Source organism: Desmodus rotundus, chromosome 9, assembly GCF_022682495.2.
Source record: "Desmodus rotundus isolate HL8 chromosome 9, HLdesRot8A.1, whole genome shotgun sequence".
Lineage (NCBI taxonomy): Eukaryota > Metazoa > Chordata > Mammalia > Chiroptera > Phyllostomidae > Desmodus > Desmodus rotundus.
Genome location: NC_071395.1, coordinates 60,538,472 through 60,610,560, shown reverse-complemented (window position 1 = coordinate 60,610,560; position 72,089 = coordinate 60,538,472). Strand labels below are relative to the sequence as shown.

At 42.0% G+C, this 72,089-nt stretch overlaps 1 protein-coding gene across 1 annotated transcript; it reads left to right on the top strand.

Moving 5' to 3' along the window:
- Positions 1 to 22,818: 22,818 nt before the first annotated feature.
- Positions 22,819 to 43,274, top strand: PGBD2 (piggyBac transposable element derived 2). Its single transcript, XM_024565215.3, has 3 exons — positions 22,819 to 22,941; positions 36,688 to 36,743; positions 39,172 to 43,274. The coding sequence occupies exons 2-3, from the start codon at positions 36,727 to 36,729 to the stop codon at positions 40,925 to 40,927; spliced, it is 1,773 nt and encodes a 590-aa protein (XP_024420983.2). The 5' UTR covers positions 22,819 to 22,941; positions 36,688 to 36,726; the 3' UTR covers positions 40,928 to 43,274.
- The last annotated feature ends 28,815 nt before the right edge of the window (positions 43,275 to 72,089 follow it).

Sequence of the window (72,089 nt, the reverse complement as noted above, 5' to 3'; positions counted from 1 at the left end):
TTCTTAGGACATAGACCCTGACTTCCACCTCAGCCTCTTCTCTTGCCCCCTCATTTTCAAATTACTATGGGAAGTCCCCCAAATGTACCAGGCTGCGTCTCACACCATCTGCAAATCTTTTTCTTTCTGAGGATTTTTGCCCTTCTAAAGCAAATAAAATCTTGATTATAAGTATCAGCTCTCTTAAGATAGCTACTTAAATAATGGTACTCTTAATTAATCACTACATTTTAATAATGTTGAAGTGCATATTTATATTTTTTCAGATTTCATTGCAATCCCTGTTAGTGTGATGGCATCTATGACATGTTTTTATTTCTGCATAAAGAGACTTGGTATGAGATTGTCTGCTGTCATTTTCTTATAAGACCACCTGCATGAAAACTTGCAGAATAAGTGTCAGCATGAATGGTGGAAATAGCAATTCAGTGTTGCAGGCCCTTTTATTAATCCAAGTTTCATGACCACCACTGCATCCATATATTCAGATACTATAACTGTATTATAATATTCAAATTAAGTTAAGATGTCATAAACTTTAAAAAGGTCAAAATAAAGTTTCCAGAAGGGAAAGTTCCAATGGCAGTTATGTTTTAAAAATACACTGAATAGAATTAACAGCAGATTAGAATTTGTAAGCAAAATATTAGTAAACTTGAAGATGCAATAATAGAAAACATCCAAAATTAAAGACAGAGAGAACAAATCAACCAAAATTAAAAGAACATCAATGATTTGTGGGAGAGCTCCCAGGAGTACAATATATGTGCAAATGATTATAAGTTTTACAGAAATATATAACTCACAGATTTGGAGGCTCAAGACCAAGGTCTGGAAACATAAAGAAATAAATACAAAACACATCAAAATCATATTGTTCTCAATCAATGATAAAGAAATTAGTAAGAAAACAAGAGACATGTTGAAAGAAATGGAGATAAGGATGACAGCATATTTCTCATTGGAAACGAGACAAGCAAGATGAGAGCTTTATTATGTTGTAATATAGTAACAAAAACTTGTAAATCTAAAATTATGAGCAAAGTAAAAATATGCTTCAAGAACAAGAATTATAACTTTGGAGGAGAGCCGAAGATGGTGGCAAGATAGGTGGGAGCTGAACCTGCTTGCTCATGCACCCAACTGATCTTCTGAAGAAAAAGTAAACAGCAAACAGAATTCCAGATGATATGAAATTTGGAAGTCAAAGGTTGCAGAGGATGTATAAAAACTGACGGTAATGAGACTTTGTGGGCTGATAGGAAGGTGCCTGGGCCCTGCTCAGGTAACCACAGCTGCCAAGGGGCTTTGGAGGAGAGTGGGGTCAGTGATTGTAACTTAGCAGCTCCCTCCACTCCCAAAGCCTCGCATTCACAGACCCACACCAAGAGAGACCTGAACATTTAAAGTTACTGGGGGTATAAAGACACAGCAAGAGACACACAGGTGGCAGTATACCCCAGCTGGGACTATGGTAGCTGGGTGGGACAGTACCAGAGAAATCAGAGAGCCAGGTGACATCAGGAGCTGGGAGTAGAGATGGGCCAAGACTAGGCATGACCCAGATAGTCTCTGGACTGGTCAGAGAGTTGGTCTGCATGGAAAGCCGGACACTTGTTAAGAACAGCTGGCGGCAAACAAAGGGAATCCTCTAAAAAATAAAGGATCCTAGCCACTGCACAGGGACCTCTTGCACTCAGCAGCTGGGCCAGCAAAGAGGGAGAATGAGGGGTGCGATTTGCTCCCCCTCAGAGCACCTCACATACTGATCAAAGGGGGGCAACAGGGGCTCAGAGAGGTAGCAATATCCAGAGAGACTCAATTCAATAGGGGAACTAAACTGCCCTGAATGGACTTTGCCCATGTGCAGTGCCCAGGCCAGAAAAGAGAGGGGAGGAGGGGGGCAATTTGCCCCCATTCAGTGTACCTCAAAGAATAATCAAAGGGTTGCACAATGAGGTGGATTTTGGGAGGGGGTGCACAGGGAGAACGGAGCCCAACCCCCCTCTGCTGCAGCATCCAGGAAGAAAAGCAAAACCCTCTTCACAGGTTTAAAGTCAGCAGGAGGCTTTCATTTTTTTTTAAGTGTAACACAATAAGATCTGGAGCTGTGAGAAGACCAAAGACAGATCCAGAAAGAAGTCAGAAGGCAAATGCGAACAGCTGACACAAATTTCACTTTGCTAGCCTTCAGAACTTGCATTTTGTTTATTTTTTGTTATTTTTATTTTTTATTTTACATATATTTTTTATTTTTCTTTCTCTCTTTTTTATTTCTCTTCTTTCCATTTAGGGTTTGTTTGTTTGTTTGTTTGTTTTTCCTTTCTTTGACTCAATTGTTTAACTGGTTTTCTTTATTCTCTCTTTCATATTGCATTTTAATTTTTCATCTTTCACTCCACTTGTATTCCAATAACACATTGCTCTTGGTCTTTTACTTTTTATTCTTTTTTATTCAGGTTATACATTCCTTATCATATTATTGTTATTCCAAATCCCATACAGCACCCTTCCCAAGTCTGAATCCATTTTGCCATCTTTCTGAACTTTATTACTGTTGTGGTTAAGTTTATTCTCTTGCATAGTATGCCAGGTTTCTATAACTTACTCTCATATATCTCACCATCTAACCTCACCTAAGCTCTCTGCTTCCTAAAGTCAGCTCACATTTTTTCCCCTTCTAATAAGAGTCTTACCTCTTTTTCACCTTCTATAAAAAGTGGCAAGTTGGGTGAAATATCATGATTATTGCTGTACTTCTCCAAAGGATCTCCTATCTGCTCTTTACCAGTTAGTAATTTAAATTCCATAGAATACTCTCCTACTGTCTTCATCCATTTCAGCTTCGCCCTGCCCCTGATCACATACAAGACAAGGTGGGAGTTGTGAATATCAGTAAACACTCTGGAGGAGAGAACCCACCAACAAAGGAGCCACTAATAGGTAAAGTCCAAGTACATGAGAGCCCACACAAGTGGAAGAAAGGGCAACCCTAGAGCATCCAGACCAGGACATCAAGAGACCACAACACTGAGTCCCACTGAGTTCCTACAATAGAAGTTCACCCTACGAAGACAGCTGGCAAAGCAGAGCACTGGGAGTTGCAGAAACAAACAAAAAGAGTCACCTAAAATGGGAAGACAAAGAAAGAACCTGCAATCAAAAGGAATATAAGACTCCCCAGTAAAAGAGCTAAATGAAATGGAAGCAAGCAAACCATCAGATACAGAATTCAAAATTATGGTTATAAGGGTGCTCAAGGAACTCACAGACAACTACAAGGAACTGAGTGGGAACCACAACAGTATGAAAAAGGAAATAGAAATTATAAAAAAGAACCTGGATGAAATGAAGAATACAATTTCTGAAATAAAAAAAATACACTAGAAGGAATTACAAGCAGGCTGGATGAAACAGAGGACTGAATTGGTGAGCTGGAAGATAAGGTAGAAAGAAACACACAGGTAGAGCAACTGCACAAAAAAAATACTCAAAAGATATGAAGACAGCTTAAGGGAATTGCAAGACAACATTAAATGCAACATCATTCCAATCTAGGAATACCAAAAGGAAAAGAAATGGAGAAAGGCATAGAAACCCTGTTTGAAAAAAAAAATGAGAGAAAAATTTCTGAACCAGGAGGGGAGAAAAGCCATGCAAGTTCAGGAAGCACAGAGGGTCCCTGTGGAGAAATCCATCCCACAGAGCTCTCTGGGCAGCTGCGGATGAGAATGAGTTGTCCTGAACACAATCTGTTTTTCCAGCGGCAAAGGAGGTGGCAGTTCCCTTTAGCGGAGAATGCCCAGAGCCCTTCTCCCAAAATGGCTTTTATTGGGATCAGTATGTGTCGGGAAATAGAGCATACATGCATATCTCATCAATCAATGCCCAAAGGTTATAGTTAATAGAAAACAGATATCATCTATAGATAACAATTGAAGGAACACAGAGATCTGCCTCAGGTTAGGCTCTGTTAGACCTGCAGATGCCAGATGGTCGTTAAAACGTCTTTCATGAGATAAGGAGTTCATTCTTTATGCTTATCTAGTTTATACCAACAGGGATACACAGAGCAAAGCAGGCTTCAAAGGGTACAATGCATTCTTCAGGCCTGATTTCCCATGGGAACCCTTGGTGCTAGCATCAGGTCATGCCCACCTCCTGCATTCCCAGGGTTCTATTCAAACTTACATGCCTCTTTCAAGGCCTTCCTTGTGTGGGGCTACGGTCTCCAATGCCACACAAAGTGGTCCCCAACAGGTGCCAATCAAGATGAACCCAAAGTGGCATACTCCAAGACACATCATAATTAAAATGACAAGTTTTAAAGACAAAGAAAGAATCTTAAAAGCAGCAAGGGAGAAACAAGAAGTAACATACATGGGAGCCCCAATAAGGCTAGCTGTTGATTTCTCATCAGAAACACTGCAAGCAAAAAAGGAATGGCAAGAAATATTCCAAGTAATGAAAAGCAAAGGCCTGCAACTAAGGCTACTCTACCCAGCCAGGCTCTCAATTAAAATAGAAGGCGAAATAGTTTCTCAGACAAAAGTGACTCAAAGAACCAAGATGGCAGCGTAGGTAGACACACTGCGCCTTCTCGCACAACCAGAACTGACAGAAAATTGAACGGCAAGGAAGTCTGACACCAAGGAAATAAAAAATAAACATTCATCCAGACCGGTAGGAGGGGTGGAGGCGGGCAGCTGAGGCGGAGAGGACTCGCGTTGCTGTGGTGGGACTGAGACTGGCGGAGTGTGGGACAAACGGGGCAGGCAGTCCGACCACTAGCAGACCCTGCGGCCCCACATCCGGGCACAGATAAACCAAGAGGGCTGGACTCAGAGTGGTGGAGAACGGGGCAGGCAGAGCAGTGGGTAGCACCCTGCGGCCCCACATTCGTGCACAGATAAGCCGGACAAATAGCAGGGATCAAAGCAGACCGCACAACCCAGGGCTCCAGTGCGGGGAAATAAAGCCTCAAACCTCTGATTGAAAATGCCTGTGGGGGTTGGGGCGGCAGCAGGAAAGACTCCCGGCCTCACAGGAGAGGTCGTTGGAGAGACCCACAGGGGCCTAGGGGGTGCACAAGCCCACCCACTCAGGAACCAGCACCAGAGGGGCCCAGTTTGATTGTGGGTAGTGGAGTGAAAGATTGAAATCCACTGGAGAGTGGAGTGGGCGGCATCGCTCCCTCTCAGCCCCTCCCCCACGTACAGCATCACAGCGCAGCGACCAGCGTTATCCTGCCCTGCCCCGGGAACACCTAAGGCTCCGCCCCTTTAAGTAACAGACAGGCCAAGACAAAAAAAAAAAAAAAGGCCCCATAAGACTGTCAGCTGATTTCTCCAAAGAGACCTTACAGACAAGAAGGGGCTGGCAAGAAGTATTCCAAGTCATGAAAGGCAAGGGCCTACATCCAAGATTACTGTATCCAGCAAAGCTATCCTTTAGAATGGAAGGGAAGATAAAGTGCTTCTCAGATAAGGTCAAGTTAAAGAAGTTCATCATCACCAAGCCCTTATTATATGAAATGTTAAAGGGACTTACCTAAGAAAAAGAAGATAAAAATTATGAACAGTAAAAATGACAGCAAACTCAGTTATTAATGACCACACCTAAAACAAAAACAAGAGCAAATTAGGCAAACAACTAGAACAGGAACAGAACCATAGAGATGGAGATCACATGGAGGGTTGTCAATAGGGGAGTGGGAAGGGGAGGGGGGGAAGGTACAGAGAATAAGTAGCGTAAATGATAGGTGGAAAATGGACAGGGGGAGGGTAAGAACAGTGTAGGAAATGTAGAAGCCAAAGAACTTATAAGTATGACCCATGGACATGAACTATAGGGGGGGAATGTGGGAGGGAGGGGGTGGGCAGGATGGAGTGGAGGGAGGGGGGCGGGAAATGGGACAACTGTAATAGCATAATCAATAAATATATTTAAAAACAAAACAAAACGAAACAAAAAAGTGACTCAAAGAATACACCTGTACTAAACCAGCACTGCAAGATCTGCTAAAGGGACTGCTATAAGAAGAGGAAGAAAATCAGCAAGAGAGAGAGGAACACAGATACAAAGGGGGGAAAATGGATAAGTACTTTTCAATAATAACCTTAAATGTTAGTGGATTAAATGTTCCAATCAAAACACATAGGGGTAGCTGAATGGATAAGAAAACAGGACCCACACATATGCTGCCTACAAGACACCCACTTCAGTAAAAAAGATCTACACAGACTGCAAGTGAAGGGTTGGAAAAAAATGTTCTAAGCACATGGACAGAAAAAAAAAAAACCTGGGGTAGAAATACTTATATCAGACAAAATAGACCTCAAAACAAAGACCATAAGAAAAGACACAGAAGGACACTTCATAATACTCAAGGGAATAATTTATCAAGAATACATAAACATTGTAAACAAATATGCACCCAACATAGGAGCACCCAAATATATAAGGAATATCTTGGAGCACTTCAAGGAAGGTATAGACAGTAATACACTTAAACTAGGTGATTTTAACACACTGTCAAAAATGGATAGATCTTCCAAACAAAAGATCAACAATGATACTGTGGCATTGAACAATAATCTACATCAAATGGACTTAACTGTATATATAGAAACTTGCATCCCAAAGAAGCAAAATACACATTCTTTTCAAATGCACATGGAACATTTTCAAAGATGGACCATGTAATTGGACACAAAGCAAGCCTCAACAAATTCAAGATAATTGAAATCATATTGAGCATTTTCTCAGACCACAAGTGCCTGAAACTAGAAACCAAACTCAAGGAAAGAACTCAAAAATACTCAAAATCATGGAGATTGAATAGCATGCTATTAAACAATGAATGGGTTAATAATGAGATCAAGGAAGACATAAAAAATTTTCCAGAAACAAATGAAAAAGAACACACAACAGTCCAAAACTTATGGAAACAGCAAAGGCAGTCCTGAGAAAGTGGTTCAAAGTGACACAAGCCTACCTTAAAAAGATAGAAACATTTCAAACTAACAACCTAACCCTACATCTATCTATAAGAACTGGAGGAACTACAACAAATGAGCCCAGAGCAAGAACAAGGAAGGAAATAATCAAGATCAGAACAGAATTAAATGACTTAGAGACTAAGAGAACAATACAAAGGATTAATAAATCCAGGAGCTGATTCTTTGAAAACATAAAGAAAATTGAGAAGTCATTAAGCAGACTCATCAAGAAAAAAAGAGAGAGGACCCAAATAAACACGATCGTAAATCAAAGAGAGGAGATTACAACTGATACCACAGAAATACAAAGGATTGTAAGAAATTACTACGAACAACTACATGCCAAGAAATTTGAAAACCTGGGTGAAATGGACACATTTCTAGAAACATATAATTTTCCAAAATTGAATTAAGAAGAAGCAGAAAGCCTGAGCAGATCAATAACTGCTCATGAAATTGAAGCAGTAATAAAAAAACTCAGCACATAAAAGACCTGGACCAGATGGTTTCACAGGCAAATTTTACAAAGCATTTAAGGAAGAGCTAACCCCTATCCTTCTCAGACTATTAAAAAAAAAATCCAAGATAGAAGACTTCCAAACTCTTTTTGTGAAGCCAGCATCATCCTAATCCCTAAACCAGATAAAAACACAACAAAGAAAGAAAAACACATCCAATATCGCTGATGAACATAGATGCTAAAATCCTCAACAAAATATTGGCAAACCATATCCAGCAACATCATACACCATGATCAAGTGGGATTCATCCCAAAGATTGAAGGATGGTACAATATTCACAAATCAATAAATGTAATATATCACATAAACAAAAACAAAGACAAAAATCACATGATCATATCAATAGATGCAGAAAAAGCATTTGATAAAAGTATTTGATAAGCACATATTTATGATAAAAAATTCAGCAAAATGGGAGGAGAGGGAGCATTCCTCAACATAATAAAGGCCATTTTTAAGAAACTTATAGCCAACATCATACTGAATGGGCAAAACCAAAAGCTTTCCCACTAAGATCAGGAACAAGACAAGGATGCCCTCTCTCACCACTCCTATTCAACATAGTATTGGAAGTCCTAGCCATAGTGATCAGATGAAAAAGGAAAAAAAGGCATCCAAATTGGAAAAGAGGAAATAAAACTGTCTGTTTGCAGATGACATGAGAATGTACATAGAATACCCTATAGTCTCCACCAAAAAAACTACCCAATGTAATAAGTGAATTTGGCAAAAAGAGCAGGATATAAAGTCAATATTCAGACATAGCAGTCATTTTTTATACACCAACAGTGAAATATCAGAAACAGAAATCAGAAAAAATATCCCATTTACTACAGGAACAAGAAAAATAAAGTACCTAGAAATAAACCTTACTAAGGAGGTAAAAGACCTATACTGAGAAAACTACAGAACACTGAAGAAAGAAATAAAGGAAGACACAAACAAATGGAAGCATGTATCATGCTTATGAGTTGGAAGAATTAACATTATCAAAATGTCCACACTACCTAAAGCGATTTATAGATTCAATGCAATACTCATTAAAATACCAATGACATATTTCACAGATACAAAACCAACATTTCAAAAATGTATATGGAACTATAAATGACACTAGCAGCAATTTTGAGAAAGAAGAAAAAAGTATGAGGGATCACAATACCTGCTATCAAAATATACTACAAGCCCACTATAATCAGAACAGTCTGGTACTAGCATAAGAACAGACACATAGATCAATGGAACAGAATAGAGAGCCCAGATATAAACCCAAGTCTCTATGGTCAATTAATATTGAACAAAAGGAGCAGAAGCATGAAACGGAGTAAAAATAGCCTCTTCAACAAATGGTGTTGGGAGATCTGGACAGCTACATGCAAAAAAATGAAAATCGACCACCAACTTACACCATACCAAAAATAAACTCAAGGTGGATAAAGGACTTAAATATAAGTCATGACACCATAAAAGCCCTGGAGGAGAACACAGGCATGACAATCTCAGATGTTCCACACAGCAATATTTTCATTGACAGATCCCTAGAGCAGGGGTGTCAAACTTACTTTCACCAGGGGTCACATCAGCCTTGCTGTTGCCTTAAAAGAGCCAAATGAAATTTTAGGACTGCACAAATGTAACTACTCCTTAACTAGATGCAAGGAACTCAGCGCTGCCATCAGACAGAACAAGGTGACCAGCTGGATAAAACAAGGTGAAGGGCTGGATTTGCCCCACAGGTCTTGTGTTTGCCCTGCTCTAGAACATGTGCCCTAGAGCAAGGGGCATAAAGGACAGAATAAGCAATAGGACTTCATCAAAATAAAAATCTTCTGCCCTGGCTGGTGTGGCTCTGTGGATTGAGCACTGGTCTGTAAACCTAATGGTCGCTGGTTCAATTCTCATTCAGGGCACTTGCCTGGGTTGCAAGCCAGGTTCCCCAGTCGGGGGTGGAGCACATGAAAGGCAACCACACACTTTCTCTCTCTCTTCCCCTCTGTCTAAAAATAAATAAATAAAATCTTTAAAAAATGTATAAATAAAAATAAAAATCTTCTGCATGGCTCAAAAAACATCAGCAAAAGCAATAATATGGAAATATATATTTGCAAATGATACCCATAGAAGAAAATGCATCTGTTAGGGATCAGGGCTGGCAAGAGAGCTGGCAAAGTTTGGAACAGGAGTTGCCCACAGCTGGGGTTGGAGCCACCACTGTTTTTTTTGTTTGTTGGTTTGTTTGTTTCTTTGTTTTTAAAGAGTGAACAAATGAGTTTTATTATCATTTTTACCAAGGAACTTAACCTATCTCCTTATCTGTAAAAGAGGAATAATTACTAAAATAGGAATTTCACAGCATTGTAATAAGGATCAAATAAGATAATATGTAGAATTAAGTTTATACATGAAATTTGTACATATTTTTATTTCATAAATATTTTTTATTGTTCAATTACAGTTGTCCCCACTTACCCCCATGAATGTCCTTGCCCTACCCAATCCTCACCTTCCACATTCAATCTCCCCCATTGTTTTTGTCCTTGGGTCATTTATACATGTTCCTTGACTTGACCCTTTCCCTTCTTTCCTCCATTGCCCCGCTCCCATACCCCTCTGGTCCCTGTCAGTTTGATTTTTTATTTCCATGTCTTTGGTTCTATTTTGCTTGTTTGTTTGTCTCATTGATTAGGTTCCACTTATACACGCTGTCAGGAAGAATAGGAGTTCCTTCTTTCTTTCTATTGTGTAGCATTTCTTTTTTTTAAATGTTTTATTGTTATTCAATTACAGTTGTATGCCTTTTCTCCCCATCCCTCATCCCCACCCCACTGAAACCCCCTCCGTCCCCCACCTCCACCGTCCACTTGATTTTGTCCATGTGTCCTTTATAGTAGATCCTGTAATCCGCTCTTGCCATGGTCCCCACGCCACTCCCCCCTGGCTATTGTTAGATTGTTCTTAACTTCAATGTCTCTGGTTATATTTTGTTTGCTTTTTTCTTCTATTGATTATGTCCCAGTTAAAGGTGAGATCATATGGTATTTGTCCCTCACCGCGTGGCTTATTTCACTTAGCATAATGCTCTCCAGTTTCATCCATGCTGTTGCAAAGGGTATAAGCTCCTTCTTTCTCTCTGCTGCATAGAATTCCATTGTGTAAATATACCATAGTTTTTGGATGCACTCATTTGCTGATGGGCACTTAGGTTGCTTCCAGTACTTGGATATTGTCAGTTGTGCTGCTATGAACATTGGGGTGCACAGGTTCTTTTGGATTGGTGTTTCAGAGTTCTTAGGGTATAATCCCAGCAGTGGAATTGCTGGGTCAAGGGCAGTTCCATTTTTAGTTTTCTGAGGAAATTCCGTACTGTTTTCCACAGTGGCCTCACCAGTCTGCATTCCTACCAACAGTGCACTAGGGTTCCCTTTTCTCTGCATCCTCTCCAACATTTGTTTGTGGATTTGTTTATGCTGGCCACTCTGACTGGTGTGAGATGGTACCTCATTGTGGTTTTAATTTGCATCTCTCTGATGGCTAGTGATGCTGAGCATCTTTTCATATGTCTCTGGGCCCTCTGTATGTCTTCCTTAGTGAAGTGTCTGTTCAAGTCCATTGCCCATTTTTTAATTGGGTTGTGTGTCTTCCTGGAGTGCAGTCGTGTAAGTTGTTTATATATTTTGGAGATCAGGCCCTTGTCTGAGGTATCATTGGCAAATCTGTTTTCCCATACTGTTGGTTCTCTTTGTAATTTGGTGCTCTTTTCTTTAGCCTTGCAGAAGCTTTTTATTTTGATGAGGTCCCATTTGTTTATTCTTTCCTTTATGTCCCTTGCTTTAGGGGACGTATTTGTGGGGATGTTGCAGCGTGGTATGTCTGAGATTTTCCTGCCAATATTTTACTCTAGAACTTTTATGGTGTTACAACTTATATTTAAGTATTTTATCCATCTTGAGTTTATTTTTGTGTATGACATAAGCTGGTGATTAAGTTTCATTTTTTTGCACGTAGCTGTCCAGACCTCCCAACACCATTTGTCCATTTGTTCAAGAGGCTGTTTTTGCTCCATTTTATGCTCGTATCCCCATTGTCAAATATTAATTGACCGTAAAGACTTGAGTTTATTTCTGGGCTCTCTGTCCTGTTCCATTGGTCTATGTGCCTGTTTTTATGTCAGTACCAGGCTGTTTTGATAACAGTGGCATTGTAATACAGTTTGATATCAGGTATTGTGATCCCTCCTGCTTTCTTCTTCTTTCTCAAAATTGCTGCAGCTATTCGGGGTCGTTTATGGTTCCATATAAATTTCTGAAATGTTCGTTCTATATCTGTGAAATATGTCATGGGTACTCTAATAGGGATTGCATTGAATCTATAAATTGCTTTGGTAGTATGGCCATTTTGATGATGTTAATTCCTCCAGTCCATGAGCATGGTACATGCTTCCATTGGTTTGTGTCTTCCTTAATTTCTTTCTTCCGTGTTGTGTAGTGTTCTGAGTACAGGTCTTTTACCTCCTTGGTTAGGTTGATTCCTAGGTACTTTATTTTTCTTGTTCCTATATCAAATGGGATTTATTCCCTGATTTCTGTTTCTGCAGTTTCATTGTTGGTATACAGGAATGCCTTTGATTTCTGAGTATTGACTTTGTATCCAGCTGTTTTGCCAGATTCATTGATTAGGTCGAGTAGTTTTTTGGTGGAGTCTATAGGATTTTCCATGTACACTATCATGTCATCCGCAAACAGTGACAGTTTCATTTCCTCCTTTCCAATTGGGATGCCTTTTATTTCTTTTTCTGGCCTGATTGCTGTGGCTAGGACTTCCAATACTATGTTGAATAGGAGTGGTGAGAGAGGGCATCCTTGTCTTGTTCCTGATCTTAGTGGGAAAGCTCTAAGTTTCTGTCCATTGAGTAGGATGTTGGCTGTAGGTCTCTCATATGTGGCCTTTATTATGTTGTGGAATGCTCCCTCTATTCCCACTTTGCTGAGTGTTTTCATCAGAAATGGGTGCTGTATCTTATCAAATGCTTTTTCAGCATCTATTGATATGATCATGTGATTTTTGTCTTTGCTGTTGTTGATGTGATGTATTATGTTTATTGATTTGCGAATATTTTACCATCCTTGCATCCCTGGGATGCAGCAGCCCACTTGGTCATGGTGTATGATCTTTTTAATGTATTGCTGGATGCAGCTTGCCAATATTTTGTTGAGAATTTTAGCATCTATGTTCATCAGAGATATTGGCCTGAAGTTTTCTTTCTTCGTTGTGTCTTTATCTGGTTTTGGGATTAGGATGATGCTGGCTTCATAAAAAGAGTTTGGGAGACTTTCATCAGTTTGGAGTTTTTCGAATAGTCTGAGAAGGATAGGGGTTAGCTCTTCCTTAAATGCTCTGGAGATTTCTCCCGTGAAACCATCTGGTCCAGCGCTTTTGTGTGTTGGGAGTTTTTGATTACTGCTTCAATTTCGTCTGCTGTTATTGGTCTATTCAGGTTTTCTGCTTCTTCTTCATTCCGTTTTGGAAGATTATATTTTTCCAAAAATGTGTCCATTTCACCTAAGTTTTCAAATTTCTTGCCATGCAGTTCTTCATAGTAATTTCTTGCAATCCTTTGTATTTCTGTGGTATCAGTTGCAATGTCTCCTCTTTTATTTCTAATTGTGTTTATTTGGTCCTCTCTATTTTTTTCTTGATGAGCCTACTTAAAGGCTTGTGATTTTGTTTATCTTTTGAAAGAACCAGCTCCTGGATTCATTGATCCTCAGAATTGTGCTTTTAGTCTCTATGTCATTGAACTCTGCTCTGATCTTGGTTATTTGCTTCCTTCTGCTTGCTCTGGGCGGTTATGTTGTTGTTCCTCGAGTTCTTGTAGGCATAGGGTTATGTTGTTTGTTTGAAATGTTTCTATCTTTTTAAGGTAGGCCAGTATTGCTATGAACTTCTCTGTCAGGACTTCCTTTGCAGTGTCATATAGGTTTGGGGTTGCTGTGAGTTCATTTTCATTTGTTTCCAGAAAATTTTTGATTTCTTCCCTTATCTCGTTCATGACCCATTCATTGTTTAATAGCATGCTATTTAGTCTCCATGATTTTGAGTTTTGGGTTTTTTCCTTTGGGGTTGGTTTGTAGTTTCAGCCCCTTTTGGTCAGAGAAAATGCTTGATATGATTTTAATTTTCTTGAATGTGTTAAAGCTTGCTTTGTGTCCTATCATGTGGTCTATCATTGAAAATGTTCCATGTACACTTGAAAACAATGTGTATTTTGCTTCTTTGGGATGAAAAGCTCTATATATATCAGTTAAGTCCATTTCCTCTAGGGTATTGTTCAGTGACACAATATGCTTGTTGATTTTTTTTTTTTGGAAGACCTGTCCATTTTTGAAAGTGGGGTGTTAAAGTCCCCTACTATAATTGTGTTGCTGTCAATATCTTTCTTGAAATCCTCCAAGATTTTCTTTATGTATTTGGGTGCTCCTATGTTGGGTGCATATATATTTATAATGTTTATGTCTTCTTGGTGGATTCTTCCTTTGAGTATTATGAAGTGACCTTCTGGGACTCTCTTTATGGCCCTTCTTTGGAAGTCTAGTTTGTCTGATATGAGTATTGCTACCCCTGCTTTTCTTTACTGTCCGTTTGCTAGGAAAATTTGTTTCCAGCCCTTCACTTTCAGTCTGTGAAGGTCGTTTGTCCTGAGATGGGTCTCTTGTAGGCAGCATATGTGTGGGTCATGTGTTCTTATGCATTCAGCTATTCTATGTCTTTTGATTGGAGCGTTTAATCCATTTACGTTTAAGGTTATTATCAATAGATAGTTACCCATTGCCATCTTTTCCTACATGTGTTCCTCTATCTTTCTCTTTTCTTTCCTTTCCTTCAAGCAGTCCCTTTAGCAGCTCTTGCAGAGCTGGTTTGGTGGAGGTGTATTCTTCTAGACTTCTTTTGTCTGGGAAGCTATTTATTTTGCATTCTATCTTGACTGGGAGCCTTGCTGGGTAAAGTAGTCTTGCTTGCAGGACTCTGGTTCTCATTACTTGGAATATGTTTTGCCATTCTCTTCTGCTTTGGAGCGTTTCCATTGAGAAGTCAGCTGCCAACCTTATTGGGGCTCCCTTGTATATTACTTCCTGTTTCTCCCTTGCTGCCTTTAAGATCCTCTCTTTGTCTTGGAATTTTGCCATTTTAATTATGATGTGTCTTGCAGTGGGCCTCTTTGGGTTCCTCTTGCTTGGGACTCTCTGTGTTTCCTGGATTTGGGTGACCTTTTCTCTCCTCAGATTAGGGCAATTTTCCATCATTACTGTTTCAAACAGGTTTTCTATACCTTGCTCTTCTTCTTCTCCTTCTGGTGTCCCTATTATACGAATTTTATTTGGTTTCATGTTGTCCTGCATTTCCCTTAATCCTTCTTCATTCTTTCTGAGCCTCTTTTCCTTTTCTTGCTCTTTCTGGGTGTTGTTTTATACTTTGTCCTCCAGCTCGCTGATCCGATCCTCTGCTTCATCAAGTCTGCTTTTCATTCCTTCTACTGTGTTCTTCAATTCAGAAATTGCATTCTTCATTTCCTCTTGGCCCTTGTTGATAGTTTCTATTTCCTTTTTCATGTTGATATAGTTTGCAATGAGTTCATTGTAGTTTCCCTGTAGTTTCTGGTAGTTCTCTGTGAGCTCAGTGAGCTCAGTGAGCTTCCTGATAACCATTGCTTTGAACTCAGTATCTGATAGTTGACTTGCCTCTTTTTCAGTTAGCATTCTTTCTGAGGCTTCCTCCTTTCCTTTCATTTGGGGATTGTTTCTTTGTCTTCCCATTGTTTGTGAGACTCCTCTTGTTAGCCTCTGCTTCTTAAATTGATCTATTCTGACTCCCTGGGTTTATGGTATGAGCTTGTATGATAGAATGCCAGTGGGATTCAGTGGTGCTGTCTCCTTAAACTTCTGAGCTCCCTGGTCTTGGGCTGTCGTTTATTTTGGCTGTGTTTGTTTTGGGTTTTGATTGTTGTTGGGTCTTTCTTTGATGGGTCGTTCCCTCAAGGTGGTTAATTGAGGGTCACTCTGTCCCCCACTTCTTGTATTCTGCTGTGCAGATTTGGACAGTTTGTGTTGAAGTTGGTTCTTCTGTTTGTACAAGATTTTGAGGCTTCTCTCTCGCTCTTGTTCAGTTGTTTGTTCTGAGTAATTTCTCCACTATTTAGTTATATTTCCAGATCAGTCCTGGATTGAGGTTAGTGTGGCTTCCTCTCCCTTCTTCACTTTCTTCCATTGTTATCTGTTGGTGGTTCCTTTGTTGGTGGGTTTCCTCATCCAGCAGATGTACTTGGTGTAACGCGGATCCCAACCCACAGGATCTGGTGTTGTGGCTGCAATATAGAAATACACATGCCCTACAGACATCCTGTGGAGAAAAAGGGATGGCATGGCCACTCTCTAAGTGAGAGAGGGTGAGAGGACTAGAGAGAGCCCAAGAGAGCCGACCCCCACCTGGACTGGCTTTTATTGCTTTTCTGGGCACATTACATGTAGGATGATCCTCATTTACCCTGCACAGATTCACCACACGTGATTACCTTTTAAGGACAACAAAGGACAGAATACTGCTAACTACTTAAAAGAGAAGGATGTTACAGCTCAAGGGGGAAACTGCTCACACTCCATACTTGGGTGGTTTAGCAGACTTTAGGAAGATGCAGATACTCAGTAAACATTTGCTGCCTCAGTTCAGGGTGAGGGAGTTTTAGCAAGAGCAAGTCTCACAGCAGTCAAGGTACAATGCAGGCCTTATTTCCCATGCGGGACCTATCCATGGACATGGGTCCTGCCTGACAACCTCACTCCCCACTGGCTTTTCCGAGTGGGGGCTGAGCAATATTTCCCATGCTTGGAACAGTTTCCCACACTGGTGTTCACCGCTCCCACCTTTCAAGTTCTCTGGAGTAGCAAAGTGAAATTTGTCTCACTGTCTCATTTATTAGGATGACCCCTGTTTGGGGCTAACTCTGGTCTTTTCAGAGCTCCAGGTTTTATTGTCTCACCTGTGGGAAAAGGAGAAAGAAAAAAAAGGAAAAGGCAAGGAGGGAAAAAGGAATAGAAAAGGAAAGGAAGGAAGGAAGGAAGAAGGAATAAAAAAAGATCAGAGGAAAGAAAAGGAGAAGGAATTTTAACAAAAATTATAACAAAAAAATAAAAGAAGGCAGGAAGAAGGAATAATAAAGTAATGGAACGAAGAAAGAAGGAATAAAAAAAGAAAGAAGGACAGAAAGGAAAAAGGAATTTGGGGGTGGGGAGTCTTCTGCTGGCTTTAAACTGGTCAGGTCAGTTCTGCTGGTCTTCCTGTCTGTGAAATGGGAGGGGGTGGGTGGAGGGATTGGCTTCATTTTTCTCCCTGCCTGAGCCACACTCTTTGCCGTTGTCCAGCCTCCAGTCCAGTTCCTCAGGGTCCTTCTGCTTCCCCCTAGGCCTTTAGTCCACCATTTGTGCTGTCCTTGAGGTGCACCAATTAGGGGCAACTCACACTCCACCTTCTTGGTCTTTGCTGTCCTAGATGCTAGGGGCTCTCGGTGCTCTTTCAGGGTAGTTCAGCCCCCTACTGAGTCAAGTCTTTCAGGGGACTCCAGCCTCCCCTAGCCCTGCAGCTCCCCTCTGCTGGGCTTTCTGCCTTCCTCCTAGAGAGCGAGTAGGCACTGCAGGGCTGTGTGCGCAGGAGCTAGGTGGGAGATGTTGAGTGCCAGTGCTTCAGGGGTGGTCACCGGTGGGCAGCCAGGCCATTGATCGGGGTATGCACCCACCTGGGGTTTCAGGCGTGGGCACCCAGGCCGCTGATGAGGTGCGCACCAACCGGGCTTCAGGTGTGTGCTGGGGCTGCTTATCCAGTGTTCACAGTCCAGGGGCTGAGGGGTTGGGGGCACAAGAGGCCATGACTGCTGTGGAGAATTCTCTAAACAGCCGCTGAGTGCCTCTATTTTCTCTTTTTCTTTTCGAGAAATTCCTCCTATTCAAGCCCTCCAGTCCAAGCACCTGGCCTCTCACATAGCCCAGCCTGGCTCTCTCCCAAGAATCCTGCAGCAGACCCTGTGCCCCGGCCGGGTCTTCAGCCACCCTGGCCCCCGCACTGGACCCAGGGACCTTATTGTCCTTAAGCACTCTTCTTACTGTCTGATCTTTCAATGTCCTCTACAATCTTTGGTCTCCAATCTTCATATATGCTGGAATACCGTTGGCTGTTCGCTCTGTTCCTCAGATCAGCTAGGCCTTTCACTGGTGCTGAGGGGAACCGGACTCCACTCCCACCTATCTCGCTGCCATCTTCCAATCCCCATAACCAGTGTTTTGAACTCTGCATTTAGTAGATTACTTGTCTCTATTTCGTTTAATTTTTATTTTAAATTTTGTTCTGTTTTTTCATTTGGGACATGTTTCCTTGTCTCCTTATACTGGCTGCCTCCTTACATTTGTTTCTATGTATTAGATAGATCTATTATGTCTCTTGGTCTTGGCAGAGTGGCTTTATGTAATAGGCGTTCTGTGGGGCCCAGTGGTACAGTCTCATTGGTCACTCAAGTCCGGTGCTCCAGTTGTGTCCCCTGTGTGGGTTGTGTGTGCCTCCTGTTGTAGTTGAGCATTGATTGTTGTTGGCACATAAATGGGAGCAATTGATTCAGAGGTTGATTGGTTGTGAGTACTGGTGATAATAACAGTGGAGACGCTATTATGCAGAAATTGACCCTGCAGAGCCAGAATCACTTGAGCATGGCTCTGGTGCCTCCTGAGTTTGCTCTTTGGGTGTAAATGTGATTATGTGGTACTCTGGTGTGGTCTGAAGCTGTTCACTGGGTGTATTAGTTTTGGCTCCTCTTCATGGGGCCGGTGGTACAAGCCAACAACAGCTGCTGCTTGTGCTCTGCCCATGGCCACTTGGTATGAGCTAGACAGTGATCTGCAGATGGTTACCACCTGTGCTGTGTTTGGAGGTGCCTGGGAGAGGCTAGCTGGAAACTGAGGACAGCTGCCACTAGTGCCAGTCTTGGGGCTGCTTAGCAAGAGGTATAACTCATGCTGAGGGCAAAAGCTGATTGTTTGGGGTTTGTGAAATTTTGAGTATCTTTAGGAAAGTCCACAACATAAACAAAGTCAGGCTGTTCGAATGGGAAAGCCACTGGAAATGGCTTCAGTGGTCCCACAAGTTGGGTGGAATGAGGTCTCAGGGAATCAGCAGGGCAGGGAAGACAGTGTTAGCTAGGCTGATGGAGACTCAGATGTGGCACCTGCCTGTGCATGGGACTACCATTTTATATGTGGTCATCATCAACCAAAATGCTGTTATGCTGTGCATGACTGAAGTGAAGTCCCTCCATCTGTCCTTTCTATTATCTGATGAGGACGGAAGTATGGAGGGCTCAGTGTAATCCCTCTCCAGGTCAAATGCTATGAATTAGCTAGATGTTGTGAATACTCCAATTATTCATACAAAAGTGAGGAACCTTAAATTCTGAGTGGAACAATTCTGTCATCCAAGCAAAACCTCAGATTTTCTAAGGACCACTCATGTAGAATATGGCTTAGGTTGGATCCTATCTATTAACTAGAACAAAGGTTGGGTATGAACTAATTTTACTCCATAGCACTTCCATTTTGACAAACCATATATTTTACTTGTTTGTTTATTGTCTTTTTTTCTCACTGGAATGTAAGCACCATGAAGATAAAAGTTGTTTTCTTAAAAAAACATTTTTGTACCCCCCTCCCCCATTGTTCTTTTTTTATTTTTATTTTTTTACTTTTTATTTATTTACTTTTGGATAGGGGAGGGAAAGGGAGGGAGAAGGAGAGGGAGAGAAACATCAATGTGTGGTTGCCTCTCGAGTGCCCCCTACTGGGGACTTGGCCCATAACCCAGGCATGTGCCTTGACTGGGAGTTGAACAGGTGATGCTTTGCTTCACAGGCCAGTGCTCAATCCACTGAGCTACACCAGCCAGGACCCATTGTTCTAACAGCAATTCCTATAGCAGTAACTCTCACATTCATTAGACACTTGTTGAATGAATGAATGATATGCAGTTTCTGGGGAACAAAACAAGCTAGGAAACACTGCCCCTACTTTAGCTAAAATAGCAGTCTCTCAGGACTTATCCTCTAACCTCTTAACTTGCTTTATTTTTTCTTCACAGCACCCAAGACATTTTGAAACATTACATATTATTTGTTTCTTGAGTGTCTTCCCTATTAGAAAGTGAGTCCCATGAGAATAAGAACTTTTTTCTTTTAAACTATATATTAATGATTATACTGTTGTTACAGAACAGATGGGGGGAACAATATACTATTACCAAAAGGACCCCCCTTTCTCTCTGGCCCCCCCTCCACCTACTAGGTTCGCCTTGCCCACAGCCAGAGGAAAGACATCTTTCAATGCCAGAGACTGGTGAAAAGGAAAGGAATTATTTATTTAAAAGTTATACAGACTTAGAGTAATGACTTAATGTCTTCATTATAATACTAAAGTCCTTTAGAATACCCACAGATGCACACAATCCTTCCTTCTCCCTCTGCCCAGTCTGGGGTACCGTATCTCAGGAAAAGAAGTAGAAGTCTGTGATTCAGGCTCCTGGTACCGTCAGCTGTGTCACCACCATAGGGTCCCCACTCTGCCAAAGCTGCGTGGTCCTCTCTCCCTTCTCCACCAAAGCCACGTGGTCCTCTCTCTGGTATGACTGCCTCGCCTGGGTTTAAATCCCAGCGCCAGTCTTCCTCTGCAGCCCCATTTCTGACTCCTCCTACAATCAGTTACACCTGCCAGCATTCCCGTATTCTTCCAGCTTTACTGGGCTGCCACAGTAAGTCTGGGCAGGCGTGGCCCCATTGGATGGAGCCAATATTCTCCAAGCTCTCACGCAGATGCTGTAACCAGGGGGAGTTGCTTCCCAGTTACCTCTTGGATGGAAGTCACTCCCATTTCCCTGGCTCAAAGCATGGCCACAGCTATTTAACATCTATGAAACCAGTTAAATGTTATAGATGTGTTAAATGACTATGCCAGAGGTTGGCTGCATAGCTGTTGCTGTACAAAACAGCTCTCAATAGCCCTGCTCCATATGTCCCTTCCCCCAGCTCAGGCTTGTGGGGGTGAGGACATCCTGTATATATTTTTCTAATATTTCCTGGACACCTTGAGTTCTGGACCCATTACAAATCCCTATTTGGGGCCCTCCTCTTGGCCGCACCCTGTTACACTGTTACAGTCTTTGTTCCCCTGCAACCAGCACTGCCCACTCCCTCAGGCAATCCCACCCCCTCATTTATGTCCATGGGTCACATGTACAAGTTCTTTGGGTACTCCATTTCCTATACTGTACTTTACATCCCCATGGCTATTCTGTGACTACCAATTTGTACTTCTTACTCCCCTCACCTCTTTAACCATTTCCCCAAACACCCCTTCCAACTGGCAACCATCAAAATGCTTTCCATATCCATGATTCTGTCTCTGTTCTTCTTGTTTGCTTAGTTTGTTTATTAGATTCAATTGTTGACAGGTAGGTATTTATTGCTACTTTATTGTACATAGTTTTGATCTTCTTTTCTTAAATACGTCCTTCTAACATTTCATATAATAATGGTTTAGTGATAATGAACTACTTTAGTTTTTTCTTGTCTGGGAAGCTCTTTATCTGCCCTTCAATTCTAAATGATAGATTTAGTGATAATATTCATGGGGGTGGAAATAGAAGTCTGTCCTCCAGTTCCCAGTATCCCATATCCATCCCTCCTGCCATGAAAAAAGTTCAGCCTCATCTTCATCAAGGCCAAAACAAAGGCCTGTGTCCAAAGATTCTATACCATTGCTCTGGCATCAGTAGACTCAGCTCCACCAGGTAGCTTAGAGCTGTTCCCAGCTGCAGTCGGTTGCTGTGCTGCTGTACCCAGGCTCCTGCTCAAAGCCTGTATTTGGAGTCTTGGAAGCTGCTAGGGCCATATGGTTACTAAGGAGAGAGAACATGCTGAGCAAAGGGAGGGGGGCACGTGTTACCCAGTGAGAGAGAGAGGGAGAGAAGGAAAGAGAAGGGAAGAGAAGAAAAGAAGGGGAGGGGAGAGGAGGGGGGAGGACAGGTAAGAGAGAGAGGAAGGTGGGGAGGAATGAAAGGAGGAAAGAAGGGAGGAAGAGGGAGAGAGAGAGAAGTTCTTTGTTAAACTGGGTTATATTATCTCAGACTTGGGAAGGACTGGGTGCTTCTTTAAACTAACCAATCTGCTTCCCAAGCCCTGGAGATCTCACACTGGGTCCACCCTGTAACCTATCCATTTTCTAGATCTTTCTGGAGTTTGCATATCTTATCCAATCCCATGCTATACTGACCTCTATGGTCAGCATCTTGGCTCCTACTGTGCTTGTGCTCACCTCCCCCATTGTATTGTCCTATTTCTTCCCCCAGTGATCTGCTGGCAACAGACCTGTGGTTCCCTGGGGAGTATGTAAAGTGGCAACTTCCTAGGGAAGCAAGACTATGCTCTCTAGTTGATTATACTTAATAATGTATGATTTCCTTTGCTCCCTTCCTTTATTTATATTTAGCTTTCTCCACTACCTGGTAGATTAGTCATTTTTAACCGTCATTATTGAAGGAAAAGGGCAGTAGTGTGCTACTGGTAGTTAGAATTCAGGGATGCTCAATATCTTAATCAGGATTGCCAACTTTAGCAAATAAAAGTATTAGTGGGTAGGGTGGACAAATTAAATACAGGATTTCCAGTTAAATTTAAACCAGGTAACAGTATTATTCAAATTGAACTAGGTGCCCTGTATTTAATCTGGCGACCCTACCCACAAAGCACAGGACAGGCCCCTAAAACAATTATTCAGGCCAAAACATTCAGAGTGTGGAGACTGAGAATCCTGAACAGAGAAGTGGTTCTGGAACCCTGGTTGGCGCCACAATCACCAGGAGGGTGGTAAGGCGCGAATTGCTGTGTGGGCCCTCAGAGTATGGTTCTGTAGGTCTGTGGTGGGCCCAGCATTTGCTTTTCCATCAAGTTCCCCGGCGAAGCTGTTGTTGGTCACGGATCACTTCGGAGAACCACCGTCCTAGAGACAAAAAGTGAGCAGGAGGAAGAACGGGTCTAGGTTAGCCTGGAAGACACCAGGGTGAGCGAACTAGGATTGGCTGGGGACACCTACCCCTCCCGGCCGGGGCCTCGGAGGCACTTCCGGGTTCCCTCTAGGCGCAGCGGAGGCCGGGACAACTCGGTAGTCGCCTGGCGTGGGGCGGGCAGTGATGAGGTGTGTAGGGCGGGCCGAGGCGCAGCGAACGCTCTCGTGCCGGACGTTGCGCGGTCGCGACGCCCGACGCCCAACCGGACGCAGTGCAGCGAGAGCTGCTCGCGGTGTCCGGCGTGGCCCGGCGTGTCTCCAACTCTGTCAGCTCAGGTAGGCGTCACCCCACTCGCGCCTCTGACAGCGCCCAGGCTTGGGTGCAAGAATGGCGTGCCTTGGTGTGGCGTGCTCTCAAGGCATTTGCCTTCCTCGCGGCGCGCAGATCCTGGAGGGGCCGGACCAGGCAAGGGACAATGGGCCTCTGCGCGCCCAACTCAGAGGGCCGCTTGGGGGAGCTGCGGCTGCGGGGCTGGAGTCAGGCCGAGGCGGGGCCGGGGTGGGATTGGTTAAATTGGAGAGGACGGATACCTGTGGGCGGGCCTCTGCCACACCTCCTTGGGGAGGGCTGGCTCCACCCTGGGACGCGCTGGCTAGTGCTGAGTCTTGGCGTTTCTCCTGATTCTCCACGTGTCTGGGGTCGCTTGGGTTCCACAGGATATTTGTGTTCTGCTCTTCGTCTTTTTCGTTTGTTACTTACATGGAGAGAAGACGAGAGGGGGCCCGTATATTACAAAGGCCTTTTCTGAGCTGTTTTGCACCTGGCTCAGCTTTGAAGCATTTACGTTTATAAAATGTCTTATTTTAAAATTTTCATTTTTAATAATTTTAAGAAAGTTTAAAAAACTAGAATTCCCAGGTTCTATTCACGTAATTTCCTCAAATGTTAACAATTTACTTAACAGAACAGTTCCACAAGTCTTACTCAGATTTGCTCTTCTCACCCACTTCCTTTTTGTGGTATAGGATCCAAGTTGTGTCTCATTGGAAAAAGTTTACATTTTCAACAGTGGAGGTCCAGTCCCCTTTCCCCCAAGAGTGGCTCTGGGAGCACCAGGTCTCAAATGAAAGAGCCTTTTCTTCCTTGGTGCAAGGGCCAGCTAAGAACTTCCAGCTGGGCCTCTGGGCAGCTTGGGAACAGGTGGTCACCCTCTGCATGTTGACCCACCTGGTCTTGGCTGCTCAGTCTCTTCTGGTTCTCCTGTGGATCAGGCTGACCTTCTGCCCTCATGTCTCTGAAGATGCCTACTTGGCCATCTTCTCTTTCCGTCTGGGCTTCCTCCCTGGGTAATCTCTTGTGACTTCAAGGATTCTATGGTTTTGGGCATTCCATAAATCATTAGAAAAAGCACTTATTTGTGATTGCAGCCCAGACCATTTCTCTGCCCCAGACCCACAGAGAAAGTACCCACATCTGGTCCCGTTCTGGTGCTTAAAGCCTCTGCGAATGGCACCATCCTACCCCAGCCACTCTTGGACTCTTGATTGACAAACATTTCCTATGAAAGGATTGAGAGAATCTTTAGGAATGCATTTCAGTTAGGATCAGTATATATCAAGAGTTCCTAGTTCTGCTTTAATTAGCTGACTGAAAGCCAAAAGGTGGAGATGAAAATGCAGTCCTGTTGCAGGATAAGGTGGAGGGGTGCCTTAGACGTGGCAATTTGCTCTGCAGCATGAGTTACTCATTCCAGAGAGTATTTATTGGGTATATCCTGCATGCCAGGAGTCTGACGCAGATCACGGCCCGCAGGATCCTGTGTTGTGGTGGCAATATACAAATACACACAGACTACAGAAATCCTGTGGAGAAAAGGGGGCTGCATGGCTGCTCTCCAAGTTAGAGAGAGGGCCCCGAGACCCCTGCCAGGACAGGCTTTTATTGTTTTTTTGGGCACATTACATTGAGGATGATCCTCATTTACCTTTAAAGGATGACAAAGGACAGAACACTGCTAATTAGTTGAAAGAGAAGCATGTTACAGCTCAAGGGGGAAGTTGCTCACACTCCATACTTGGGTGGTTTAGCACAGACTTTAGGAAGATGAAGATACTCAGTAAACATTTGCTGCCTCAATTCAGGGTGAGGGAGTTTTAGCAAGAGCAAGTCTCATAGCAGTCAAGGTACAATGCAGGCCTGATTTCCCACTGGAGAACCTATCCATGGATGTGGGTCCTGCCCGCCAACCTCGCTCCCCACTGGCTTTTCCGAGTGGGGACTGAGCCACATTTCCCACGCGTGGAACAGTTCCCCACAGGAGTCATGTTGGCTTTTGGAGATACAAAGGTGAATACATTCTGCACCCACACTGTTATTGGGGCATGCGGTGGGGTCATTGAGTGGTAATTGAGGTGAAAGCTGTAATGCGAAATCCTTGCATTGGGGGGCATTGCAGAGCATGAGCTGAGGTCCATGGCTGGGCGGGGGAACCAGACTGTGAGTGGCAGTGGCCTTTGACCTTATTCTTGGGGCCTGTGGGATTGTGACCTGGGAAGGTTCTCTGCAGGCTCTTGAGGATGGGCTGGTGTTAGCATTACAGGTTGGGGGCTGTCACTGCATGTTGATGAGTTGAGTGGACAAGGGATAGCCTGGGGCACAACAGAGGAGACAAAGATGAGATGAGCTCCTGAGGGTCAGAGTGACGGAAATGGTAACACTCCCTGACCCAAACCTGCCACACATGGGGAAAACAATCAGAATATTTGAATTTTGTCAAAGTCGTACTGCAGCACTGCTTAATCAAACGTATTTCTGTTGCAAAATGTATAAACATTTACAGTAAGTAAAAAAATAGAGATTATAAAGAGACTCAGATCATTTCATATTTTTCTCCTAAAGAGTTTATTGCCAAATTTTGATACTCACCTTTCACAGCATTTTTGAATTCTGAGCATTGTTAGTGGGGTTGTGGATTTGAAATGATAGCTAACTCCTATAGAGCCTGCTATGTGCTTCACATGTGTCAATTCTCATCACAACAAGCCTATGAAGGTACAATGGAAATCTCATTTTACAGGTGAGTGGATGAGGACATAGGGAAGGTACGTGTTCTGAGTCACATAGCTTGTCACTGGGAGCTCCATATTCCACATTCTTTTAAAAATTTTTTTTATTTCATTGATGTTCAATTACAGTTATCTGCATTTTCTCCCCCCCTTCCACCCCACCCCAGCCAAAACCACTTCCCTCCCTTGCTTCCACCATCCCCCTTGGTTTTGTCCATGTGTCCTTAATAGTAGTTCCTGAAAACCCTTCTCCCCACTGTCCCCTCCCCGCTCCTCTGGCTATTGTTAGATTGTTCTTAACTGCAATGACTCTGGTTATATTTTGCTTGCTTGTTTGTTTTGTTGATTAGGTCCCAGTTAAAGGTGAGATGATATGGTATTTGTCCCTCACCACCTGGCTTATTTCACTTAGCATTTCACTTAGCATTTCACTTAGCATGCTCTCCAGTTCCATCCATGCTGTCGCAAAAGGTATAAGCTCCTTCTTTCTCTCAGCTGCGTAGAATACCATTGTGTAAATATACCATAGTTTTTTGATTGACTCATTTGCTGATGGGCCCTTAGGTTGCTTCCAGCACTTGGCTAGTGTAAATTGTGCTGCTATGAACATTGGGGTGCATAGGTTCTTTTGGGGATTGGTGTTTCAGGACTCTTAGGATATAATCCTAGCAGCGGAATTGCTGGGTCAAAGGGCAGTTCCATTTTTAGTTTTCTGAGGAAATTCCATACTGTTTTCTGCAGTGGCCGCACCAATCTGCATTCCCACCAACAGTGTACTAGGGTTCCCTTTTCTCCGTGTCCTCTCCAACACTTGTTTGTTGATTTGTTTATGTTGGCCACTCTGAATGGTGTGAGATGGTACCTCATTGTGGTTCTAATTTGCATCTCTCTGATGGCTAGTGATGCTGAGCATCTTTTCATATGTCTCTGGGCCCTCTGTATGTCCTCCTTGGAGAAGTATCTACTCAAGTCCTTTGCCCATTTTTTAATTCTGTTGTTTGTCTTCCTGGAGTGGAGTCGTGTGAGTTCTTGATATATTTTGGAGATCAGACCCTTGTCTGAGGTATCATTGGCAAATATGTTTTCCCATACTGTTGGTTCTCTTTTCATTTTAATGCTGTTTTCTTTAGGCATGCAGAAGCTTTTTATTTTGATGAGGTCCCATTTGTTTATTCTTCCTTTTATGTCCCTTGCTTTAGGGGACATGTCTGTCAGAATGTTGCTGCGTGGAATGTCTGAGATTTTCCTGCCAATATTTTCCTCGAGGACTTTTATGGTGTTACAACTTATATTTAAGTCTTTTATCCACCTTGAATTTATTTTTGTGTATGGTGTAAGGTAGTGATCGAGCTTCATTTTTTTGCACGTAGCTGTCCAGATCTCCCAGTACCATTTGTTGAAGAGACTACCTTTACTCCATTTTATGCTTCTGCCTCCTTTTTCAAATATTAATTGACTGTAGAGACTTGGGTTTATTTCTAGGCTCTCTAGTCTGTTCCATTGGTCTATGTGCCTGTTTTTATGCCAGTACCAGGCTGTTTGGATTACAGTGGCCTTGTAATGCAGTTTGATGTCAGGTATTATGATCCCTCCTTGTTTGTTCTTCTTTCTCAAAATTGCTGTAGCTATTCAGGGTCATTTATGGTTCCATAAATTTCTGAGTGTTTGTTCTATATCTGTGAAATATGCCATGGGTACTCCAATAGAGATTTCATTGAATCTATAAATTGCTTTGGGTAGTATGGACATTTTGATGATGTTAATTCTTCCAATCCATGAGCATGGTACATGCTTCCATTTGTTTTGTATCTTCCTTAATTTCTTTCTTCAGTGTTGTGTAGGTTTCAGGGTATAGGTCTTTTACCTCCTTGGTTAGGTTTATTCCTAGGTACTTGATTTTTCTTGTTGCTATATCAAATGGGATTTTTTTCTTGATTTCTGTTTCTGATGATTCATTGTTGGTGTACAAGAATGCCTTTGATTTCTGAGTATTGACTTTGTATCTGGCTGTTTTGCCAAATTAATTTATTAGGTCAAGTAGTTTTTTGGTGGAGTCTATAGGATTTTCCATGTGCACTATCATGTCATCTGCAAACAATGACAGTTTCATTTCTTCCTTTCCAATTGGGATGCCTTTTATTTCTTTTTCTTGTCTGATTCCTGTGACTAGAACGTCCAGTGCTATGTTTAATAGGATGGTAATAGAGGGCATCCTTGTCTTGTTCGTGATCTTAATGGGAAAGCTCTAAGTTTTTGTCTATGGAGAATGATGTTGGCTGTAGGTCTCTTATATATGGCCTTTATTATGTTGAGGAAAGTTCCCTCTCTTCCCACTTTGCTGAGTGTTTTTATCATAAATGGATGCTGTATCTTATCAAATGCTTTTTCTGCATCTATTGATATGATCATGTGATATTTGTCTTTGCTGTTGTTTATGTGGTGTATTATGTTTATTGTTTTGCGAATATTGTACCATCCTTGCATCCCTGGGATGAATCCCACTTGGTCATGGTGTATGATCTTTTTAATGTATTGCTGGATGTGGTTTGCCAATATTTTTTTGAGGATGTTAGCATCTAAAATTTAGGATTTTAGTGAGGATTCAGTAGTGATATTGGCCTGTAGTTTTCTTTCTTTGTTTTGTCTTTGTGTGGTTTTGGGATTTGGATGATGCTGGCCTCATAAAAAGAGTTTGGAAATATTGCCTCCTCTTGGATTTTTTGGAATAGTCTGAGAAGTATAGAGGTTAGTTCTTCCTCAAGTGTTTTGTAAAATTCTCCTGTGAAACCATTTAGTCCAACACTTTTGTGTGAGGTGAGTTTTTTGATTACTGCTTCAATAATGTCAGCTGTTATTGGTCTGTTTAGGCTTTGTTCTTCTTCATTCATTTGGAAGATTATATACTTCCAGAAATTTGTCCATTTCATCTAGATTTTCAAATTTCTTGGCATATTGCTCTTCATAGTAATTTCTTACAATCTGTTGTATTTCTATGGTATCAGTTAAAATCTCTCCTCTTTCATTTCTGAATTTATTTATTTATTTGTGTCCTCTGTCTTTTTTTGGGGGGAGGCATGAGTCTGCTTAAAGGCTTGTCGATTTGTTTTTTCACAGAACCAGCTCCTGCGTTTATTGATCCTTGGAATTGTTCTTTTGGCCTCTATGTCATTTCATTCTGCTTTGATTTTCGTTATTTCCTTCCTTCTACTTGCTCTGGGCTTTGTTTGGTGTTATTCCTCTAGTTCTTGTAGATGTAGGGTTAGGTGTTTGAGATTTTTCTGTCTTCTTTATGTAAGACTGTACTGCTGTGAACTTCCCTCCCAGAACTGCCTTCACTGTATCCCACAGGTGTTGGTTTGTTGTGTGTTCTATTTCATTTGTTTCCAGATGCTTTTTGATTACTTCCTTGATCTCATTTGTTAACCTGTTTATTATTTAATAACATGTTATTCAATCTCCATGTTTTTGAGTTTTCCCTTGAAGTTGGTTTCTAGTTTCAATACATTGTTTTCTGAAGACATGCTTGATATCATTCAATTTTTTTGTGTTTGTTTAGCTTTTTTTATGTCCTATCTTGTGGTCTGTCTTTGAAAATGTTACATATGCATGTGAAAAGAATGTATTTTCGGCTTCTTTGAGGTGAAATGTTCTGTGTATGTCAATTAAGTCCATTTGATCTAGAGTGGCTTTCAGTGCCACAATATCCTTGTTGATTCTTTGTTCAGAAGATCTATCCACTTTTTACAGTGGCGTGTTAAAATCCTTTATGATGACTGTGCTGTTATCTGTATCTTTTATGAAGTTCTCCAAGGTTTTTTTTTTATATATATTTAGGTGTCTCTATATTGGGTACATATATATTTACTAGGATTATATCATCCTGTTGAACTATTCCTTTAAGTATTATATAAGGACTTTTTTTGTCCCTTTTTATTGCATTTGTTGTGAAGTCTATCTTTTCTGATACAAGTATTGCTACCTCAGCTTTCTTTTTGTGTTCATTTGCTTGGAATATATTTTTCCATCCCTTTACATTCAGCCTGCGTGTATCTTTTATACTGAGGTGTGGCTCTTGTAGGCAGCATATATGCGGGTCGTGTTTTCTTACTCATTCAGCTACCCTATGTCTCTTGATTGGAGCATTTAATCCATTTACATTCAGTGTTATTATTGATAGGTACTTATTCATTGCCATTTTTCCATACCCATGTTTCTCTCTCACTCTCTCTCCCCGCTCTGGCTCTGTCTCTCTCTTTCTTCTCATTTGTGTAGCAGTCCCTTTAGCATCTCTTGTGGTGCTGGCTTGGTGGAGATGTACCCTTTTAGTCTTCTTTTGTCTGGGAAGCTCTTCATTTCACCTTCCATTTTAAATGACAGCCTTGCTGGATAGATTAGATTTGGTTATAGGACCTTGCTTCTAATCACCTGGAATATTTCATGCCTGTCCCTTCTTGCTGGTAGTGTTTCTGTTAAGAAATCAGCTGGTAGCCTATATGTTACCAGCTGTTTCTCCCTTGCTGCCTTTAAGATTTTCTCTTTGTCATTAAAATTTGCCCTTATGATTATGATGTGTCTTGGAGTAGGCCTCTTCGAGTCCATCTTGATTGGGACCCTCTGTGCTCCCAGGAACTTGCATGACTTTTTGCCTCACTAAGTTAGGGAAGATTTCTGTCATTATTTTTTCAAACAGGTTTTCTATCCCTTGCTCCTTTTCATCTCCTTCTGATATTCCCATGATGCAAATGTTGTTATGTTTCATTTGTCCTAAAACTATAAAATATCCTCATTCTTTTTGCATCTTTTTTGATTTTGTTGCTCTCTCTGGGTCTTTCTTTTTACCTTGTCTTTCAGCTCACTGTATCGGTCCTCTACTTCATATTGCCTGTGTTTAATTCCTTCTAGTGTATTTTTCATTTCTTCCTGGTTCTTATTCATAGTTTCTATGTCCCTTTTCATGCTGCTGTAGTTCTCACTGAGTTCCTTGTAGTTCTCACTGAGTTCCTTGAGCATTCTTTTAACCATTATTTTGAATTCTATATCTGATAAATTGCTTGCCTCAATTTCATTTAGCTCTTTTTTCTGGGGGTTCCTCCTTTTCATTTGGGGGTTCTTTCTTGTCTCCCCATTTTAAGTGACTCTTTTTGTTTGTTTCAGGGTCTCAGGTTGCTGTGTTTTGCCTGCCTGTCTTTGTGGGGTGTAATTCTGTGGTAGAAGTTCTGTAGGACTCAGTGATGCAGCCTGTTTGATCTCCTGATCTGGATGTTCTAGGGTTGCTTTTTATTCAGTTTGGGCTCTTGCTGTACTTGGGCTTCGATTATTAGTGGCTCATTCATTGGTGGGTTCTCCTTTCCAGCTGGCTGACATGGTGTTAATCTATAACCATGTCTTGTAGGTTGTTGTACAGGTGCTGGTTAACAAAGCAATACTACCCAGAAAACCAAACCCACATCAGCAAAAATACCCCTCTACCACCTCAGCAATATCAAAAACAATTGGACAAAGATTAGTAAAGGTGGAAAAAGATTAAGAGTATTATAAGGTAAGAAAAAGAATATGAGGGGACTAAAGGAGAGAAAAATAATTTTGAGTGGGAAGAGGGAGGAAAGGTAATAAGAGAAGGAAATAGAAACAAGGTGAAGAAAGGGAGAAAATAAAATTTAATATGTAAGTAAAACAAGGAAGGGTGATGGCAAAATGGAGTAAGAAAAGGGAAGATTATACTATATGGTTTGAAATAAAATTGAAAAGGCAGTGAACCAAAGGGAATAAAATTTCAGAAAAACCACAACAGCATTAATAACAATGACAGTTGAGCAAAAATTAATAATGATGGAAAGAGAATGAGAATATTTTACAAAAGAGAAAAGAGAATATAAGTTGACTACAGTAAACAAAAGTGATTTTGAGAGGATGGGGGAGGAGAAATAATAAAAGTAAGGAATAGAATCCAGCCTAAGAAAGGGGAAAAAAAATAAAATTCCTATCTCAAATAAGCAAGGGCAGGAGGAAGACAAAATGGTTAAGACAGGGGTTTGATTTGAAATAAAAAAAACAGTGAACAAATAGGAATACCATTGAAGAAGAACAGCAATGACTTAATATCCTCACCAAACAAGCCACAATTTATAAAAGTGGAAAGAAAATAAGAATATTATGAGGGTCAAAAGAATGTGAACTGACTGAAAGAAGAATGTTTTTGAGAGGATAGAGGGAGGAGAAATAGAGTATGAAATAGGAACAAGGTCTAGCATGGGGGAAAGTAAAATTTACAATGAAAATAAGAAAGGGCAGGAAGAAGGCAAAATGGAGTAAGACAAGGGAAGGGTACAATGTGAGATTTGAAAGAATAAAATTAAAAATAATATAAAATCTAAATGAAAAGAATAAAAAAATAATAGAATAGTGAATTAGTTCAAATACAATTGAAGGAAGAGAAGAAACATTAAAAGCCTATGAGAAAGGAAGAAAAAATGCAAATTTTTAAGAACAATGAGGTGAAATTTGTCTCAGCAGTTTGGTGTTCACATTCTGACTTCTCTTTCTGGATCTATCTCTGGTTTTTTATCAGGGCTGGGTCTGGGAGTATCATCCAACTTCTGGCAACACTGCCTGCATCGTATTCACCTGCCTCTACAGGGAACTTCTGTTGTGATTGGGGAGGTATGTGGGACCCCTAGGAGGCACTGTTCAGTCTTCTGGGAGAACTGGGTTTGTTCCCCTGCTCCTGCATCACCCATCTTGGTCTGTCCCAGCTTATTTCTAATAATGTATAGTTTCTGATGAACTGTCCGTTTCAAGGGAGGGACCAGTCTGTGCAAGAGGGTCGGCTCTTCCTTTTTGGTGTTGATGGCAGCTTTGTGTGTGATCTGAGGCTAGGTGAGGCCCTGATTCCCCTTTACTGCTTTGCTGGCCTTAGTGAAAAAGGGTCTTAGGAACCAGGTATTTTGTCTCCCTGAGAGAAGTTCAAAATGGGCCCTTTAGGCATTCCTCTTGCTGTCTTTCTCTGGTGGGATGCACCCTGCAGGAGGTTCTTGAGCCTGACCTGCCTGTTTTGTAGATCTTCTCCAGTAGAGGTGTTTTCAGTCTTGCAGGAGGTGGCAGCTGGCTGCATTGTCCTGTTCACAGAGGTTTGATCTCAACCAGGACAGGGAGCTCTGTCTGGCTTTAAATAACCTCAGGTGCTCAACTCTTACCCATCCAGTTCCCAACCCACTGCCATTGCAGCAGACAGAGTCCTGCACTCTCCAGTCAGTGCAGCTTTCACCCTGCCAGCTGCACTGGGCTTGGGCCAAGAAATTCCCTCACTTTGCACCTTTCTGATCAATCTGCCCAGCTGCGCTTAGTGGGAGCAAACCGCACCCTCAGTCCTTTCCTCTTGCTGGCAGGGTAGCTGCATGCAGGGTCCCAGCCAAGCATGCCTCAGCTCCCCTTTTAAAAAGTCTCTCTGGGCACTCCCACTGAAGCACGGAGTCACTCCAGCTTTCCATACACACCACCTCTCCAAAAAATCAAGAGTCTCTCACAGTCATGGCTGGCTGCAGCCAGCCTCTTCTGCCCAACCCAGGTGTAGATAGAATCCTTCTCTCTTGCTGGTACTCTCCAGATTGGTATTTGCTGCTGCAGCTATGGGTGTGCTGCTTGCTGTGTGTGTGTATAGCCTGTATCTCCCTGACTTTGTGTATCCAAGTCACTCCTGCCCAGGTCTGGGGGTTCCCTTCCCTGAAAGGGAAGGAGGCTGTGAAGCTGTGATTTCTGACTAGTATCTCTGCAGTTGCAGGTGCCACGCATGGGGTATTTCCCCTTCCACCTAGAAAATCTCCTTACCACCCATTGTGAAGCTTCTTCTGTACTCCTTGGCTTCCAAACTTCATATCAGCTAAGATTCTGTTGACTGTTCACTTTATTTTTCGGAAGATCAGCCAATTGTCCAAGTTGGGTGCTAGAGGAACTGGACTCAGCTTCCACCTACTTGGCCACCATCTTCCATCCCTTTTGAGTATTCTTATGACCATTGTTTTCAACTCTGTGTCTGGTTACTTCCTTGCCTATTTCATTTAGTTATTTTTCTGGGGATTTCTCTTGTTCTTTCATTTGGAGAATGTGTATTTCCTGTCTCCCCCCCATTTTTTCTGCTTCTTTGTAATTGTTTCTGTGTGTTAGGCAGATCTGCTATGCTTCCCAGCTTTGGTATGGTGCCCTTATTTAATAGGTGTCTTGGGTGGAGGTGGGGCAGGGGTCAGTGGTTGAGTCTCCCTGATCATCTAAGCTAGTTGCTCCAGGAATGTCTTTTCTGTGGGTTATGTGAACCCTTTTGTTATATTTAAGTCTTGATTGTTGTTGGCTTGTTTGTGGATGGCTTGGCCCTTAAGCAAGCTGTCTGCATAGACTCTGACCATATTGTATGAGCTGCTGTGCAGAGGCTTACCCCACAAAGTCAATTCATGCCATCAGGATCTGGTGTGTTCTGAGATTTGGGTGTGCCACCTGTGGAGGTAATTGCGTCATGCTGTGATGTTGTCTGAATCCTGGTACTGGGTGTGTTGGCTTTGGGGCCTCTTGGGAGGAACTCTGGTGCAGATTAGTGTCAGGCGCTGCATGTGACTGGCGCTGGGCTACTTGCTTAGAACTACAAAGCAATCCACAGACTTTGGCTGCCTGTGATGTGCTTGGGTATGCATAGGAGGGGCCACACTGTGCACCAGGTTGGCCCCTCCCATCAACAAACCCAGGTTGGCTTCCACCATCACCAAGCCCAGGGACAGGTCAGCAGAAGGCCCAAGGCACCCAAGATCATCCTCTCCTTCCGGCTGCCTATCAGGCTTCATCACTGAATGAGCCTGTGGTTGTATGTGAGTTGTGTTAGGTAGGTTTTTAGGGTGTCACCAGGTTGGTACAGATTCAAACCTGGCACCAGTGCTGGGACTAAGGCCATTCAGCAAAAGTCTCAGGGTACACCAAGGTCATCAGTGACCCCATGGGTGCCCTCAGACCTATATAGGAGGGTGGGGTTTCAGGGAGTTAGCAGGGTAAGGGCAGTAGAGTTTATCAGGCCTAAACAAACCAGAATTTGGCTGTGTGAAGGGATGGCTGTGCACAGGGATGGTAGTGTCAATTTTGCTTATGAGGAAAAAATGGGCCCTGCTCTAAAGCCACACATTTCAGTCTTTTCCTTCTCGAGAGCCTTCTAAGAGAATCTGCACCAAGGGCCCAAGCTGGCCATAGCCAGTTGACTCCTCTGTATGGTGTGAGCTTGGCAGGGTGAGGCCACCAGGAGTTGGGAGGGTGGGGGTAGTGGATTTGCTGTTTGGGACTATGCTGGTGAATTTTCACTTCCAGTATGAACTGACCTTATGAACCTTCACAGTTAAATATTCTTAGGAAATTTCCCCTCCCCCTACCCCTTCTGTTCAGTGGTAAGGGTACATCAGCATGTTGATTTGCTGGCTATTTCTGTGCAGTGATGATGTGTACTATTCATTGATATAGCCTTGTGCCTCACCCTGCAGCATCTTTATCCAGTCCTATTTTATTAGCCCTTTTTTGTAGGTCTGTTCCTAATGTCCTTTAGTCTCCACATTCTATATTGTCTTTAGAACTAAAACTGAGTAACACCAGACTTCATGAGAGTTCCTCATGGTGTGGTTATGGTTGTTTATCTTTTTCTCATTGTTTTGTAGGAATTGCTTATATATTTTGGATACTGTTTCTTTGCTGGTTATATGGATTTTGATTATCCAGGGCATCTATGGCTTTGACTTTTGTTTTTGGTGTTTTGTTATATAGATGTTATCTTAGTTACCATATTTACTGCATCACAAATTACTCCACAACATAGAAGCTTTAAATAACAAGCATTTATTATCCCTCAGTTTCTTCCAGTTAGGAATCCAGGTATGACTTAGCTGAGTTCCATTGGCTTTCTCTCTCTTGATATTGCAGTGAAACTATCAATAGGGACGGTGGTATCCTGGAGGTTTGACAGGGAGAGGTTTGCTCCTCAAGGTTCAGTTCATGATGGGTTGTCGGACTCAGGGCTCAGTGTCCTCTGTCTTCTGGCCAGGGACCTTCATCAATTTCTTGCCCCCTGAGCTTTTCCCTTGGAGACTTCAGAACATTGTAGACAGCCTCCTGTGGAGTCAGTGAATGAGAGAGCAGGAAGATAGTGTGCACAAGACCAAAGTCCCAGTCTATTTGTAGCCTAATATCAGAGAGTGAATACCAGGAGGTAGGGATCTTTGGAGGACATTGTAGAGACTGCATACTACAGATTTTCTAGAATTTTGATGTTATGAAATTTGTCCATCTTCAAGTTTTTGTGTTTTCTCTAAGTCCCTATTCTATGGTCATTAATATACTTTAAAAGTGTAATGGTTTTGATTTTTCAAAATTAGTCCTTCATGTGTCTGGGACTTCACAGTAGTCAACAGTCAACCACACATGACTATTTACATTAATTAAAATTAAACAAAATTAAAAATTAAGTTTCTCAGTCACACTAGCCATATATTAAATGCTTGATTTATAACCATGTGTGGCTACCATACAGGACAGCATGGATGTAGACCACTTTCTTCATTCCTGTGAGTTATATCAGTAACACTCAGTATTTGTCAGTCATGTCGTATTTTGCCTCCAAGGGATACTTGGCAATGCCTGGAAACATTTTTGGTTTTTGCAACTAGGGGGATGAGTGTTCTGTTACTTAGTAGATACAGGCCTGGGATGCTGGCATAGGACAGACTCCTGCAATAAGGACTCATTCAGCCCAAAATGCCAACATTTTTGATAGTGGTAAATCCTCTCATAGAACTTATAACATAGGAGTTATAAAATAACGTAGACGTTATTTTTCCTTACAACTAGCCAACTAGGCACCATTTCCTGTGTGTACTTAGTCCATTTCCCTCTGGCTGATGGTGAACATTAAGCTAGAGATGTTTTTCCCTTAAGTGGTAGAGATCTTAATACTTTGTTAATTAAGATGCAATTTAAAAATCAACTTCTGTTGTCTTACAGATTCTGCACGTAAAGACAAACCCATGTTTCCCGTTCATCATGGCTTCAACTTCAAGGTAGGAGTGCTGTTTGATAAGAGACTTAATGCAAGTAGTTATTCCTGGGTTTTTGAAAGGCCAAGCCCATGTTTTTAGCCCTTCATCCTGCTGGTGTCACTAAGTACTTGGTGTCTAGGAATCAAAGTGAATGAAGAGTGAGGAGGGAAGGAAGAAGACTAAAGAGGCAGACAAGGAAGTGCACATGGTACAGGTATAGCTGTGTAACTCCTGTAGCTACACTTGATTGAAAAATGTGATTTACTTAGAAGACAAAGATTGTTTCCCCTGGGGCCACCTCAGTGCAGGCTTTACTCGTTCCAAGGGTTAGACACCCATGTGCAGAAGTTGTTTGAAGGCGCTGGGCAAACAATAGCTCAGTTACAGAGACTGGCAGAGACCCTGACTGGGCTGGTTGGGATCTACTGCTAAGAACTGAGCAAGATCAAAGAAGGTATGAAGATGGTGGCTGTTGCCCCCTGAGAACCTGGCCCATGTACAACTTGAAGAATATCTTACTGCTCTAGAGGTTAGACTTATTCCCTAGCCTCTGTCATAGGGGCTGGCAAAGTTAGTGTCTGGAAAGTGAGGTTGGAGTGAATCTTAAATGAAATATGAACTCCAGAGTCTAAAGGTAGGTCTACAGATAAATAGTCTCCTTGGTAAAACCTATATCCTCCCTCTGGGTCAGGGCTCTTTTATGTGTGTATGGGGCTCAGAAAGGGACACAGGGCAGCAGTAGTGCCCACCCTCCCCATCTAGTCCATCCTCACAACCAGAGTGATGTGTCTGACCCCTTACTACTCTCCTTCACCCACCAGTGGGCTTCTTGTGACAGCTGAACACAATCTGAAGTCTTGATCAGGGCCTCTGAAGCCCTGTGTGACCCAGGTCTGGCTGCCTCTGCTCTACTTTTCTCCCCTCATTGCATCTGTTGCCTTACTGGCCTCCTTGCTCTTCACAGACCAGGCCTGATCTTCAGCCTGCATTCATTCATTCATTTCTTTCTTTCTTTTCTTTTCTTCCTTCCTCCCTCCCCTCCCCTCAGCCCCCCTCTCCTCCCCTCCCCTTTCTTCCTTCCTTCCTTTCTTCTTTTCTTCCTTCCTTCCCTTCCTTCCTTCTCTTCCTTCCTTTCTTTCTCTTTCTTTCATTTTTAAAAAGATTTTATTTATTTACTTGTAGAGAGGGGAAGGGAGGGAGAAAGAGAGGGAGAGAAATATCAATGTGTGGTCACTTCTTGTGTGCCCCCTTCTGGGGACCTGGCCAGCAACCCAGAGCCTCTGTTTCTTTCTCTCTGTTTGGAACACTCTGTTCCCAGCTATCTGCAAGGTACACTTCCCGATTTTCAAATCATCCTCCCTGTAAGTCTTCATTAACCATCTGCCTAAAGTTGTACTACCAGTCCTACTTCTTCACTGCATTCTCTGTCCTGATCCAGGATGACCCTCATCACTAGCTGATACCACTCAGCAGGGCTACTTACTTGTTGATCTGTCATCTGTCTCCTTCAGTTACAAGTCCTAAGCAAGTCGGGAGTGGAGTGTGCCCACTGCCTCTGAGCATTGCCTGCTCGTGAATAGTATTTCCTGCCAGCCAAGGGAGAGTTGGAATGTAAGGGTCCGTATTTTCTAAATGTATTAGATTCTGAACTGCATTTAGTATGTAGTGAGATACCTGGTATTGAAGAGTCATCTGAAGATATGTCTCAGTCTGTTCAGGTCCTAAGCTTGGGTAGTGAGAGTTCAAGTAGCAGGAGTTTGAGAATTTGGGAAATGAGGAGACTTGTAATTCCCCAAATAAATAAGAAAAAGGGGAAACACAAGACTGGAGCATGAAGCATAGCTGCTGGGGAGACTGAGTCAAGGGACATTAGTGGGTATCACTTCAGCAGTCCAGTGACTACTAATGTCCAGATGATGACATTAGCATCTGGACTCATTACTACAGGACATTGTGTATTCAGGACACTTAATTTAAGAAGAAAAGGAAGCCTGGAATGTCTCTAGAATGGCTTCCATTATTAAAATAGTTTATTTTTGTTTTTTTAAAGATTTTATTTATTTATTTTTAGAGAATGGGGAAGGGAGGGAGGAAGGGAGAGAAACATCAATGTGTAGTTGCCTCTTTTGTGCCCCCTACTGGGGACCTGGCCTGCAACCCAGGCATGTGCCCTAGACTGGGAATCGAACCAGGACCCTTTGCTACACAGGCCCACTCTCAATCCACTGAGCTATGCTAGCCAGGGCTATTAAAATAGTTTTAATCTGTGTTTGTCTGGAAAATTCTCTTACCTGTCATTGTGTCTGGGGTGCCACGTTTGAGATGATGTTTAAGCCCAGAGGCTGTGCAGTGGCAGTGACTGCCTTGTAACGAGTGCATTAACAGGGTTTTCGCTGAAGCACTGTCTCTCTTATGTTGACTTTCCCCATTCTGTTTCCTATTGTTGCAGTGGCCTTACTGCTGGGCGAGGCGTCAGCCCAAAGCTGAAGTCTATGAAGGTGCTTGAAGTTCTGAAAGCTCTGGAGGAGGAATCTGGCTGCATCAGGGAAGAGATCTTTATCTCCCCTCCTGATAGTGCTACAGGGGACTTCACTGATGAGGACTCAGGTGATGAAGATGGCCAGCAAGGTGCCCACCTGCCCAGCAGTGTTCTGCATGCCTCTGTTGTGCCTGAGGATGACAGCCCAGGGGAGGAGGAGGACCTGCTGCTACAGCCTGCTGTGAAGAAGCAGAAGGCAGTAGTGGAAACTCAGCGAGTTTGGACCAAAAGAGATATCCGACCAGACTTTAGCAGTTGGATGGGGTTAGATCCTCATATGGAGGATCTCAAAAGCCAGGAACTGAGTCCTGTAGGCCTCTTTGAGTTGTTTTTTGATGAAGGAACGATGAATTTTATTGTTAATGAAACCAATCGTTATGCTTGCCAAAAAAATGTCAGTCTGGGTCTCACAGCTCAGGAATTGAAGTGTGTTTTGGGCATTTTGATTTTAAGTGGGTATATATCCTACCCAAGGAGAAGAATGTTTTGGGAAACATCTCCCGATTCACATCACCATCTTGTAGCTGATGCAATTAGAAGGGACAGATTTGAACTGATATTTTCATATCTGCATTTTGCAGATAACAATGAACTGGATGAAAGTGATCGGTTTGCCAAGGTTAGGCCTCTTATCATTCGAATGAATCACAATTTCCGGCAGCATGCACCCTTGGAAGAGTTCTACAGCTTTGGTGAGTCCATGTGTGAGTACTTCGGGCACCGGGGCTCCAAGCAGTTGCCCACAGGGAAGTCTGTGCTGCTGGGCTATAAGATATGGTGTGGCACGACCAGCAAGGGATATTTGGTATGGTTCGAGCCCTCGCAAGCCACACTGTTCACCAAGCCAGACCAGGGCCTGGACCTGGGAGGCAGCATGGTATTAAAATTTGTAGATGCGCTTCAGGAGCGTGGCTGTCTGCCATACCACATATTTTTTGACAAGGTTTTTACAAGTGTGAAATTGATGTCCATTTTGAGGAAAAAAGGGGTGAAGGCCACAGGAACTGTACGTGCATACAGGACTGAGCAATGTCCCCTTAAAGATCCCAAAGAACTGAAGAAAATGAAGAGGGGTTCTTTTGATTACAAAGTGGAAGAGCATGAGGAGATCATTGTGTGCCGGTGGCATGACAGCAGTGTGGTCAACATCTGCTCCAATGCCACTGGCATAGAGCCTGTGGCACTGACCAGCCGTCCATCAGGAGCAGCCAGGGTACAGAGCCAGGTCTTCCAGCCGTCCCTTCTAAGGTTGTACCAGGAGAAGGCAGGGGGTGTGGGGCGCATGGACCAGAACATGGCCAGGTACAGGGTGAAGATACGAGGCATGAAGTGGTACTCAAGCTTTATGGGCTACATTCTTGATGCTGCCCTCAACAATGCATGGCAGCTGCACAGGATCTGCTGCCATGACTCACAGGTGGACCTCCTGGCATTCCGCAGGTACGTGGCCTGCGTATACCTGGAGAGCAATGCCAACACGATGTCCCATGGAAGGCAGAGCCGGCGGCTGGAAACTGAGAGCAGATTTGACATGATTGGGCACTGGATCATACACCAGGACAAGAGGACCCGGTGTGCACTCTGCCACTCACAGACCAACACCCGTTGCGAGAAGTGCCAGAAGGGTGTGCATGCCAAGTGCTTCCGGGAATACCACGTCCGGTGATATGTGGGCAATGAGATGATGCGTGGCAAGGGAACCCCAGTGTCTGGTGCATAGTGAGATGTAATGCAGTTGGAGCACTTGTGTTTTTTTTGAGTTGCAAAATAGAGACCTAAACCTGTGATGAATGATGTTATATTTTCTCCCCACCTCCATAACACTTACCTCTTCAATATGCCCTCATGTAATATAAATTAATATTTATATTAGTAATCGTAAATGTTTGGAAATCTGTATTTTATATTATTTATTTATTGCTCTTTTCTATTCATATAAAAATCTTGTTTTGGTATATAGCTGAGTCCTAGTAAGAACAATCAAATGTAACAAAATCCTTTAGAGAAACTTTCATGAACAGTAAAAAAGATTTCACGATTGTGTTCTGATGATTATAATCTAAGATATACGCAATAGTATATAAATACTGTATCAATATGAAGGCTATCGTAATTATATTAATTTCACTTTAATTCAGTGCTAGCAAACTGTCCAGGTGTAGATAATCTGTGTTGTATTTATCCAGAGGGCTACATTTGTAGTTTGTATTTTCTTGATAAAAATATTTTCCTAATACACATATATCCATGTGGAATTCATTTTTTATAAATAGTATGAGGTAAGGATTTGTTTTTCTCCTCAAATGGGTGGTTTGCATAATTTACTAAAAGTTATATGTATTTGCCCATTGATGTAAATTAGTCTGAAGAAAAATATTGAAATATAGAAAATATTTTTTGTTGGAAAACCTAATGGAATATATTGCAGAAAAATTAAAAATTAAAAATAATTTTAAAAAATAATTTGCACCTATCAAAAATTAAGGGAAAGAACTTTCTATAAGCGCAAATTAAAAAGGAGCACATCAGTATATTTGACTGTATAAAATTGTGAAATTGACATTCATTATCAAAGTTAAAATGCAAAGAAATTGCGAAAACACTCCAAATTATTACATTTGTAGTAATATCCTCAGTGAATCAAGATCTCATAAAAATTAGATGGCAAAGGTAAAATGTACAGTGTTATATAAAAAGACAAATGATGGAAGATGTAAAACAAATGAACAGTGAAGATAAATTTAAGAGGCTCCATTCTGTTGTAAATAGTCATTATCAAGTATTATGTACAGTTCACATATATATATATATATGCTATACTCTTGTGTAACTGGCTGCACAGTAGGTTTGTTTTCACCATTATTACCACAAAATGCGTGAGTAATAAAATGTGCTACATTAGGACTGCTACAGTGTTATTAGGCAATAGGAATTTTTCAGCTTCATTATAATAGAGGACCACCATTGTATATGCAGTCTGTCAGTTAACATGACATTATGTGGTGCATGAATAATAATTTTTCAGGCAAGAACTATTAGTGGATTCTAAAGTTAGGGCAAAGCATCTCCTCACAAAATACCCATCAGTTACAAAGGGAATAAACAGTAACTCCTTAGTGGAGAAACCAGGGAGACACCACTTCAACCAAGCAATCAAAGTTAAAACCACCAGTAATAAGACATAGACTTGTGTCTCCCAAGTATGATACACTGGTATTCCTGTCCAAAATGTAGACACTGAATTCCAAAACATGAGAAACCTAGGACAAACCCCAATTGAAGGGCAGTCCATAAAATGGTAGACTAACACAGTTTTTGAAGGTGTTAAATTTGTAAAAGTCAATGAGAATAAGGAACTGTTGAAGATTAGATGAGACCAAGAAGGCATGACAAAATGCAATGTGTGATTCTGGCCTAGGTTCCACAAAAATTGTTTTTGAAAAGGACATTAGTGGGAGAATTGATGAAATTTGATTAATGTCTGAATATTAGTTTATACTGTTTTATAGATATTTCATCATTGATAACTGTCCTATGGTTATACAGTATGTTAGCATCTGGGGAAGATGGGTAAAAGGGACTTAGTATTACTGAAAACTTCTAGGTCTGAAGTACTTTCAAAAGGAACTTTAAAAAATGTTCATACCTTTGATATACTACTTCAATCTTTAGAAATCTAGCCTGGGCACTCTAAAATGTTTGTCCTAAGAAGACTTTGTTGAGCAAATCTGCTTTTTGATTTTTATCTCCTGCATCACAATGGTCCAGAAATAATAGCAGATACTTGTCAAGTATATGTGTGTGTATATATATATTTTACTTTACTGATGGCCCAATTTGATTAAACTGCTTGTGAAAACAGTCTTTATACCTAGCTAGCTTCCAGATACTACCGAATAGCCAATAGCCAATTGTGGCTTTTCCCTTAAGAGCTGAAGGAAATCTTGCCAGTGGGACAGATGACTAGTCTCTGGTTATAAAAGATGTTGGAGAATATGCAGTCTTTACTAGGTCAATACCTCAAGCCTTATATATATATATATATATATATATATATATATATATATATATATATATAGAGAGAGAGAGAGAGAGAGAGAGAGAGAGAGAGAGAGAGAGCAGTAGAAAACTATGGACTATATCAAGCATTACAGCTTGCTGTCAAGTCAGATGACATTCCTTGTTGGCATACTCAGAAGAAGACTTTCAGGTGCAAAATGATACAGGTGGTCACTGGCCTCTTTCTGAAACATGTGAGAAGCTGATTGCATGGATATGCCAGATTCCAGAAAAGCTCCAAGAAGTTCTACTCAAGATGGCAGAGTAGGTGGATACTGTGCTCAATCCTCCCATGACCATGCCAAAAGTACAACAAAATTATAGAACAATTAACCTGGAGAAGCATCTGAAGACTAGCTGAACAGAAGTCCTATAACTAAGGACATAAAGAAGCCATGTTGAGATTGGTAGGAGAGGTGGTGACTCAAAACAGGCTGGCCGCACCCAGGTGTGGTATTTGAGAATCAGATCTTGAGTCTTGTTTTGAGCTCTGACATGGTCTACCTTGAAAATGTTCCATGGGCATTTGAAAAGAATGTGCATTTTGCTTCTTTGGGGTGAGTATGGGACACAGCGAAAGCACTCCTCAAAGGGAAGTTCATAGCAATACAGGCCAATGTAAAAAACAAAAATTTCAAATAAACCACCTAACCCTACAGCTAAAAGAACTGGAGGAATGCAAACACAGCCCAGATGAGTAGAAGAAAGGAAATAATCAAGATTGGAACAGAGTTAAATGACACAGAGATGAAACAATTCAGTGGACCAATAAATCCAGGAGTTGGTTCTTAGAAAAGGTAAACAAAATTGACAAACCTTTAACTAGACTCATCAAGAAAAAAAAGAGGACCCAAATAAACAAAATCAGAAATGAAAGAGGAGAAATTACAACTGAAACCACAGAAAAACAGGATTGTAAGAAATTACTATGAACAACTATCTGCCAAGAAATTTGAAAACCTGGGTGAAGTGGACAAATTCCTAGAAACATAATCTTCCAAAACTTAATGAAGAAGCAAAAAGCATGACTAGACCGAACAGGGAATGAAATTGAAGCAGTAAACAAAAAGTTCCCAACACAAAAGCCCTGGACCAGACAGTTTCACAAGAGAATTTCACAAAACACTTAAGGAAGACCTAACCCCTATCATTCTCAAACTATTTCAAAAAATTTACAAAGAGCAAAGATTTCCAAACTCTTTTTATGAGGCCAGCAACATCCTAATCCCAAAACCAGATAAAGACACAAGAAAGAAAGAAAATTACATACCAATATTGCTGATGAACATAGACACTAAAATCGTGAACAAACTTCTGGCATAGTGCATCCAGTGATACATTAAAAAGATCATACACCATGATCAAGTGGGATTTGTCCCAGGATTGCAAGGATGGTACAATATATGCAAATCAATAAATTAATTTATAACAACATGAAAGATAAAAATGACATTATATCAGTAGATGTTGAAAAAGCATTTGGTAAAATACAGCATCCATTTATGATAAAAACACTTAGCAAAGTGGGAATAGAGGGAGAATACCTCAATATAATAAAGGCCATGTATGAGAAACCTACAGCCAACATCCTACTCAGTGAGCAAAAACTAGAAGATTTTCCCCTAAGATCAGGAAGAAGACAAGGGTGTTCACTTTCACCACTTCTATTCAACATAGTATTGGAAGTCCTAGCCACAGCAATCACACAGGAGGAAGAAATAAAAGGCATCCAAATTGGAAAGGAGGAAGTAAAACTGTCATCGCAGATGACATGATAGTGTACATAGAAAACCCTATAGACTCCACAAAAAAACTACTCAACCTAACAAGTGAATTTGGCAAAACAGCGAGATAGTCAATATTTGAAAATTGAAGGCATTTCTGTATACCAACAATGAAGTATCAGAAACAGAAACTAGGAAGAAAATCCCATTTACTAGAGCAACAAGAAAAATAAAGTACCTAGAAATAAATCTAATCAAGAAGGTAAAAGATCTGTATTCAAATCTACACAATACTGAAGAAATAAATTAAGGAAGACACAACAAATAAATGGAAGTGTATACCATGTTCATGGATTGGAAGAATTAACATCATCAAAATGTCCATATTACCCAAAGGAATTTATAGATTCAACACAATCGCTATTAAAATACCAATGATATATTTCACAAATATAGAATAAATATTTCAAAAATTTATTTAGAACAATAAACAACCCCAAAGCTTCAGCAATTTTGCTAGAGAAGAACAAAGTAGGAGGGATCACAATACTTGACGTCAAACTATATTACAAGGCCACTGTAATCAAAACAGTCTGGTACTGGCATAAGAGCAGACACATAGATCAATGGAACAGAATAGAGAGCCCAGAAATATACCCAATTCTCTATGGTCAATTAATATACAACAAATGGGCCAAGAACATAAAATGGAATAAAAATACCCCTTTCAATAAATAGTGCTGGGAGATCTGGACAGGTACATGCAAAAAAAAAAAAGAAAAAAAAAGAAACTAGACCACCAACTTACACCATACACAAAAATAAACTCAAGATGGATAAAAGACTTAAATATAAGTCGTGAAACCATAAAAGTCCTTGAGGAGAACATAGGCAGGAAAATCTCAGATATTCCATGCAGCAGTATCTTCACCAGCATCGCCTAGGGCAAGGGATATAAAGGGAAGAATAAACAAACGGGACTACATCAAACTAAATAGCTTCTGCATGGTAAAGGAAACAGCAGCAATATGAAAAGGGAATCAACTGTATGGGAAAACATATTTGTCAATGATACCTTGGACAATGGTTTGATCTCCAGGATATAAAAAGAACTCATACAACTCCACTCCAGGAAGACAAAGAATCCAATTAAAATTTGGGCAAAGGGCCTGAACAGACACTTCTCCAACGAGGACATACAGAGGGCTCAGAGACATATGAAAGGATGCTCAGCATCACTAGCCATCGCAGAGATGCAAATTAAAACCACAATGAGATACCACTTCACACTGGTCAGAATGGCCATCATTAACAAATCAACACACAACAAATGCTGGTGAGGATGTGGGGAAAGGGAGCCTTGGTGCACTATTGGTGAGAATGCAGACTGGTGCAGCCACTGTGGAAAACAGTATGAAATTTCCTCAAAAACTAAAGACAGGACTTCCTTTTGACCCAATGATACCACTGCTGAGATCAAAATATAGGCAGGATTGTTTTTTCCTGAAACTCCTAATTTTTTTTTGTAGTTAAACATCTTTTATCTTTGTATACACATGTTTATTTTTTTCTGTGCTTGTGTGTGGCCTAATCTCTTCTTAAAGGTCACCACACCTGTTGAAATAGAACCCCCACCAATAAACTCACTAACTTTAATTCTAACCTTAATTTTTAAAACCATCAATCCAAATACAGGAACATTCAGAGTTAATTAGCCTTTAAACTTCAAATTGTGAATCTGGGAGACACAGTTCAGTTTTTAACATACATTAATTCTTGCCTAAGAGGTTCACACAGAAATGGAGCTTCTGGTAGGAGGATATGGATTGAAAAAATAAAAGGATATGGATATGTAATATTTTCATATTTTTACATCGACAGCCAGATTCCAAACTAAAAAGGCAATAGCAGTGACATTGGCACCAGTATTGTCTAGTCATGGCTGCTTCATTGCATTCAGCCTGACTTGAAAGTTATCACTGTTAAAATTAAATCTACCTGGTGTCTGGTTGTCCACAGTGGTTATTTTATCACAGTGGTTTCAGTGATGCTTTGAGTAATTTTTAGTTATTTACAGGTCACATAAATTTTCCCATTCTAGGGTCATTTGCTCAGATTCTTTCCCTGTGATGGGCTTTCTCCCTAACTGAAATGTTTAAGTAATTTTCTCTTTGGTAAATCTGAAATTTCCATAATGATGGTATCAAATCTTGATTTAATGTAAAACAAATTGCAATCAGTGCCTTAATTTGAAATTTTAAAAGTTCTTTTAATGTGTTTGTCCCCTGTACACTCTCTCCAAATTAGGAAGGAATGGCATTCTCTAGAACATTTCCTTCCATGTCAGGGACAAATCAACTCTCAGTAGCTTAGAGGGAATTTGGAGAAATGTGTGTTAGAGGATTCTCGGTTCTTGACCTGACAGGTTGAGCAGCCATTAGAATCCATAAGCCTTGGTATACTCATTTCTATAATCAGGTTGTTTGTTGCAGACTCACAGAGGCAATGCTCTTAATATAGACTATTCACACAGAGAGGTCTGTTGTTTCTCAGTTAACAAGATGCCTTGAATGGAATAATTGTATAATTCTCCAAAACCCAGTAAACTCAAATTATACATTTATAGCTCAGAATTATTTTCATCTTAGGGACTCCTGTCCCTCCACTATGTTTTTGAAGAACTGAGAGTTCCTTGGTGATCTTCACACACTGATCATTTTAATGGTCATGGTGTTGTTGGCTATGTTATGTCCTTTATTTTCTTTTAATGAGTGTAAATATGACACCAGCTTTTCCATGGATGAGGCTTGCACCTTGAGGGCCCTTCAGTAGCCATGATAAAGAATTGATTGGATTGGTAGTATCTAGGGGTACCAGCTTTTCCATGTAAAACCATTATTTACATGATTACTTAGCCATTCACCTACCTGGCATTCAATATATTCTAGACTAGCTTTTTACTAGGTGGTTATTGGTGTTCTCTTCCATATAAGGTGACTCTACCTTCAGCTTGTGTTCTTGGAATATCCCTCATCTCTCTGAGCCTCAGTTTTCTTCTCTGCACAGTGGGTAGTAGAAAATAAATCTTGTATAATGTTTGGTGGAGTTAATTTCATTATCCATGGTAGGTGCTTTGTTTTGCATAATATACTGCTGGACCTGCTGTGGTTGTACAGAGTTATCTCATGAACAGCCCTCTTCCTCTTTCTTTACCGATGTGTGGACATTGAAAGTTTGGAAGAGCACATGGAAAGCAACCTGTTAAAGAGATATATATGGTAACAATCTGGTTGTGGTTTTTGTTTTTGGTGTGGACAGATTAAAGATTTCTGGAGGCTGCAGAAAATCCCATGGTCCACTGAGATATTTGAAATAATTTTGGATGACCTTTATGTATTGTACTTTGACCATAAATGTTATATATTATGCTACTGGAAGGCACTTTCTGAGACACTTACCATAACTCAGAGGTAAAAGCAGACACAATCCCTGATCTTCATTTTAGTCAGAAATTCAGACAATCAAACTAGATATTATTTGAGGTCTCCCACATTTTACTGATGGTGTCTTTATAGCCTTCTATGTATCTGGAGGCATTTTCTAAATGCTTACATAAATGATGGCTTATAGGACCACTTAAATATGTGAGTGATCCTTGAGCTAAGAAAAATAGCCTCATGTTTTAAAAGGAAGTGTACTGGGTAGGAGAACATGAGGTTGTGGGTGAGGCTATCTTCCCAGAACCCTGGATTTTGTCCTAGCCTACTTTAAGGTGTTGCCTCATTTCTTCTTTTCCTCTGCCGCTGATGGCCCTACCCTTGTGCCCTTCACTTTTAACTACTCCACCACTGATTTAGCCAACCAGAGTCTGTGGGGCAAGACTCTTTAAAATTCAGCTATACAAGTTCCAGCCAAGATGGAGGCATAGGTAGAAACCCTTCGCTTCCTTGCACAACCAAAAAGAGAAAAACAACCAATCTAAAATCAATAAGCAACCACAAGTGCCAGGAAATCAAACTGCATGGAACTTCAACCACCATGGAATTAAAGAAACAGAGAACAACCAGACCAGTAGTGTGTTGAATGGAGAGAAACTATGGTGAGACAGAGGACAATAGGGTGGGGCTGGTTGTAGTGCAGTGGCAGGCTGCATGGGAGGGGCTGAATTAAGAAGAAACTGAGACTCAGAGGTGGTTGTGGAAAGTGTACTAGAGATGAGCAAGTGAGCTGCATTGTTCCCTCTCTGGCCCCTCCCCCACGGAGAGTGCCTTAGAACAGCAAGGAGGTTTGTCCTGCCTGGGTAAATACCTAAGGCCCCACCCCCTTACAACTTATCAGGGGCTCTGAGCAAAGAAATAGGGCCAAAATGAAGGAACAGTGCAAAACCTCAGAAAGAAAACTAAACAATGAGTAAATAGTCAACCTATCTGACAGAATTTAAAGCCCTGGTAATCAAAATGCTCACAAAACTGTTTGAGCTTGGTCAAAAAATGAAAGATACCCAAAATGAAATAAAGCAAAATATTCAGGGAACCAACAGTGAAGGGAAGGAAACCAGGACTCAAAGCAACGATTTGGAACAAAAGGAAGAAATAAACATCCAACTGGATCAGAATGAAGAAACAAGAATCCAAAAAAATGAAGAGTCTTAGGAACCTCTGGCACAACCTGAAACATTCCAATATCCGAATTATAGGGGTTCCAGAAGGAGAAGAACAACAGCTAGAAATTGAAAACTTATTTGAACAAATAATGAAGGAAAACTTCCCCAATCTGGAGAAGAAAATAGACTTTCAGGAAGTCCAGGAAGCCCAGAGAGTCCCAAAGAAGATGGACCCAAAGAGGAACCCACCAGGGCACATCATCATTAAGTTGCCCGAGATTAAAGACAAAGAGAGAATCTTAAAGGCAGGAAGATGAAAGGAGAGAGTTACCTACAAAGGAGTGCCCATAAGGCTATCAGCTTATTTCTCCAAAGAAACCTTACAGGCAAGAAGGGCTGGAAAGAAGTATTTGAAGTCATGAAAGGCAAGGACCTACATCCAAGATTACTCTATCCAGAAAAGCTATCATTTAGAATGGAAGAGCAGATAAAGTGCTTCCCAGATAAGGTCAAGTTAAAGGAGTTCATCATCATTAAGCCATTGTTTTATGAAATGGTAAAGGGACTTATCTAAGAAAAGGAAGATAAAAAATATGAACAATAAAATGACAACAAACTCACAACTATCAACAAATGAACCTAAAAAAAAAATAAAGAAAAACAACAAAAACAAAAACTAAGCAAACAGCTGGAACAGGAACAGAATCAGAGAAATGGACATCACATGGAGGGTTTTCAGTGGGGAGGGGGAGGGGAGGAATAGGGGGGAAAAGGTACAGGGAAGAAGAAGCATAATTGGTAGGTGTTAAGTATTCAGGGAGAAGTCATAAATGGTATAGGAAACAGAGAACTCAACTTATATGTACAATCCATGGATTGAACTAAGGTGGGGGATGCTGGAGGGTTGGGGGGTGGAGGCTGGAGGGGGGATAAAAGGGGAAAATTTGGGAAAACTGTAATAGCATAATAAATAAAATATAATTTAAAAAAATAAAAGGAATCACACACACAAAAATTCAGCTATACAGAGACAGTTGCACAAAACCTGGTGAAAGGTCCCTGAAAATAGGATCCACTTTTTCCTTTTCACACTTGCTCTACACTCTGAATGTTTTTACTACAGTTTTAGAATATATGAAGGAATGGGGTACCACAAACTTCCAAATTCATAATTTGGAATTGCCACAGAAAAGTGATGTTAATTTAAGGTACTGAACTTACCTTTTGGCTTCCTCTTTCTTAATAATGTAATTTATAAAAGCACTTATCTCATAGAAACTTCTTGGGAAATAAATGTGGTATGAAATGGTAAAAGATAGTGTTTTCATTTTTAAATGCTGTGTTTTTTAAAAAATGAGTAAGATAATAATGACCACATTAGACGAGCTTGACTTGGTAGAATTTAATAGAGCATTTCACCCAAAAAATGCAGGTTACACATTTTTGTAGAGTACATTGAATATTTCCCAAGATAAATCAAGTGCTTAGTTACAAAACAATTTTCAATAAATTAACAGAATTTGAAATTACTTTGAGCATATTTTTCTGACCAAAATGGTAGGAAACTAATGATCAACTATAATTTTAAAACAATTCAAAATTCACTGCCATTAACATAAAATGTGCTTTCTGGGAAACCCAAGAACTATAAAAAAATGGAGGAGAAGAATTCTTTATCATTTTTATCCAATCATATACTGATGGACACAGGCTGCTTCCAAATCTTGGCTATTGTAAATAAAATTTCAATTAACATAGGTATGCATATATATTTTTTGAAATAGTGTTTTGGGTTTCTTCAGGTAATTTTCTGGAAGTGAAAATATTGGGTCATAAGGCAGCTTGATTTTTAGTTTCTTAAAGAAACGATATAGTGTTTTCTATGGCTAATGCAGTAAGCTGCATTGTGACCAAATGCACATGAGGATATTTACACAAAGGAAATCTGCTTGACCATAAAAAAGAAAACCTATCTTTTGTTATAGCATAAATGAACCTGTAGTGTATTATGCTAAGTAAAATAAGCAGTCATAAAAAGAAATACCATATAATTTCATTAATATGTATAATATAGTAAACGGAATAGAAACAGAGTCATAAATATGGGAAACAGACTAACATGCCAGAATAGATGGGGTTAAAATACTGGTTAAGGACTTTCAGTCAAGATGGCAGTATAGGTAAACATGGCTTGCCTACTTCCATAATCACATCAAAATTACAACTAAATACAGAACAACCATCACACAGAATGAACAGAAATTGAGTTGAATGAAAGTCTGACAACTATGGAATTAAATAAACCACATCCATCCAGATTTGGAGGAGGAGCGGAGATGTGGAGACAGTGAACAGGCTAGTCCAACATCCACATGTGGTGGATAAAAACTCAGGAGGGCTTTCTCAGGAGTGAGGAGTTCTAAACCCACACCAGGCCCCCCCAGCCCAGGGTTCCAGTGCCAGGAAGGTAAGTCTCCTTAACTCCTGGCTGCAAAAACCACTGGGGATTGAATTGGTGGCAGAAACTTCTAAGTCCCAAGCAATTCCCCTTAAAAATCTCATATATGGACTTACTCAGACTCACTTCCTCTGAGCTCCAGCACCAGGGTAGCAACTTAAAAGGCACCAGTGGCACACAGGGAGGAACTGAAGTGTCTGGCATCAAGGGAGGAGATGGAGGAAAGCTTTCTTCCAGAGAGAAAGGCAGGCAGAGGCCATTGTACCTTTTCTGAGCCCTCTCTCAACAGAGCAACAGACCCAGAAGGCAAGTGCCATCAATCAGACTCCATCAACCTGGCTAACACTGTTTGTCCTTCCATGGAGATCACCTGAGACTCAGTATCACCCAACTTATGGGCCCACCTAAACTGTTAACTGTGACTTTATGTATGAATGGCCTGTCTTGGCTCATGCTTCACAACTTCCCAAAACCTATCATACAAGCAACAGCTGGCCTCAGTAAGCCCTCAGCCCCCATGACCCTTGCTAAGTGGCCCCAGGCTTGGCACTAGCAGCAGCCAGCATAGATTCATAACTTGGCTTTGCCTGGGAATCTCCAAGTCCGTCACAAGTGTGAACCATCTGAAATTGCTTCATAGATCATGCAGAGTGGCCCTGGGCAGAACACATGTAGGGTCTGACTATGAAAAATAAAATAGCAATAAATACATATCTATCAACAATTGAATCTAAAGATGAAGGTGTAGGTAGATATATTTTGCCTCCTCGCACAACCAAAAGAAGGACAGCAACAAATTTAAAAACAAAAAATATCCACAACTGCCAGAAAATTGAACTGTATAGAAGTCCGACAACCAAGGAGTTAAAGAAGAAACATTCACCTAGACTGGTAGGCGGGGTGGAGATGGGCAGTCAGGGTGGAGGGAACTCACAACAAGGTGGTGGCTGGAGGGCTGGGGAGGGCGAGACAGCAGTGGGCAGATCGGGTGGTCCCACATTTGTGTGCAGATAAACTGGGAGGAACAACTTGGGAGCGAGACAGATAGTACAACCCAGGGTTTCAGCACAGGGAAATAAAGCCTCAAAACCTCTGACTGAAAAATCCTGTGGGGGTTGCGGCAGTGGGAGAAAATCCCAGCCTCTTAGGAGAGTTTGTTGGAGAGACCCACAGGGTCCTAGAATGTACACAAACCCACCCACCTGGGAATCGGCACCAGAAGGGCACAATTTACTTGTGGATAGTGGAGGTACTGACTGAAAGCCAGCTGAGAGCTGAGCAAGTAGCAATGTTCCCTGTTAGAACCCTTCCCACATACAGCACCACAACTCATATGGGTTGCCCCACCCTGGCAAATACCTAAGGGTCCACCCCTTACTATGTAACAGGTGTGCCAAGACAAAAAAAAATATATGGCCCAAATGAAAGAACATATCAAAACTCCAAAAATAGAACTAGCAATCAACCTATCAGCTATAGAGTTCAAAAAATTGGTAATCAGGATGCTCACAGAGCCCTGGCTGGTGTGGCTCAATGGATTGAGTGCTGGCCTGCGAACCTAAGGCTTTTTGGTTCGATTCCCAGTCAGGGCACATGCCTGGGTTAAGGGCCTGGTCCCTAGTGGTGGGCATGCAAGAGGCAACCACGCATCGATGTTTCTCTCCCTCTCTTTCTCCCTCCCTTCCTCTCTCTAAAAATAAATAAAATCCTAAAAAAAAAAAAAAAAAAAAGATGCTCACAGAAATGATTGAGTATGGTCGCAAAATAGAGGATAAAGTGAAGGCTATGAAAAGTGAAATAAAGGAAACCGTACAGGGAACCAACAGTGACGGGAAGGAAACTGGGACTCAAATCAACAGTGTTGACCAGAAGGAAGAAATAAGCATTCAACCAGAACACAATGAAGAAACAAGAATTCAAAAAGATGAGGAGAGGCTTAGGAACCTCCAGGACACCTTTAAACGTTCCAACATCTGAATCATAGGGGTACCAGAAGGAGAAGAGGTAGAGCAATAAATTGAAAATGTATTTGAACAAATCATGAAGGAGAACTTCTCCAATCTGGCAAAGGAAATAGACTTCCAGGAAGTCCAGGAAACTCAGAGAGTCCCAAAGAATTTGGACCTAAGGAGGACCACACCAAGGCAAATCATAATTACATTAGCCAAGATTAAGAGAAGGAGAGAATCTTAAAAGTAACAAGAGAAAAGGAGACAGTTAACTACAAAGGAATGCCCATAAGCTGATTTCTCAAAAGAAACCTTGCAGGCAAGTGGGGGCTGGAAAGAAGTATTTGAAGTCATGAAAGGCAAGGACCTACATTCGAGATTACTCACTCCAGCAAAGCTATCATTTAGAATGGATGGGCAGATAAAGTACTTCCCAGATAAGGTCAAGTTAAAGGAGTTCATCATCATAAGCCCTTATTATATGAAATGTTAATTGGACTTATTTAAGAAAAAGAAAATAAAAAATATGAACAGTAAAATGACAACAAACTCACAGTTATTAACAACTGGATCTAAAACAAAAACACAAACAAACTAAGCAAACAACTAGAACAGGAACAGAACCACAGAAATGGAGGTCACATGGAGGGTTATGAACAGGGGAGTGGGAGGGGGAGAGAGGGGGAAAAGGTACAGAGAATAAGTATCATAAAGTGTAGGTAGAAAATAGGGGGAGGTTAAGAACAGTACAGGAAATGTAGAAGCCATAGAACTTATATATATGACCCAGGGACATGAACTAAAGGAGGGGATGCAGGTGGGAGGGGGTGCGCAGGGTGAAGGAGAATATGGGGGGGAGGAATGGGACAACTGTAATAGCATAATCAATAAAGGATAAATAGAAAGAAAAATGCTGGTTTAAAAAGGTGAAAATATTAAGCAAAAAATACTCATAGACAAAGACAAAAGCATGGTGATTAAAGAAAAAAGTGGGTGAGGTGAGGTAGAAGAGGGTAAAGCTAAAAACTGTTGATGGAAAGATTCTTGACTTTGGAAGGTGAACACAGAATAAAATATACACATGATGTGTTATACAAATTTATGCCTGAGACATATATACATTTATTTCCCAATGTAATGCCTTTAAATATATTACTTATTTTTTCAAAAAAATTTCAAAATTACTTGATTTTTCCAAATTCAATTACTTACTCTTTTTTCAAAAGAAAATCATCATTTTATTTTTTTTCCATTTTTTAATTTTATTGTTGCTCAAGTATAGTTGTCTGCCTTTTCACCCCACTCTCCTCCACCCAGCCATCCCACTTCCCTCCCCTAATTCCACAACCCCTTGATTTTGTCCATGTGTCCTTTATAGTTGTTCCTGAAAACCCTTCACCATTTTCTACAGATTATCCCCTCCCATTCCTCTCAAGTTACTGTCCATTTGTTCTTAATTTCAATGTCTCTGCTTATATTTTGCTAGTTTGTTAGTTTTGTTGTTTAGGTTTCACTTAAAGGTGAGATCATATGGTATTTGTCCCTCATCGCCTGGCTTATTTCACTTAGCATAATGCTCTCCAGTTTCATCCATGCTATTGCAAATGGTATAAGCTCCTTCTTTCCACTGCATAGAATTCCATTGTGTAAATGTACCATAATTTTTTGATCCACTCATTTGCTGATAGGCACTTAGGTTGCTTCCAGTACTTGGCTATTGTAAATTGTGCTGCTATGAACACTGGGGTGCATAGGTTCTTTTGGATTGGTGTTTCAGGGTTCTTAGGGTATAATCCCAAGTCTTTATGGTCAATTAATATTTGACAAAGGAGGCAGGAGCATAAAATGGAGCAAAAATAGCCTCTTCAACAAAAGATGTTGGGAGATCTGGACAGCTATGTGCAAAAAAATGAAACTCGATCACCAACTTACACCATACACAAAAATAAATTCAAGGTGGGTAAAAGACTTAAATATAAGTCATAACACCATAAAAGTCCTAGAGGAAAACATTGGCAGGAAGATCTCAGACATTCCACACAGCAACATCCTCACAGACACGTCCCCTAAAGCAAGGGACATAAAGGAAAGAATAAACAAATGGGACCTCATCAAAATAAAAAGCTTCTGCATGGCTAAAGAAAACAGCACCAAATTACAAAGAGAACCAACAGTATGGGAAAACATATTTGCCAATGATACTTCAAAGAACTTGAGGAACAACAACAAAGACAGCCCCCTCAAAGAGAGAGGGCATCCTTGTCTTGTTCCTGATCTTAGTGGGAAAGCTCTAAGTTTCTGTCCATTGAGTATGATGTTGGCTGTAGGTCTCTCATATATGGCCTTTATTATGTTGAGGAATGCTCCCTTTATTCCCACTTTGCTGAGTGTTTTTATCAGAAATGGGTGCTGTACCTTATCAAATGCTTTTTCTGCATCTATTGATATGATCATGTGATTTTTGTCTTTGCTGTTGTTGATGTGATGTATTATGTTTATTGATTTGTGAATATTGTACCATCCTTGCATCCCTGGGATGAATCCCACTTGGTCATGGTGGATGATCTTTTTAATGTATTGCCGGATGCGGTTTGCCAATATTTTTTTGAGAAGTTTAGCGTCTATGTTCATCAGAGATATTGGTCTGAAGTTTTCTTTCTTCGTTGTGTCTTTATCTGGTTTTGGGATTAGGATGATGCTGGCTTCATAAAAAGAGTTTGGGAGTCTTCCATCAGTTTGGATTTTTTCGAATAATCTCGGAAGGATAGGGGTTAGCTCTTCCTTAAATGCTTTGTAGAATTCTCCTGTGAAACCATCTGATCCAGGGCTTTTGTGTGTTGGTAGTTTTTTGATGACTGCTTCAATTTCGTCTGCTGTTATTGGTCTATTCAGGTTTTCTGCTTCTTCTTCATTCAGTTTTGGAAGATTATATTTTCTAGAAATGTGTCCATTTCACCTAGGTTTTCAAATTTCTTGGCATACAGTTCTTCATAGTAATTTCTCACAATCCTTTGTATTTCTGTGGTATCAGTTGTAATCTCTCCTCTTTCATTTCTAATTGTGTTTATTTGGATCCTCTCTCTTTTTTTCTTGATGAGCCTACTTAAAGGCTTGTCGATTTTGTTTATCTTTTCGAAGAACCAGGTCCTGGATTCATTGATCCTTAGAATTGTGCTTTTAGACTCTATGTCATTTAGTTCTGCTCTGATCTTGGTTATTTCCTTCCTTCTGCTTGCTCTGGGCTGTCTTTGTTGTTGTTCCTCCAGTTCTTATAGGCGTAGGGTTAGGTTGTTTGTTTCAAATGTTTCTATCTTTTTAAGGTAGGCCTGTGTTGCTATGAACTTCCCTCTCAGGACTGCCTTTGCTGTGTCCCACAGGTTTTGGGTTGTTGTGAGTTCATTTTCATTTGTTTCCAGAAAGTTTTTGATTTCTTCCCTAATCTCGTTCTTGACCCATTCATTGTTTAATAGCATGCTATTCAGTCTCCATGATTTTGAGTGTTTGGGTTTTTTTCCTTTGGGGTTGGTTTCTAGTTTCAGCCCCTTGTGGTCAGAGAAAATGCTTGATATGATTTCAATTTTCTTGAGTGTGTTGAATCTTGCTTTGTGTCCTATCATGTGGTCTATCTTTGAAAAAGTTCCATGTACACTTGAAAAGAATGTGTATTTTGCTTCTTTGGGATGAAAAGCTCTATATATATCAGTTAAGTCCATTTCCTCTAGGGTATTGTTAAGTGACACAATATCCTTGTTGATATTTTGTTTGGAAGACCTGTCCATTTTTGACAGTGGGGTGTTAAAGTCCCCTACTATAATTGTGTTGCGGTCAATATCTTTCTCGAAGTCCTCCAAGATTTTCTTTATATATTTGGGTGCTCCTATGTTGGGTGCATATATATTTACAATGTTTATGTCTTCTTGGCGGATTCTTCCTTTGAGTATTATGAAGTGACCTTCTGGGTCTCTCTTTATGGCCCTTCTTTGGAAGTCTATTTTGTCTGATATGGGTATTGCTACCCCTGCTTTTTTTTCCTGTCCGTTTGCTTGGAAAATTTGTTTCCAGCCCTTCACTTTCAGTCTGTGTAAGTCTTTTGTCCTGAGATGGGTGTCTTGTAGGCAGCGTATGTGTGGGTCAAGTGTTCTTATCCATTCAGCTATTCTATGTCTTTTCATTGGATCATTTAATCCATTTACATTGAAGGTTATTGTTGATAGGTAGTTATTCATTGCCATTTTTTCCTACCTGTGCTCATCTGTCTTTCTCTTTTCCTTCCTTTCCTTCAAGCAGTCCCTTTAGCAGCTCTTGCAGAGCTGGTTTGGTGGAAGTGTATTCTTTTAGACTTCTTTTGTCTGGGAAACTCTTTATTTGGCCTTCTATCTTGATTGAGAGCCTTGCTGGGTGAAGTAGTCTTGGTTGCAGGCCTCTGGTTCTCATTACTTGGAATATTTTTTGCCATTCTCTTCTGGCTTGGAGCGTTTCCATTGAGAAGTCAGCTGCTAACCTTATTGGGGCTCCTTTGTATGTTACTTCCTTTTTCTCCCTTGCTACCTTTAAGATCCTCTCTTTGTCTTGGAATTTTGCCATTTTAATTATGATGTGTCTTGCATGGGCCTCTTTGGGTTCCTCTTGCTTGGGACTCTCTGTGTTTCCTAGATTTGGGTGACTTTTTCTCTCCTCAGATTAGGGAAATTTTCCATCATTACTTTTGCAAACAGGTTTTCTATCCCTTGCCCTTCTTTTTCTCCTTCTGGTATTCCTATTATACGGATATTGTTATGTTTCATGTTGTCCTGCATTTCCCTTATTGCGTCTTCATTCTTTCTGAGCCTCTTTTCCTTTTCTTGCTCTTTCTGGGTGTTTTTTTCTACTTTGTCCTCCAGCTCGCTGATCCGATCCTCTGCTTCATCAAGTCTGTTTTTCATTCCTTCTACTGTGTTCTTCAATTCAGAAATTGTATTCTTCATTTCCTCTTTGGCTCTTGTTGATAGTTTCTATTTCCTTTTTCATGTTGATATAGTTTGCAGTGAGTTCATTGTAGTTTTCCTGTAGTTTCTGGTAGTTCTCTTTGAGCTCAGAGAGCTCTGTGAGCTTCCTGATGACCATTGCTTTGAACTCAGTATCTGATAGTTGACTTGCCTCTTTTTCAGTTAGCATTCTTTCTGAGACTTCCTCCTTTCCTTTCATTTGGGAATTGATTCTTTGTCTTCCCATTGTTTGTGAGACTCTTCTTGTTAGCCTCTGCTTCTTAAGTTGATCTATTCTGACTCCCTGGGTTTATGGTATGAACTTCTATGGTAGAATGCCAATGGGATTCAGTGGTGCTGTCTTCTTAATCTCCTGTGCTCACTGGTCTTGAGCTGACGTTTATGGGTGTAACATGGTCTAACTCTAGTCTTTTCAGCACTCCAGGTTTTGTTGTCTCACCTGTGGGAAAAAGAGAAAGGGAGGAGGAAAAAAAAAAGAAGGGAAGGAGGGAAAAAGGAAATAGAAAAGGAAAGGAAGGAAGGAAGAGGGAATAAGGAAAGATCGTAGTCAAGATAAGAAGGAATTTTAATGAAAATTAACACATAGGAATAAATATAAAAAGGCAGGAAGAAGGCATAAAGAAGGTAAAGGATGGGAGGAAGGAGGAATGAAAAAAAAAGAACGGAAGAAGGAATTCAGGGGGAATGGAGGAAAGGGGAAAAAAAAAATGTCTTCTGCTGGCTTTAAACCAGTCAGGTTAGTTCTGCTGGTCGTCCTGTCTGTGGATCAGGAGGGGGTGGTTGGAAGGATTGGTTTCACTTTTCTCCCTTCCTGGGCCACACTTTTCGCTGTTGTTCAGCCTGCAGTCCAGTTCCTCATGGTCCTTCTGCTCCCCAATAGGCCTTTAGTTCACCAGTTGTGCTGTCCTTGTAAAATTCAGTACTTTAAAATAAAACTATTGTTATTTAACCATTTCATTCCACATTTAACTCTCAAAACAGCTCTCTAAGGCAAGTGCTTTTTCTCTAATAACTCACATTACTAGAGAAGAGACAAAATGCAAATTCTGTACTCTGTGTCAGTTTCAAGCTTCTAACGTGAAATTTCTAGCCACATTATCCCTCAATATCTTTTTTAAACTGTAGCAGAAAAACTCAGAATGCAGAAAATGTGGGTGAAATGGGAACATTCTTCTCAGGGATCTCAATGTTTTGTACAACTGTCTTTGTGTAGTTGAACTTGAGAGACTGGCCTCACTAACTGGTTGACGCAGGCCAGTAATGAAGAATTTGTGTGTGAAGGGTAGAAGAACAAAGCCATCAGCTGCACTTAGAAGAAAAAAGCAGTCCACACAATAAAGATAGGCTTGGACAGAATCCAGACTTTGGCTAGGACATACTCACTCACAATGCAAGGCTTTTCTTTCCAGCACATGTTCTGTGGTAATATGAGGCACTTTTCCTAAAGTCAAAGATTAATCACATTTTTAAATGTTCCTGTGATCCATCCTTATGGGCAGTGTTGTGAAAAACTATACAGATGCATAGAAGGCTCCAAAATTACCATCTGTCCTACATGGAGAAGAGAAACATATGATGCCTATTGTTTCTACATTTCTACTAAAACTGAAGCTCCAGAATTGTGTGCAATTTTTTCATGAGTTATGCTATGTCACAGAAAGTGCCTGCAGCTAGCATAAAAAATCATATATATAGGGGTAGTTGAATGAATAATCTCCATCCAATTTTGTACAAAATATCTGAGTTAGTCTGGGGTTTCTCTGCAGCCCCCAGAGATTCTTAGTCTGGCCACAACAGGGACAAAATTAAGGACAAGAAAAGTAGTATATATAATTTCTTAACAGGTTGCTTTCCAGGTGCTTTTCCAAAGTCTGAATGGCCACAGGCCAGTGAGGAAGAAAGCAGAGAACTTCTCATGAGAAAATGGAGGTTATAAATATGAAGAGCCACAGTATTTCTATCAGGATATTATGCACAAGAAAGCACCAGGCATGCACTGGCCATGGCTCATACAATTAATCCCACTAAAAATTACTCAAATTTGATTTAACTCCCCACTTTCCAAGAGGCAAATTGAGGCTCAAAGGGATGATGAATGTTCCCAAGATAGAAGCCAGAGGTAGACAGGGGCACATTGTGCTGTGGAGAAAGCCAGTAATCACCTAGTGAAAAGCTGGTCCATGATATACTGAATGGTATTAAATGCCAGATATTTGAACAGCTAGGTGGTCATGTACATGGTTGTTCTACATTGAATGGTTATTGTCACAGATACATGAGATACCTCCTTCTAATGCCTCCTGGATAGCCCTCAAGGTGCAAGTTTCATTCACAGATAAGCTGGTGTTATCTTCACACTAAGTAGGTAGAAAAGACACATAATGCAGGAAACATCCGTAGGAACCATCAAAAGGATCATGGCATGAACATCACCCAGGAACTCTGAGTTCTTCATGGACATGTGTGGATGAAGGGAGATTTTTAACATGAAAATATTCTGAGCTATAAATGTACAATTTCTGTTTACTGGTTTGAAAAAAATACATACAATTATTTCCTTCAGGGCATTTTGCCAGGTGAGGAACAACAGATCTTCCTGTAGGAAGTCTGTCGTAAGACCTTTGTCCCAGAGACTATTCAAGAAACACCCTGAGTATAGAGACTAGAACACAGAAGCTTATGGATATGAATGGCTGTTCAAGCTCCTTCAGGTCAGAACTGAAAACACTCTAAAACACATCTCTCCACATTCCCTCTAAGCTACTGAGGCTTGATATGCCCCAGACATGAAACAAAATGATCAGCAAGATGTCATCATTTTCCAATTTGGAGACACTGTGCAAAAAAACCCCACACATTATAATAACTTTTAAAATTTCAAGTAAGGATGTGGGTTGTTCTTCCTTTTGCAGTTAATCACATTTACATACAATCAGTATGAGCATTTTAGATTGAGCAAAGGGGTAATGGACCAATTCATTTTGTGAGATAGTCCACAACAGGAAAATAATTTGAACCAATAACACAGAATAGACAAGCCTTTATGTCGCCAAGGAACATCTGATAAATCCTATGATCATACTCCCCCTACTCTATTTGCCTGAATTTCTCTCTGATAGACAGCAATGGATTGTTTGAAAACTTCCAAATCACTCGGGAATGAACATGTTCCTTAGAAGTGGCTTTAAGCACACTGAATCTGCATGAACACAGCGCTAGATCAATGTGCTCATACTGGTTGAATTACAAATGAGCGCTGTACCATTTTAGATACTCTCTTTACAATTTATGATGAACTATTCTTCTGTGTTATCATTTTGGACATAAGTTTGAGTGCAACGAGCTACAGCATCACTTTCCTGTCATCAAAGGACTGACCAAAAGCACAGAAGTATGTCCTCTATGAAATGCACTATTCTTCTATGAAACACTTTCCTCTACCCCTTGCCGTATACTAGCTGTAGCCCTAGCCCCAAGGCTAACCCTAAATTTAACCCTAGCTCTAACCCTAACCCTAACCCTAACCCTAGCATTAAACCTAACCCTAACCCTAACACTAAGCCTACCCCTAAATTTAACTGTAGCCCTAAACCCTAACCCTAACTCTAACACTAACACTAACCCTAACCCTAATCCTAACCCTAGCCCTTGCCCTAACCCTAATCCTAACCCTATCTCTAGCACTAACTTTAACCCTAACCATAACCCTAACCCTAGCACTAACCCTAACCCTAGCCCTAGCCCTAACCCTAGCCCTAACTGTAACCCTAGCCCTAGCCCTAACCCTATCCCTAGCAGTAACCCTAACCCTAACCCTAGCACTAACCCTAACTCTAACCCAAGCATTAACCCTAACCCTAACCTAACACTAACCCTAAATTTAACTCTAGCCCTTAACCCTAACCCTAATTCTAACCCTAACCCTAGCACTAACAAGAGCCCTAGCCCTAACCCTAAAGCCTAATGAAAACCCTAACCCTAACTCTATCCTTAAACGTAAAATGTCTCAAGTATCAGAGCTGAGGATTGTGTCCTAGCGTAAAGGCTACTGAAATTATTTTCCATCAATAATGACTAAACAGTAGCATAGCAGTATGTGAACTTTGCAACACAATGAGCTGCGAGAGTGGAGTTTTCTCCTCTCTATTTTTTCCAGCACAGAAGCATAGCCCAAGGACGATGTGCAGGTACTGACTACTACCTCTTGTGGACAAAACAGTTTTTCCAGTGTAGATATGCACATGAAGCTCACAGTCCACATACACTATTCGATTGTATTTCTCTCTGATAGAAGAGCAAAGAATTGTTTGAAAGCTTCCCAAAAACTAGAGAATCAGAATGCTTCATACCAGCACGTTCTCTGCCAATTCCATCTACAGCATGTAACACTAGGTCAATGGACTCATTTCAGTAGAGAAATGAATGGTGTGTCCAATATTACCTTCTGATTTAGAAAGTCCTATCAATTGGTTTTCTGTATCATCACTTTGGCGGTAACTTTGCTAGCCAAAGAGTTCCTGAATCACTTTCCCCGGAACAAATGAGTGAACGAAAGCACAGTAGTATGCCATCTATGAAACTGAGTAAGCTTCTCTACCACACTTTTCTCCGAATTATGCTTTCTGGGAGAAAAGCAATTCCGAACGTTGACAAGCCGCTAGGCCATGCTACGTGACTTGACTCCCCTTTTGTGAAGGTCTAAGGGAATATGAATCTGAAACTACCCTGTGAGGTCTCCGGGGCATTCCATTAGGATAATACATTAGTGAAGATTTTATTCTCCTAAAAATCACTCGGAGGCAAACCTATTTTGTAGGAAGTGAGTTTTTATCAAAGCCTTTTTAGTGTTGAACGTCTTCTCAATGTTCTCATTTCAGTAGAAGATGTCATGGGAGGACAAGAGTGTAGCCAAAGAGATGCATGTGAGTGTAACACGTCCCTTGGACTCCACATGTTCGCCAAGGATTATAGGAGGAGGATCTAAAAGTACCACATGGGGCTACAAGTGCATTCATTCCACTCTGATAATACAACAGTGAAGAGTTTGCGCTCCTCTACACCACTCAGGAATTAAATTAAGTCATGAGAAAAGTGTTTTCAACAACGCTATTTATACTATTTGACATGTTATCAATGTACTCTTTGAAGTGGAAGATGGAAGGAGTGGTGTCTCACAACGTACGTACTCTTGTCAGCATTCTGTCCAAGTACCTTCCTAAAATATAGGATCCCTGGCCTGTGTCATAGCCAAAGAGCTGCTGAAATTATTTCCCATCAGGAAATGAGTGAAGGCTAGCAGAGCACTATGTGAACGTTGAAGGAGAATGAGCTTCCACAGTAGAGTTTTCTCCGATGTACTTTTTCCATCAGAAAAGCGTAACGCCAGTAAGATGAGAAGCTACAGCCTGCTACCTCACTTTGACCATACAGTGTTTTGCAGGTAGAAATGCATGTGCAGCCAGCAGTACTCTGACTCTATTCGAGTGAATTTCTCTCTGACAGCACAGTAATGAATTGTTTGAAAGTTTCCAAATCACTTGGGAATGAACAAGTGCCGTAGAAGCGGCTTTAACCACACTGAATCTGCATGAGCAGAGCCCTAGATCAATGTGCTCACATCATTTGAATTTGAGATGAGTGCCTTGGACCATATAACATAGCCTCTTCACAACTTATGATCAACTACTCTTCCGTGTTATCATTTTGGTTCTCAGTTTGAGTTCAACGTGCTACTGAATCACTTTCCTGTCATCAAAGGACTCAATGAAAGCACAAGGGTATGGCCAGTGTGAAACGCATTATTCTCTTACAAAACACTTACCTCTACCCCTACCCGTATGCTAGCTCTAGCCCTAGCGCTAAAGCTGACCTTAACGTTAAAACTAGCCCTAACCCTAACCCTATCCATATCGCTAACCCAGAGGCTAACCCTACCCCTCTCCCTAACACTAGCCCTAACCCTAACCCTAACCCTAGCCCTAACCTTAAATCTAACCCTAGCCATAAGCTTACACTAACCCTACCCCTACCCATCACACTATCACTAACCCTACTCTTAACACTAACCCCACTCTTAACACTAACCCCAAGGCTAACCCTAACCCTAACCCTATCCCAAACGCTAACCCTAACCGCAGCCCTAACCCTAACACTCTCCCTAACCCTAACGATAACCCTAACTCTAGGCCGATCCCTAACCCTAACCCTAGCGAAACCCTAAACCAAACCTGAACCCTATCCCTAACACTATCCCTATCCCTAAACCTAACCCGAACCCTAACCCTAGCCCCGACCCTAACCCTAACAATAATAGTAAACAAAACCCTAACCCTAACCCTATACCTAAACCTAACCTTAGCCCTAACCCTAAACCTAACCCTATTCCTAACCCTAACCCTATCCTTAACTCTAACCCTAAACCCAACAGTAACCCTAACCCTAGCTCTATCCCTAACCCTATCCCTATACCTAACCCTAACCATAAACCTATCCCTAACTCTAACCCTAACCCTACACCTAAAGCTAACCCTAACCCTAGCCCTATCCCAAACCCTGCCCTATCCCTACCCTAACCCTATCCCTAACCCTAACCCTATTCTTAACCCTAAACCTAACGCTACACCTATCCCTCAACCTAACCCTAGCCCTAACCCTAAACCTAACACTAAACGTAGCCCTATCGCTACAGTAACCCTAACCATAATAGTAAACCTAACCCTATCCCTAACTATAACACTACTCGTAAACCTAACTCTAATCCTAGCCTTAATTCTAACCGTAACCGTATGCCTAACAATAACCCCTAAACCTACCCCATTCCTAACTCTACCCATAACCCTAACCCTAGCCCTGAACCTAACCCTAGCCCTAACACAAACCCTAACCCTAGTTCGATCCCTCACCCTAACCCTAACCCAATCCCTAAACCTAACCCTAACCCTCTCCCTAACCCTAACCCTAGCCTAAAACCTAACCCTAACCCTAACCCTAGTTCTAACCATAACACTGAATCCATCCCTAACCGTAACCCGAACCTATACCTAAACCTAACCCTAACCGTAATTCTAAACCTAACCCTACCCTAACCCTAACTCTAATCCTAGACATAATCCTAACCCTAACCCTAACCCTAATCCTAACCCTAACCTCAACCCTAAACCTAGCCCTAACCCTAACCATAATAGTAAACCTAAACCTATCCATAATCCTATCCCAAAACCTAACCCTAGCTCTAAACCTGACCCTAACCCTATCCCTAACACTAACTCTAGACTTAACCCTAACCCTAATCCTAACTCTAACCCTAAACCTAGCTCTATCCCAACCCTTTACCTAAACCTAACTTTAACCATAAACCTACCCCTAACCCTAACCCTACACATATACCACACCCTAACCCTAACCCTAACCCTAACCCTAACCCTTCCTGTAACCCTAACCCTAGCTTTAAACCTAACCCTAAACCTATCCCTAACCCTACCCCTAATCCTAACCCTAATCCTAGGCCTAACCCTAAACCTAACTCTAGACCTAACCCTATCCCTAACCCTAACCTTACCCTACCCTAACCCTAATCCTAACCTCTACCCTAACCCTAGCCCTAACCCTTGACCCTAACCATAATAATAAATGTACCCTATCCTTAACCCTAAACCTACCCCAAACCCTAATGCTAACCCTAGCTCTAAACCTAACCCTAGCCCTAACCCTAACCCTAACCCTAACCCTAACCCTGACCGTCACCAAAAATAGTAAACATACCCTAACACTAACCCTATCCCTAAACCTAAACTTATCCTAGCCTTAACCCTAACCCTACCCTAACACTAGTTCTAAACCTAACCATAAACCTATTCCTAACACTAACCATAAACCTATACCTAACTCTAACCTTAACACTAATTCTAAACGTAACCTTATCCCTAACCCTAAATCTAACACTTGCCTTAATCCTAACCCTAACCCTATCCCTAACCCTAACCCTAACTGTAATTGTAACCCTAACCCTAGACCTAAACCTAACCCTAACCCTAGCCCTAACACTAACCTTAACCCTAACATCAACCCTAACACTAGACTGCACACCCTAACCCTAACCATACTAGTAAACCTAAACCTATCCTTAACCCTAACCCTAACCCTATACATAACCCTACCCCTAAGTGTAACTCTAACCCTACACCTAACCCTATCCCTACCTCTAACCCTAAACCTAATTCTAACACTAACAATAACCCTAGCCCTGACCCGAACCCTAAGCATATTTGGAAACCTAACCCTAACCCTATCCCTAAACCTAACCTTAGCCCTAACCTGAAAGCTAACCCTTTCCCTAAGCCTAAGCCTAGCCTTAACCCTAACCGTAACCCTCAACCTAGCCCTATTCCTAATGCTAACCCTGGCCCTAACCTTAGCCCTAAACCCATCAATAACCCTAGCCCTAGCCCTAACCCAACCCCTATACTTCACCCTAAACCTAGCCCTAACACTAACCTTAACTGTAACCCTAACCGTAACCGTAACCCTAACCCTAACCCTAAACCCTAACCCTAACCCTAACCCTAGCCCTAGCCCTAGCCCTAACCCTAACCCTAACTCTAATCCTAGCCTTAATCTTAAGCCTAACCCTATCCCTAACCATAATACTAAACCTTATCCTAATCCTAACCCTAGCCCTAACCCTAACCCTATCCGTAATTCTAAACCTAACCCTACCCTTAACCGTAACTCTAATCTGAGACTTAATCCTAACACTAACCCTATCCCTAACCTTAACCCTAACCCTAAACCTATCACTAACCCTATCCGCAACCTTAGCCTTAACCTTAGCCCTAACCCTAACCCTATCCCTAACACAAACTCTAACCCTTGCCCAATTCCTAACCCTAACCCTAACCCTAACATTAACTGTAGCTCTCACCCTAAACCTATTCCTAACCCTAACCCTAACCTAACCCTTACCTTAATAGTAATCCTAACCCTATACCTAACCCTAACCCTAGCCCTAAACCTAACCCTAATCTAAACCTAATGCTACCCATAACCCTAACTCTAATCCTAGCCTTACTCCTAAACCTAACCCTATCCTTAACCCTAACCCTAACACTAGCCCTAACCCTAACTCTAACCGTATCCCTACCCCTAACCCTAACACTAGCTCTAACCCTAACCCTATCCTTAACCCTAACCCTAACACTATCACTAACCCTAACCCTAGCCGTATCCCTAACCCTAACCCTATCCCTAATCCTAACCCTACCTCTACCCCTAATCCTTTCTCTACACCTAACCCCAACCCTAACACTAGCCGTATCCCTAAACCTAACCCTAGCACTCACCCTAACCCTATCCCTAACCTTAACCCTAGCCCTAAACCTAACAATAACCCTAATTCTAAACCTAACCCTACCTGTAAGCCTAACCCTAATCCTAGCCTTAATCCTAACCCTATCCCTATCCCTAACCCTAACCATAACCCTAGACCTATCCCTAAACCTAACCATAACCCTATCCCTAACCCTAGCCCTAACCCTAATGCTAATCCTAGCTCTAACCCTAACCCTAGCACTAGCCCTAACCCTATACCTAACCCTAACCCTAAACCTACCCCTAACCCTATACCTAACCCTAACCCTAAACCTAGCCCTAACCCTAACTTTAACCCTAGCCATAACCCTAACCCTCTCTGAGACTCCAACGACCCAGCTGACGGTGTTTGCCCCTCCCCAGAGATTCCCTGAGGCACGGCCCCACTCGACACTCAGGCCCACCCCAGGGGTTCTCAGGGGCTTCTCCGTACTGATGGCGGGTCTGGGCTCACAGGTCACTACTTTTTAAAATCTCTCAAATGGGTGATGGCCGGACTCGGTGAGCCCCCGCCTAGTGCCACCCCGCCACCCCACCACCCCCGCAGGCCTCACGGAGCTTCCCCAGGCCCCAGGCCCCCCGGCACCAGCGGCAGGCGTAGGGTGTTCAGGCTCGAGCCAGGCACAAGGAGTGGCCGCGCGTGCCTGGCTCCGTCGCTCACGTGGGGTGGCCCCCGGCACAACCCAGGCAGGGTCCAACCTCAGCCTTCAGCACGCGGGAGGCCACGGAGGCCCCGGAGCCCGCACACCCGGGGAGATGGCGATGGACCACGCAGGAGAGCCGCCACCCAGACCCCTCACCCCCCCCAACCCCCAACCCCGCCCCACTGCCAATCTTCCAGGGAGGGCAGCGGTCAGAGGTCCCAGCCAGCCGTTCCTCACAGCCAACTGGCCCCGGTAAACCCCTCCCGTCGACCTGCGGACAGCTATCGAGGCTCCACTGCAAGAGGAGGTTGTGCTCAGGCAACACCGGTGTGTGTGTGTGCGGGGGTGGGGGTTCAACTCGGGTACCCAGCTTGGGCGATACCGGGAGGCCATGGCACGGGACTCCAGGGTACACCTATTACGTCAGGGTGTGCCAAGGAGCGGCGGGGGGGGGCACACCGGCCCTACCCCATTCGTAGAAACACACATGGGGAGGCTGCCAAAACGAGGAGGAGGAGAAGGAGGAGGAGGAGGAGGAGGAGGAGACGACGACAAAAAATGACACGGGGCCTAAATGAAAGAACAGATCCAAACTCCAGCAATAGAACGACACAAAACGGAGATGAGCTTGCAGCGGTCGGTCAGTCGGTTATAAAGATGCTCAAGGGACCCAGGGAGGACCTCTAAGGCGTGAGAAAGATCCGATCAGAAACGAAGGGTACACTCACTGAAATAGAGAGCAATGTGCAGGGAATCCACAGCAGAGTGGACGAAGCCGAGTATCGGATCGGTGACTCAGCAGGTGGGGAAGCGACAAGCAACCTATGGATGGGGAAGGACGGGAAGGGGAAACAGTCCTCCCCTCCCCCCAGGAAAATAGACACAAACCCGAGGACAACGTGAGAAGCCTCCGGGACCTCTTGGTGCGTGCCCACATTCGCCTCGCAGGGGGTGCCAGAAGCAGAAGAGAAAGAGCTAGAGATGGGAGAGAAAAAGTTCCCCCATCCGGTGAAGGAAATAAACACACCAGCCCAGGAAGTGCAAAAGACTCCCCAAGGAGAGGACGCAGAGAAACCCGCTCCCAGACTCATCTTCTGTGAAACATACAGCAGGGTTAGAGATAGAGAGGGAGCCTTTTCCTTGTTCTTTTCCTTTTCTTTCCCTTTCTTTTCTTTTTTCGTTTTTTCTTTTTTCTTTCTTCTTTTTTAAAGATCCTATCGATTCACTTTCAGAGAGAGGGGAGGGGAGGGAGAAAGAGAGGGACTGAAACACGCACGTGGGAGAAACACACACCCATCGCTCGCCCGTCCCACACCACCGACCGAGCACTGGGCCCACCGCCCAGGCACGAGCCCCGACCCGAACCGGGAATCCAACCCGGGACCCTCAGGCGTTCCACCCACCGAGTCATGACAGCCAGGGCTCTCTCTGTTCTGAAACACCGTCCCGCCCGTATCGAAGGAAGCTTTTCTTTTCGGTGTTTCAGACATCTATTTCACAGATCATGCCGTCCCACTCGCCCCATTTTCTCTTCTCTCCCCTTCATTCCTTCCCCTCCGCCCCGCAATCCCCCTTCCACCAACATTCCCCACCCCCTTTCGTTCACATCCGTGGGTCCTAGGTAGAAGTTGTGTGGCTCGTCCCTCTCCTGTGCTCTTCTTAACCTTCCCCTATGTTTGTTGTACCTACCACGTATCCTCCTTCTTCCCTGGACGTTTTCCTCACCTCTGCCACGTCCCCCTCCCCAGTGGTCACCCTCCGTGTGATCTCCACGTCCGTGATCCTGCTCCCCGCCCCCACCCCTGTCCAGTCGTTCGCTCACTTCGGTTTCTGTTTTCACGTGAGGTTCGGGGGTCAACAGTTGTGAGTCTGTTGTCATTTTACCGTTCCCACGGTCGATCATCTTCTCTCTCTTACATAAGTCCCTTGACCATTTCATACAGTAAGGGCTCGGTGACAACGGCCTCCTTTTGGCGGACCTTATCTAGGAAGCACTCCATCTGCCCTTCCATTCTGAAAGATAGCCGTGCTGGATAGAGTCATCTCACACATGCGGGTCCTTGCTCGTCATGGCTTCGAATCCTTCTCTGCAGCCCCTTCTTGCCCACGGGGTTTCTCTGGCGAAATCAGCTGATAGATAGCCTCACAGGAAGTCCTCTGTGGGTAACTGTCTCTTTTTCTGTGGCCGCCGTGGAGATTCTCTCCTTATGTTGAATCTCGGGTAGTGTCACGATGTGAAGGAAGCTTTTCTCTGTCAGTGAATGTGCCTTTCCGCCTCATGACAGTCACCCTATGGACCCATTTTCAAGGTGGGGTGGGGGTGGTGGTGACGACACAGTGGAGTTATATGTCCCAAGACAAAGTCTCGGTGCCAAAGAAATCAGCGTCTGCCCTTCGGTGAAAAAGTACAATAACAGAGAAGTTTTGGAACCGGTGAGGCCTACTTCGTGGGCTTAAAGTACAGGGGAGGCTCTGTCAGAGAAAGAAAGGAAAAGTGTGTTCTGACGGGATGCACACGTTTTTCTCATTCAAGTAGATGTTCTAGACATCAGATGAGTTCCGAGGTGGCTTCCTTGGTCACATGAGTCGTCCTCTCGAGATGCGGTTGCAGGAAAGCGAATTCCTCAGTGGACCCCACCCCATCACACTGGGCTCTGCCACCAACTGTGTCGTTTTCGGTCCTGTCGTAGATAAGCAGTCATCGTTCCCCTCTCTCATGCATTTGCAGAGAGGAGGGACGTGAGCGAGGGGTTCGTGGAGAGGACTTGTGACTCGCTCTGAGTGAAGGTTGCCAGAGGTCTGTGAAAAGATCTGGATAGACAGACATTAATCACAGGACTTCAGCAACACACCGAAGACCAGGGTGGCCTCTATCACTGTGTGTGTGTGTGTAAAAGTATCGGTAATCTGGAGGCATCCATCTGTCTCTCTCTACCCCAGGGCCCTGTAACGTTTCGGCAAAGTGGATTTGGGAAGGCCCATTTTGGTGGGGTGAGGGAGATAAAGGGAGTAGATAGTAATGGGGGGCGGGGGTGGTGGT